At 35.1% G+C, this 72,089-nt stretch overlaps 1 protein-coding gene and 1 long non-coding RNA gene across 4 annotated transcripts; both read right to left on the reverse strand.

Annotated features, from left to right (window-relative positions):
• Nucleotides 1-13,094: 13,094 nt before the first annotated feature.
• Nucleotides 13,095-52,305, reverse strand: CAV1 (caveolin 1). 3 transcript variants are annotated; one of them, XM_074268220.1, is made up of 3 exons: nucleotides 52,040-52,305; nucleotides 50,145-50,309; nucleotides 13,095-15,073 (listed from the first exon to the last, which is right to left on the reverse strand). In XM_074268220.1, exons 1-3 carry the CDS (start codon nucleotides 52,067-52,069, stop codon nucleotides 14,732-14,734), a joined length of 537 nt encoding a protein of 178 aa, XP_074124321.1. In that variant the 5' UTR covers nucleotides 52,070-52,305; the 3' UTR covers nucleotides 13,095-14,731. The 3 variants fall into 3 exon arrangements, with proteins under 3 accessions (XP_074124321.1, XP_074124323.1, XP_074124322.1); XM_074268222.1 differs by lacking the exon at nucleotides 52,040-52,305 and adding an exon at nucleotides 51,774-51,831; XM_074268221.1 differs by lacking the exon at nucleotides 52,040-52,305 and adding an exon at nucleotides 51,080-51,149.
• Nucleotides 24,425-35,474, reverse strand: LOC141543268 (uncharacterized). The gene is made up of 2 exons (XR_012482397.1): nucleotides 28,208-35,474; nucleotides 24,425-27,344 (listed from the first exon to the last, which is right to left on the reverse strand). It is a non-coding gene; the product is annotated as an uncharacterized LOC141543268 (long non-coding RNA).
• Nucleotides 52,306-72,089: the final 19,784 nt, after the last annotated feature.

A 72,089-nucleotide genomic window follows, 5' to 3' on the forward strand; every position in this document is an offset into this window, starting at 1 on the left:
AGTCAGATGGCTTCCTATGATAAGGAAACTCCAGGAGCCATCCTGGAATGGCATCAAGTGATTAGGGGCACTTTAAGAGGTGCAAGCCGCAATCCATTAAAAGTAGATAATGAAGTGCAAAAGGAGAGTCATAAAACAAATGAGGGTCATAAACTGGCACTCACCTGGACCAGCCGTGCCCATAAAATGGAGGCGGCTGAAGTTAACTATGGGAAAGAATCAGGAAATAAACAGGAAGATGAAGGAGGTGGATGTGACGTGAAAGAAGGAAGAGGTAGTAAGGAAGAAGCAGGAAGTGGATATGATGGAACAGGAGGGGGCAGGGATGATGAGTAATGAGAAAATAAGCAGAGAGACATATGACCTTGAAGTAAAGGAGGGTGATAAGACAAGGGAGGAGAAAGCGAACAGAGGGAAGGTCGCCTCTGTCTCTCAGGCATGGCCTTCCCCCTCATATCCCACCTTCCCTGAGGAGATATGTCTCCTGTCTGCTCCCTCTGTGCCGGCTTGTGAAGGCTTTGCAGATTCCCAGACAAGTTCAGGACAGATAATACAGAAAGCTGGAAAATATAAAAGAAATGAGGATCAAATGCAATATGACACAGCAGTATATGCATATGCATATGCCCAAAGAGCATTTAGCAAAATTCAAGCTTCTGGAAGGCAGAAGCCCTCAATGACTAGGATTAAACAGATAGGGAAGCAGTGTGCTCAGTTTCTCCCTCCTTCACTTAGTAAAGGAGTTAATCCCAGGAGTTTATTCCCCAATGATTTGTGGCAAATGGATGTGAAATTGTGTGGCCATCCACATCTGTATTGACAATTATTCTAGATTCCTTTGGGCCACAGAGGCCTCCCATGAGAACACTCCTTCAGTCATTAAACATTTGTATAGTTGTTTCTCCTCTCACAGAGTTCCTAATACCATAAAGACCAACAATGGGCCAGCTTATACCTCTAAGCAGATGGTCATCTTCTTTGCCACAGTCGCCATTAAGCATTTTACAGGGATTTCCTATAATCCACAGGGTCAGGCCCTGGTGGAATAGGCCCATCATACTCTGAAGGCCACCCTTGTTAAACAGAAAGGGGGAGTAAGTAGACAGAACCCACGATGGCCCACACAGGTGGATGTAAATAAGACCTTATATACTTACAATTTTTTGTGCCTGGATAGGGATACCCGCCTCTCTCCAGGAATGATACATTTGGCACAATCTTATAGACAGGACAGAAAACTAAGCGCATGAAAACTGCACTTCAAGTGCTAGAGAATATTCAAAATGTCCTTTGGAAGGATGAGGAAAGACATTGGCAAGGTCCATCCTTAGTACTTTAGAGAGGGCCAGGATATTTATGTCTTGCAGATTCTGATGGGGAAGGCCGCTGGATTCCAGAAAGAAGGACAAGGAGAGTTGCCCCTATTGTAACAGGGGCTGAAGAAGAGAAGGAGAATTTTATTCTTAGCACATATTTATACCCCCCCCATGATATGGGAGAAGGGGGAGGTCCTCTAGGAATTTGGCATAATGGGATTGGTCCAAGAAGAAGGAGGGAGGCGTGCTAGGCTTTGAGAGCACTAAGGAGGGAGGCATGGTACCTGGAATCAGACACCGCCTCATGGGGCTGTGCCCCACCTCCACATAGGACTGGCCTGAGCCTCTGAACCTCTCATCCCTCAGGTCCTCCCACATGCCTTGAGCTGCATTCCTTGCTTCTAGAGGCTTTTTAACCCTTACAGTAGACATCACATCACTCTGGATTCCTGCACTGCCCCTATACTTGGCCATCTGCCCCTGTGCCTGATTGACCTTTTCAACAGTTTTCCCAAAATATCTTCTGCTGGAAATTTATTACATTCTGAATATTTATGAATTCTGTCACTCAAAATCAGTTCAGAGGCTTGATCTGGTGTTGATCTGATGGAAGTCAGGGAAAGCTCAGAGAAAGACCTCTCAACTCTCCATCATTTGGCTTTGCCTCCCAGAAAATGTTCTTAACCTCTGAGCTTTTAAAATTTATATTTTGATAACTCTATTTCAATATAACTGACTTAATTTGTAATCCTATATATTTTATTTTATACATTTAAAAACATTATTGTGAGAAGCATCCATAAGGCTTTATCAGACTGCCAGAAGGGCCCATGACCTAGAAAAAAATTTAAGAGAAAAGTTGCCAAGATAACAAAGAGATTCAAAATGCTGTTCTATGAAGAAGTATTTAAGGAATTAGAGGATTTGAAGGGAATATGACAAAGTTTTCCAAATACCTGAAGGGTTTTCATTTGAAAGAAGCATTAACCTTTAATCATTGAAAACTGAAGGGATGCCTATCAATTGGGGAGTGGTTAAATAAGCTATGGTATATGGTTGTGATGGAATATTCTTGTGCTCTAAGAAATGATATGCAGAATCTGGCAAGATCTACATGAACTAATCCAAAGTGAAGTGAACAGAACCAGAAGAACATTGTACACAATAGCAGTGATATTGTATAATAAAAAAATTGTTAATATCTTAGATATTCTCAGCAATTGCAAAGGATGAATCATGAAGCATTCTATCTGCTTCCAAGAAAAAAACTGAGATAGTCTGAATATAGACTGAAACATACTATTTTCACTTTCTTTCTTTTATTCTTTTTTGTTTTATAATTTGAGTCCTCAAAATTGACAAAATGATTAATATTAAAATGTTTCACATGATTGCATATGTGTAACATGTATCTCATTGTTATAATTTTAGGGAAGGGAGAGGGGAGAGAGGAAATAAGGATAGAATTTGGATCTCAGGAACTTCAAAAAAAAATTGAAAATTTGTTTTTACCATATAATTGGGAACATAAAATTATGTGTGTGTATATGTGTGTGTGTATGTGAGATAAAGAGAGAGAGAGAGAGAGAGAGAGAGAGAGAGAGAGAGAGAGAGAGAGAGAGAGAGAGAGAGAAGAGAGAGAGAAAGCCTTACAGATTCTAAGAGAAAAGCTAGGATCAAAAGATTTAAATTATAGAAAGATTCTGTGTCACGATAAATAAAATCTTTCTAGCCATTAGAATTATCTAATAATAAAATAAGTTGTCCCAAGAGTATAAAGTTCCCTATCACAAAAAATATTCAAACAGTGAAGATTATTTGTCAGGGTGATTCATGCATTGGTCAGGGGATCAGACAATGACCTCTAAGGTCGTTTATAAAGCCAAGATTCTTTCCTCCTATGTTAATAAAACTTCTGCCTAGCATTCCAGTTATTTTATTTGTAATTTGGAATGTTGAGTGAACTGAGCGAACAGTTAAGTGAACTGTCAAAAAAAGAGTTCTGGGGTGGGAGCTTAAATCAAGAGAAGTATGATAACCCTAAAATATGTTTGTTCTTTTGTGACCCAGAAAGCTTTGGCACAAAACTCACATATATAGCTACTGGCTATCAATGAAGCCCAAGGTCTCCCATTGCTCAGGGCCATCTCCATCCATTCTATCTTGCCATTGGACCCAGATAGCTCTAGAGGGGAAAGTGAGGCAGATGAGTTTGTATAGCCCTCCTTCACTTAAATCCAGTTCACTAGTATGTTATGATATCCCTTCCCTGAAATCATGGTTCTCTTCAGTAAATAAGGACAAACAAGAAGAACCCTAGCAAGGAGTAGAGATCTTTAAGAAATCAACTCTCAGAATAGGAGGGGAAAGGATGATCTTGGTTAGGGTGACATTGGGTTCATAGTGTATTTCCAAAAAAAATTATTTGAAATGTGAAATCACAGAATATAAACAACTTTTAATTTCAAATATATTTCAATCTCTTCTTGCCTTTGAGTCTTTGTCCATCAAGCCTAGAATGTTTCCTCTCCTCACCTCAATCTCTTGAAATCATTTGCTTCCTTCAATAGTCAGTTCAGTGACTATTTCTTAGAGGAAGACTTTCTTGACCATCTAATTTTTAAACATTTCTGCTCACATATTTTTTGGTATTTATTTAATATATATTTTATATTTACTTATTTGTCTAAATGTTGTATCCTGCAGGATGCCAACTTCTTGAGTGAAAGAACTATTTAGTTAATAACAATAGCTAGAATTTAAAGGTGCATTAAGCTTTAGAGAATACTTTACATGTGTTATATAGTTTGATACTCACAATAATATTGTGATGTAGGTACTATTATTATCCATATTTTACAGATGAGATTTAAGTGACTTGTGCAGAATAGAGCAGCTAGTGTTCAAGGCAAGATGTGAACTCAGATCTTCCTGTTTCTAAGTTTTGTACTTTATGTTTTTCCCATTCAATCTGAAAAACATTTATGAAGTGCTTATTTATGTATCTTTCTTATTCTGGGTTTTGATTATGCAAAGGCAAAATTGAAACTGTCTTTGTCCTCAAGGTGTACATATTATTCCCATATAAAAATAGAAATTATTTTGAGACAAAGAGATCACTGTCAACTATGAGGATCAAGGAAGTTTTCCTGTAGGCAATGACATTTGAATTGTGCTTTGAAGGAAACTAGTGATTTTTGGAGCTGAAAGAAGTAAAGAAAGAATGTTTTAGAAACTTGTTTATGGAGATGAAATGGTCATGTATGGAGAATAACTAACAAGTCACTTTGAATGGTACAGAGAATGCATGAAATGGAGTGATAAAAAATGTGGAAATGTGTGTCCTTTCTGGACAGTTTTACATGCTCAGTCAAGGATTATTCTCTATTTTGTCACAAAAATAAAATGAAGATGTTTTAGTAGGAAAGTGCTATGACACAAGATCTGTGTTTTAGAAGTTTCAACTTGACCACTTTTTGGAAGATAGATTGGAAAGGGAGTAGAATTTAGAAGGGATCTATAATTCAAATGAGAGGCTCAGATTTCTTTAATGAGAGTAGAGATGATACAATTCAGTGAATAGAAATAATGGGACAAAAGTGAGAGGCAGAATGAGACAAACAATGGGTTAAAGTTGTGGAAGTAGAATTGAACCAACTAACTATTTGAATATAGGGATGAGGGACAGAGAAGAATTGGAGTTGACCCTGAGGTTCTGAAGATCACAGACTGGATAAATTATGGTACTCGTTTTATAAAGATTCTTTTAATAGTATTCGATTTTCCAAATACACACAAAGATAGTTTTCAACGTTCAGTTTTGCAAAACGTTGAGAAAGAAAAGAAAACGAGCAAGCAAACAACAATAAAGGTGAAAACACTATGTTATGCTTTGATCCAATTCAGTCTCCATAGTTCTCTCTCTGGATGGAGATGGCATTTTTCTTCACAAGTCTATTGGATTACCACATTGTTGAAAAGAGCTAAGTCCTTTACAATTGATCTCCAACAGCAGGAAGTGGAAGGATGAGGTTTTAGGGAGGAGGAATAGAAAGTGTTTTGTTTTGGGCATGTTGAATTTGAGATACCTGAGGGATATTTAGTTGGGAATAGACAGCAAGTAATTGGTAGGAGAAATATAAGAACCAAACATATAGATTTGTGAGACCTACACTGATGATATTATCAAGGAGAATGTAGAAAGAGAAAGAAACCCAGGTTGGAATCTTAGAGGACACTCACTATTAGCTTGATTTGCAAAGATGAAAATCAAGTAAAAGAGGCTGAAAAGGAGCAGTGAGAGAGGTAGGAAGAGACTTAGAAGAAAATTATTGTTATGAAAACCTAAAGAAGATCAATAATCAATAGTGTCAAATGCTTTGGAGATATCAAAAAGGATGCATATTGATAAAAAAAAGTCATTGAATTTATTAGGTAAAATGATAAACACTAGAGAAATTTATTTGAAAACTGTCCTCCTTTTATCTCATCACAATGTGAAGATACATTTTCACATAGAAATAAAGAATTATAGAGGTAAGGGAGATATAGTGAGTACAAATGCTATAATCATTGAATATGGTACTGCAGAGTGTGTTGATTTTATGATTTTTTAGTAATTAAAAGAATATAGTGCAAGCAGACAGAAACAATTAAAATATCAAGGAATCATAATCAGTCTTAACCAAGCACCTCACAGCTTTCACCTTAAAGGATCAAAGGGCCTGGAAAATGACATTCCAGAAAGCAAAAGAGCATAAAGTGCAGCCAAAAATCAACTACCCATCAAAACTAAGCATTATTTTTCAGGGGAAAAGATGGACATTCAATCACATAGAGGATTTTCAATTATTTTTGATGAAAAGATCAGACCTGAACAGAAAATTTGGCCTTCAAATACAATATTCAATAGAAGCTTAAAACAGTAAAAAGGGAAGAAAAAATTATTTTAAAGGTTAAAATGTATATATTCCTACATAGGAAGATGACATATGCAACTCTTGAGAAGTGTATCTTTGTTAGGGGTATACTTAGAGAGTGTAGGTAATATATGACTTTATTATGATAATATAAAAAAGAAACTAGGGTTGGAAAAGAAATTGTACTGGAAGAAGAGGAGAGGATAGGTAAAATGGAGTAAGTTATATCACATAAAGAGGCAGAAAAGACATATTGTAGTTGAGGGAAAGAAAGGAGGGTATGAGCATTGTTTGAACCTTAATATCATCAGATTTGGCTCAAAGAGAGAATATATTGCATATTTAGTTTGATACAGAAACTTGTCTCATCCTACAGGGAAGTAAGAGGGGAAAGGGGAAAGGAAAGTGTGAGGCTAATAGAAGGGAGAACAGAAGTAGAAGGGGAAAAGGATAAAAAAAGGGAAGGGGATGAAAATAAAGGGCAGATGAGGGAAATGGTGGTCAGAAACTAAACATTGGTGAGAAGGGAAAGGGTAAATTAGAGACATAAGTATAACTTGGGAAAAATAGGTTGGTGGGAAATAGTAATTTTAACTGTGAATGTAAGATGAATTATCCCATAAAACAGAAGCCATAGAAGACTGGATAAAAAGCCAGAATCCTACAATATATTGTTTACAAGAAACACATTTGAGGCAGAGAGATACATACACACTAAAGGTAAAAAGCTGGAGCAGAATCTGTTATACTTCAACTGAAGATTTAAAACATATACATATATATATATGTGTGTGTGTGTGTGTGTGTGTGTGTGTGTGTGTGTGTGTGTGTATAATTAAAAGAGATAAGGAAAGAAATTAAAAGATACTATAGATAGTGAAGTTATATCAATACTAACCATATATGCACCAAATGGTATAGCATCAAATTCCTAGAGAAGTTAAGAGAACGGCAAGAAGAAATAAACAGCAAAACTATACTAGGGGGATTTTAACCTTGCTCTATCAGAACTAGATAAATCAAACCACAAAATAAACAAGAATGAAGTTAAAAAGGTAAATAGAATTTTAGATAAGTTATGTATGATAGAGATAATTGAATGGGGATAGAAAGGAATATACTTTTTTCTCAGTGGTTCATGGAATCTACGCAAAAATTGACTATAAAAGCCTCAAAAGAAAACTGTAACCATAATTAAATTTGTAATAGTAACTATATGGAAGCAGCTATGATCTTGTATTTCTACTGTCACTTCCTTACTTGGAAACAAATTGCTCTTTCAAGAAACAAAATTCCTTTTATACTTTATTGGAATAGAGAAATAAGTACAATTTTCAAGCCTTATGTAAGGGAAAACAAAGACATGGCTTGAATCTCAGTTTAGTGCATCTCTTCCCATTCTAGCCATTTTTCTATATCTCCCTTTCTTATTCTGTTCTAATCGTTTTCTTCTTTCCTGGATTAATGGGGACCATACATTCAGCTGATGCAATATTCAGATGGACTTTGGAGCAAGTGCAAGACATTCTGTAACTGATTCTGGTGGCCTATTCACATGGCAAAGAGGGGACTGAGAGATACAGAAATGTTTAAGTGAGAGGCATAATAATGTAAAGAGGTAAAGGACAAGTGAATATGAGCCTCTGGATTTTTTTTTTTTTTTTTGCTTTTTTGTATTTTTTTTTTAGTTTTAGGTAAAGGAGTTTTGGAGACAGTTAATATCTTATGTACTGAAATAGGCCAGAATGATGAACCACCAGAAGTTCAGGAGCTGTGTGTGATTCATGTTGGGTTTTGTGGCCAACCAACCTTAATTCTGTAGGAATGACCTTCAGGACTTTTGTCAAAAATCAAATCCCTGAAGAATGGCTTCAAGATCTAGATCAAAGATAGTTGAGAAGAAAATTCATTTAGTGACTATGCTACAGTTAGATTAAACTTTGTGGGAGCAATATTTACAATTACTTTAAGTTTGAACCCATTTTCCTCAGAGACTGAAGTACCATAGAGGAGATTGTGCTCCCCAAGAGTTGGCGAAAATGTTCATAATTATGTGCTTCTTATATCTATGAAATAAATGGTTCTTCATAAAAGTTCACTGATGTTAATTGGTTAAATGGAACTGCAGAGCTAACCACTAGTAGCTAACAATGGAAAAAGCACATTACAATGGAGGTTACAGTTCATGGAATTAGAAAAAAGATACATAAGCCTTGGAGGTGGTCTCTAGATCTCTAATTGGAAGATTCAGCTAACCCAGCTTCAGGAAACTGACATGTTAAATGTTCATATAGGTTAGAAAAGCAAGTCCAGAGTTTGGACATTTTGAAGGTATGGGAAGGGATAAAGGATCTTAGACTAGTTGAATCCTGTGATTTCTCCTAACTTTAAACGTCTATAGTCCTATGTAGGTTGTGTTTTTTTTTTAACATTAACAAGTTATGCATATCTAAATGGTCATTTTACTGCAACTTTCACAAATCTTTTCAAATTAGAATATCTTATAATTAGGTTTAATGATAATAAAATAGCAGTATTAACATCTTTTCCATGGAGATTTATGAAATTGTTCATGAATCTAGTATTTTCATTTAGACAACTTTCATGACATTTTATTTTAGGACACTTTAAAAAATCTGATTACAATTCCATGTCTAACATTGGAATGCAAACTATGGAAGATAATATTCTTTTCTGAGATCCCAGATTCAGAATTTTTTTAAAACGTCTGTATAATAGATTTGTGAATAGAAAAGTCACAACCTTATTCATATTTATCATGGAATCTGGACCAGAGTTCAAATAATAAACCCCAAGGAGAAAACATCATTGTTTAAGAACATTTTATTTCTTCTAACAAAGTATGTCATGTCACTTCTATAAGATTCTCTCACACTCTGCACTGTTCTTAGTTCTATCCTAATGAGATATGGAAGTAATGACTTAAAAAATAACCTAAGCATAACACATAGACCTATCTGCTGCCCAAGCACCCTCATGAATTTTTATAGGGGTTATACTGGTGAGAAATCCTCAGAGTGAACAATAAAAATGTTTCTAGGAGAGATAGGAAGGAATAAAATAATATAAAGGAATAAAAAGGGAATAAAATAAAGGAAAAAAGGAATTAAAAAATAAAATAAAATAGCACAAAGACCAAACTTTCAAATATAAGTCACAATGGGAGAAAATGCTCTAGATTAAAAGCATATGGGTTCAAATTCTACCTCTCACTATTATTATCTTCATGTTTTGGGCGAGTCAGTCTTAGTGAACCTCAAGTTCCTAGATTCTTTCTAAGGTTCCTACCCACTCTAACCACCTGATCTTATCAATGTGAAAAGTTTCTTCATTGAATTCCTATTTCAACAGATGCCCTGGATCTTTGAGAATAAAGTCAGAAGTGAGATTCAACCAAGTTGTAAAGATTTGAGTATGGGTCAAGAATTGGACTCAGAGCTATAGTCGTCTTCAGACCTCTGGCAAATATCACAGACTGTGACTGAAGCAAGCAATTCAAAAGGAACCCTCATTTCATATATGCAAGGACAGGTAGAGACCCCAGAACACCAAGAAGAAACCTATGGGGAAAACTCTCTATCCCCAACCCCAGTGGGCCATGTGATAGCTTCTTATTTTATTCAGTCATGTCGGAGAACTAGGTGTTAAAGACTAATGAGAAGAAACTGCTATCAAACCCTTATTGAAGGTGGGATAGGGTAGGGATAAGAGCTTTGTCCTCACTGTGCCTTTCATTCCTTCTACCTTTTGGGGTGTTTTTCCCCAGTCCATCACTTTTGAAGTGCCTACAATGTCTTCCTTACTTATCTTGAGTTCTTGGTGAGTCAAATCAATTTTACACTTTGTTACTGTCAAGTTTTTTGTTGCTTTGCTTTTCACTGATCACACTTTGCCAAATTCTTGACCCTAAAGTATGACTACTCATCTAGAGTTTATTCTTATTCATATGCTGCTGAACGGAACTAGAGAAAATCATGAAAATAAAGTTCTAGAGTTCATTAGGAATTTATTTTTATCTAGTCTGAATTGGGCCTCTCTCTATAACAAGGCAATCATTCTATTCTTGCCTGATCAATTCACAGCCAAACCCTATAGTGGAAGTTTTAAGTTACCTCATTGCTCTTCAAAACCCACATAGTACTCTCTTCTAAATTTTTCTGCTAAAGGCCACACACTTCATAATTTTCTGAAAAAAACTGAGACTATTCCCTGAGGCCATTTTTCCTCTTTCTTCATTTCATATTACTCAGAAATTTTTCCCCATTATCTCTGTCTTTATTCTGACCTTCATGAAGAAATGATGCTTTTTTTTGTCAAGGTAAGGGCAGATAGGTGTTGTAGTGGTGTGAGGATTAAGTCTAGATTCAAGAAAAACTGTACAATAGCAAATATAAGGCATTTGATCATGACCAAAATAATTTAAAGGAATTAATATTAATAATATTAATATTAATTATATTTCTACTGTCCTGAGTCAAAATTTTTTTCAAAAATTTTGACACATAATTGATACATATGTACATATATATATGTGTGTATGTGTGTTTATAAATACCTATTGATTACACTAGTGAGTATACTCTTCTCCAGGCTGCTCCACTACTGTCTTTTCTACTCAGACTACCACTTCCCCACAAGTAATCTGGACTCTTTCTCCTGGGCATTTTGGCTCTGATATAAGAGCTTTAGTTTAATCTTGCCAAAACCAGGTTGCCATGACCAGTTCCACGTGATGGCAACCAGTGAATATCTTTACCCCTTCTCCCCACCCACTTCTAGCTCTCTTTTATATGTCTTCTTTGCCTATTAGAAGGCAAGGTCCTTAAGGGCAAGCCAGGGACAGTCTTATTTGCTTATATTTCTATTCCTAGAATAGAGCACAGTACCTGTCTAAAAGTAAACACTTTACTAATACTCTTCTCTCTCATGAATTACTTTTGGCATACAGTAAATTAATAAACTGTCATAATACAATCAAAAATTTACAGCTAAGAGATTTAAGAAATAACTAAAGAATATGACTTTTTCCTTAAAGAAATGGGAAAATTTTGGGAGGAAGGAGAAAATAATGTAGAGTATTGTCCTGGAATCACTGTTAAACATTTTTTATTGTGCAGAATTGTAGCCTTTTACAGTACATGCAGGATAAAAAAGTGTAAAATATATCAGTAAGCATCTAGTATTGTAAATGTCTTGGATCAGCAGTCCATTTTTATTAGGTACTACAGATCTATGTGAAACAGACATCTCTTAGGATAAACAGTTTATACATAAAATCAACAAAGCTAATTCCAAAGTGATTTCCATCATATGAAGATAAAATATTTTATGTTTACATTCTTGACATGTGTTCTTATACTGCAAAATATCTAAAATAGTACACTTTCAATTATGTACATAATAAAAAAGTAAAACTCTATCCATGCCAGTGTCTGTTTTTATTTTTTTTTTTTTTTTTTTTTTTTTTTTTTTTTTTTTTTTTATTTTTATTTTTTTTTTTTAATTTTTTATTTTATTTTATAATTATAACATTTCTTGACAGTACATATGCATGGGTAATTTTTTACAACATTATCCCTTGCACTTACTTCTATTCAGATTTTTTCCCTTCCTCCCCCAACCCCCTCCCCCTGATGGCAAGCAGTCTTATATATGTTAAATATATTACAGTATAATTTAGATACAATATATGTGTGTAGAACCGAATTTTTTGTTGCACAGGAAGAATTGGATTCAGAAGGTAAAAATAACAGTTTACATTCATTTCCCAGTCCTTTTCTGGATGTAGCTGGTTCTGTCCATCATTAATCAATTGGAATTGGATTAGCTCTTCTCTATGTTGAAGAAATCCACTTCCATCAGCATACATCCTCGTACAGTATCATTGTTGAAGTGTATAATGATCTTCTGGTTCTGCTCGTTTCACTCAGCATCAGTTGATGTAAGTCTCTCCAAGCCTCTCTGTATTTCTCTTGTTGGTCATTTCTTATAGAACAGTAATATTCCATAACATTCATATACCATAGTTTACCCAACCATTCTCCAATTGATGGACATCCATTCATCTTCCAGCTTCTAGCCACTATGAAAAGGGCTGCCACAAACATTTTGGCACATACAGGACCCTTTCCCTTCTCTAGTATTTCCTTGGGGTATAAGCCCAGTAGTAGTATGGCTGGGTCAAAGGGTATGCACATTTTGATAACTTTTTGGGCATAATTCCAGATTGCTCTCCAGAATGGTTGGATTCTTTCACAACTCCACCAACAATGCATCAGTGTCCCAGTTTTCCCACAGCCCCTCCAACATTCATCGTTATTTGTTCCTGTCATTTTAGCCAATCTGACAGGTGTGTAATGATACCTCAGAGTTGTCTTAATTTGCATTTCTCTGATCAATAGTGATTTGGAACACTCTTTCATATGAGTGGAAATAGTTTTAATTTCATCATCTGAAAATTGTCTGTTCATATCCTTTGACCATTTATCAATTGGAGAATGGCTTGATTTCTTATAAATTAAAGTCAATTCTCTGTATATTTTGGAGATGAGGCCTTTATCAGAACCTTTAACTGTAAAAATTTTTTCCCAATTTGTTACTTCCCTTCTAATCTTGTTTGCATTAGTTTTGTTTGTGCAGAAACTTTTTAATTTGGTGTAATCAAAATGTTCTATTTTGTGATCAATAATGGTCTCTAGTTCTCCCTTGGACACAAACTCCTTCCTCCTCCACAAGTCTGAGAGGTAAACCATCCCATGTTCCTCCAATTTATTTATGATTTCGTTCTTTATGCCTAAATCTTGGACCCATTTTGAATCTTAGTATGTGGTGTTAAATGTAAAATTTAAAAAATAAAATAAAAAGTTAATAGGTTTGTAATTTATGTGCCAGGGGAAAAATGGAAGCTGCAATTAGTCAAGCAGTTTTCCAAAGTATATATGGGGTGTGGAGAGAAGAAAAAAACATCCTATAAGCACAAATAACTCAAAAGGCAAAAGCATGCTATCAGCACTAGGAACAAAGCTTTCTACGGTACCAGGCAGCTTTCCGTACAATTCAGGTTAATGGTGAGATTCCTCAGTTTGGGTTCAGAAGGAGCTGAACTTATTCCAGCAAAATTACCTTGATACCTTTTTCCCCCCCTTTTCCTCCTCCCCACTCTCTGCCAAAGCTTTTTGTCAGCCTTTAAGAGGCTTGTCTCTAAACACAGTAATGTTTGGATATGGGCAAAAGCTCCTGGGGCAGGGGTGAGTTGGGGTATCACAGCATAACAACATGTTGCACATGCTTTATTTTGAAGGGGTCACATTTTGCAACACTTGACAGTCTCACATAATAGATTCCATTAAGACATCACTTCCTGATGCCTATGGATCAGCTAAAAGAGCAGGACAATGTCGACCTGCTAAATCACCCTTGTGATGAATTAGTTTGGACTCAGCAAAGCGTGAATATTCCTGAAAATAAACTGTGAGCTAAACAGCATGCTGACCTTGCTTAGCTGGTAAAAGACTCTGAAAGCTGGCTTCAGCCACTGACAGCTCAGAGTGGACCTGGTCCCAGTTATCCACCTTGATTCTCTTCCTAGGACTGACCCTGACTTAACTTGATAGGAACAACTGGAGAGAAACTGCAGGATAACAGCACAGACGTTCCCTTAGGTAGGCACTGTAGCTCAGACTCAGAAACAGGCTAGGAGAACAAGGTAATGTGATTTTCTCACTTTGATCTTCACTAAAGCTGCTGACCTTCTAATAAAAGCTGACAAATAGGCAGCATTCAAGAGGGAGATTATGAAGGGGAAAAAACAGGAAGGCACTTCATATGTCTCTTTCATGAGGATAATAAACATTAAGGTACAGAAAATACATAGGTCAAAATTTCAAAATCAGTATGGCATTAGTTGGGTAGCATGAACGTAGGAGATTAGTTAATTCTTGTCAACTCCATCTCTTGTCTGTTGGTAGACAAAATCAGACCATTTAAGTGAACAGCTGCAGTCCACTGACAGACAGTGGACAATGGAAAAAAAGAACATTTATTAAAGACCTGCCAACATACCCTGTATATTCTGCAGTAGTAGCTTAAAACTCTGCCCACAATACAATGATCAACATTCTAGTGTGGGAAAGCACTTTATTTTTTATTTTGTAGTTCTTCTTATATTAACGTCAATTTCTCTTACAAGAATGAACACTCCTATCTGTTTGTCTCTTAGTGGAATGATATAATACATGCATATGGAATGGGAAATTAGGAGTTAGGGGTGATTTTAAAAAATTCAGATTGCCAAGAAGTACAGAAGACTTTCCAAGATGGATAAATGGTAAGAATGAAAATCAAACAAGTGATTTTCTTTGTTCTGGGTCAAGATACTAAGAGCTTGCTGTTGTACAAGCAACTGGAAACTTGAAATTGGCACCAAGAAAATAAAACAAAAAAGAATCAGGTGGATTTTTCTCCTTGGAATGTCATTTAAATTTCCTTTTGTACGCTGATCCGGATCTTGCTGAATATTTTGCCCACAGCCTCAAAGAGTGGGTCACAGAAGGTGTGGATGCAGATTGAATAGATCCGGCCGATACACTGGATCTCAATCAGGTAGCTCTTGATACATGGCACAACTGCCCAGATGTGCAAGAAGGAAAGAATGGCAAAGTAAATGCCCCAGATGAGTGCCATTGGTATGCCGAAGAGTGTAGTGAGCAAGCGGTAAAACCAGTATTTTGTCACAGTGAAGGTGGTAAAGCTCGCCTTCCAGATCCCATCAAAGCTGTGTGTTCCTTCTGGTTCTGCTATTACATCTTCGAAATCAATCTAGAATGAAGGAAGAAAACAGTAACTTAATTAAAAAGCCAAAAGGTAAAGACCTATAGCACTTATAATGTGTTCTTCCATCATCTTTGCCCTTAAGGACTTTTCAATCCTACTTCCCACATGTTAAATAGCAGCTAATAATGCAAAACATGGTTTAAAGCAGTCCTTTGTTAATTGATAAATAAATAGGTGATCTTTCAATCTGGGCCATAAGTACAAAAGATGGAGAGATCATGGAAAATGGGAATGTCTGGGACAATTTTTTGGGGTGGTGAAACTCAAGTCAGACCTTGATGGTTAAGAATTTGTATAAGCAGAGATGAAAGGAAAGGTCACTTCTAGAATAATAGGAACAGAAACAGAGGCAGGACCAGGACACTTGGGTTTGGAGGAAGGCTGAGGAATGGTAACAAATAGTAATATGGCTAGAGAATAAAGAGAGTAATAGGAATGTAGGCTAGAATGGCAAATTGAAGACAGGCTATAGATAGCTTTGAATGACATAGAAGTCAATGACAATGATACACACAAGTTAAGCAGTTTGAAGCAGGAGGAAATGTAAGTATGTAAGTATGATGACCATGAGAATAGTTAAAAGAGATTGAGATTACAAAGGAAGACATGACAAAAAAAGAGAAAAAAAAGAGAGTGAAAAGTCATAAATGATGCAAATTTCAAGCCAAGGTGATGGAAAAGCATGAAGAAGAATCCATGTTAAAATTTTCTATTGGTAAGGTTAAAACATGAATTTATTTGTTAAACAAATATTTATTAAATTCTTATTATATGAAGAGCATATATCACTGGAGAGAGATATTATTTATAGGATATTTAATAAAAACTTACTATATGACAGAAAATGATAAATTAGAGTTTCCTCTCTGTAGAATCTTACAAATAATCTGAGACTCATAAGAAGGTCTACAAATTTATACAGAATAAGCCAATAATTCCATCTGAGGAATCTTCTTGAAAGACAGACTAGACCATCAGTAGTCTCACATATAAGGCTTAACACTTAATAAATATTATTCATTTGTCATCTAGATGCTTAAAGTTTTAACATTTTTTTTAAATCACACACTTTGACATTATAATCCCCGAGAAAAAGTTAAGCCATTGGAAGCCTAAGTAGCTGGCAATGAAATTATATTCAGACCTTCAAACATTCTGCCAGGACATTCAAGGATGCTTCTATATCTCATTATAGGAGTTCTTAACTTCAAGTCTGGAGACAGATTTCAAGGAGTACATGGTCTTGAATTAGAAAAAGTGCATCTTTATTTCAACACTCCTGGCTTCCTTTATATTATGATGCATATTTCATTCATTTAAAAGCATTTAAGATCAGATAAAAGGATCTCTTTTAACTTGATTCTTCTATACTTCAAATATTCTTTATAGCTTTAACTCTTTTCCATTCTTTAATGTATCAGAGGAAAATATGGATTTCTTTCTTGCTAAGGCTAATTCCATCACATCTTTCTTTGATTCCATTTCCCCCAATAATCATCCCTCCTTTCTACTAAATTTCCATCTCTCTGTCTCCTTAGAAGTGGTCTCCACTACACTGCCAAAGTGGTCCATGACACAAAAATGTTTAAAAATGTTTGGTCTCATAAGTTGCTGTCTCTTCAGTCTCTAATTCATCTCAGTCCCAGAATGGAGAGGCTGGAGGCCTACAATGATCTTCCCCCTCCTTTTTTTTTTTAATGAAAACAGGTTTATTTGTCAGTGAAAAACTAGACATGGAGACCTCAGAGAGGATAATGAATTTGGAGAAAAAACCAAGCAGTCATTATAAAACCATCTTTAAAAGAAGTATTATTTAAATTTGAAAAAGATATGTCACTTCTCACATTTCTATGTTTCCATGACATGTTGTTCTCTTTTCTAGATATTGAAAATCCAATATATAGAAGTGTTTATTACATAAATGGAACTGAAACATATTAATTGGATTAATATGGATTTGGCAACAAATCCATAACAACTTACTACTTTTATTCTTTTCCATAATGGATAACTAACTTAATCTTTCTGGTTTTAGTTTCCTTACCTGTGATTGTATGACTTCTAAGCCTATTTTTAGATCCAAATTCCCATGGACCTATGAATAGGCTAAATTAAATTTAATAAACATTTGTTAAGCACTTTTTATTGGTAAGGTACTAAGTAACCCTTCAAAGAGCTTATAATCTAATGCATTGAGAAAAATGTGGGCAGGAAAAGATAGTGGTGAGGAAGTGGGGTTCTTGGGAGGGGCGGGGTAGGATGTAAACCAGGGACTGATTTAGTTTGCAGTGTAAAGTATGTGAAAAGTAAATCTGGAGCTAGAATAAGAAAGTATAGATAGTAGAGGGCATTGAATGCCAGAATATGAAATTTATACTTTATTTGGTAAGTAGTAGAGAGCCACCAAGATTTTTTTAAAACAGAAAAATAATATGGTAAAGGCAATGGATTAGGACATTTGTGCAGTGGAAGAAGTCTTTAAGCAAAGTCTCTAAGGAGAAATTATGCTTCAGGCAAGGGTTAGAGTAGATGACTTCTCACCCCAACTCAAAGATGTTACTATTTTAGACACTGGGAAAGATGAATAAAGCATGGTCCCCACACTCAGAGAAAAATGAATTAACCTATTTTAAGAAGTTTTTTTTCTTTTTTTAGAATAATGGAAAGAATGCTGAATTTTTGTTCAGAAAATAAGGGGATCTTAGCCCTGCCACTTATTAGATCAGACTTTCATGAATCCCTGTCACCTTACTTCACATTTTGGGAGTGAGTTTTCTCCTCTGTAAAGTTGATCTGTGAAGTCCCTTTCAGTTCTACTATCTCATGAACTATATTGTGAGTTCCAATAGCCAAATAATTTATCACCTTGTAGGCAAGCTTTAAATGATATGTCTCTTTGTACTTAAAGAGATTGATTCTTGGGTGGGAGACATTAGAACTATATTCAAAATCTTCCAAGTTTAAGCTAACCTGTTAGAGCTTTCATGACCTTAGGGTAGGGTTTTTTTAGAACAGTCACAATTTCATTAAGTCACTTAAGGTCTTCTTATATTTCAGGTATTCAGAAAGAAAACCTAAATATTGTCATAATCAATCAACAAGCATTTACTAAGATCTTACTAAGTATCAGGTATACAGAAAAAGACAAAAATACTATTCCTGATCTGAAAGTACTAAAATGCTAATGAAGAAGACAGTATGTTAATAACTATGCATGGAATGTCATGGGTCAAGTCTCTGGAGCAGTAAATGTCAATAGGGATAGAGAAGTGAAAATAAAGCAATGTAATTGGTCTCTTTAAATACACACGCGCACACACACACACACACACACACACACACACAGAGAACTTATTCAACCAAAATAGTGCTATCCTTCTATTATAAAAGACTATATACTTTCCCCAACAATAGTTCTACTAGTTTAAGGACTTGCTGACTTCCCTTTTTGAAAATGTCCAACACATCAATAAAAAAAAAAAAAAAATCAATTTGACTTCTTTTCCAGAGCTCACATTTGTTCAAAAAGAGTACCATCTAGTTTGGATCTAAATAACGACTGAATTTTACATAAAAACCTACTTCATCCACCAAAGATGAATATTTGTCACCCTTGAGAATATTGCTAATAATATACTTTAGTCTTTGAAAGAAACAGATCCCTGCTCCCCCCCCCAAAAAAAAAAAAAAAAAAAGATCAAACAGTATCTTGACTGATGGCAACATCTTTGGGAATAAATGTTTAGTTTCCTAAGGGGATTATGAAGTATAACATTCATGTAGATGTTTAAATTTTTCTTTAAGGTCAACTAAAAAGATCTCTGTCTCAAATCTATTCCGCTGAATTTCAAATTTCTTTTTCTTTGTTCTTCCATCTTTTTTCCTTTTCCTTATGTCTCAGAGGAAATTATATCTTTCCTTCTTGTTGAGACTAATTGGAAATTATATCTTTCCTCCTTGTTGAGACTAATTCTATCACTTCTGTTTTTGATTTTATGGGACTCTTCCCCCCTTAACAGTCATCCCCTCTGTCATGAATGTCAATTTCTCCCTCTTACTAAACATATGTTCAGAAATCTCATCCTATGGGGAAAAATAAGTCTACAAAATTTCCCAAGCCTTGCCTTCCATAACATATTTTTCTTCATGTAGATCTCCTACATACTACAGGGGTGGTTCGGCATGAGGCTGTTAAAAAATGATCTTTCCATTTTATGAACATGTTACCTATGTACAGCTAGAATTATGAAAACCTAAAAAAGTTTTAAAAACCATTTGTACAAGGTGCATTCTGAAAGATATTCAGGAAACCTGTGCCTTATCTTTTATACTTCCATTAGCAGCAATTCTCATGAGCATACTGTCTAATTTAGCATCAATCTAGGTAAAGGATTCATACTTCAGCACTATGATAAAAGACACACTGCAGCCAATCTTGAATCTCTGTAAATTGTTTACACACCTGGATTTGGGGTTAACTTTAAGCAAAATTGTGAAGGTTTTGTTTCCCTTCATGCAACCCAATATTCCATCAATTTTTTTTAATATTATCCCTTGATCTCTGAGCTCCCATCTCCAATGGTGTCTTATTCAGATTTGTTCTTGTTAGCTAACACCACCTCAACTTATTTTATTTCCTTTACTTTCATACAATTTGCCCTCTGTCCCTTGGAATTCCCATTCCTTATTATATGGAATATGGTTAGTTAATTTAATTAACTGAATTCTGGTGTTGTACTGGATATGGGAAAATTACAAACACAACCAAGGACATGCTTATGAATATAGCTAAAGGCCAGTTGGGCCCTAGGATTTCCTAAGTATAGGAAACTCCTAGTGTGGAAACTCATCCATTTATGCAAATGGGCAAACTATTTGTATCTTATTCTCAGAGACTTGCCTGTAGCACTCAGTAATCATATGTTTTACTCAGGGCTCCATAATTAGCATGTGTTAGAAATGAGAGTTGAATCCAAGTGATTTTTCTCAAAACCTTCCCTCTACCATCCTAAAAAAGTCCTCTAATTAAGATATTATACTTATTTAACAGAGAACTTTCTAATATCTCAACTCAAAGGAGTTACCAAAATGGCAGTAATTTCAAAGTTTCTTGGGGCAGGCAGGGAGGATTTTAGCACCCCCTTTTGAGTATAGACAGCTTTGCTAGAAACAGTTTCTCTGCTCATCTGTATCAAAAATAGGGCATCTCTTTATCGTTTGCTAAGAGACTGACCATTACACATACCACTTGGTAACTTGGCTTAGGAACAGCTATGTAGGAGGTTACAATGCCCTTTAGTGGAATGCCTTCATTTTCAGTACTATAATTTATAGAACACAGTGCCCCACTGGCAAGAATCAGTCTACAATTCTATGAGATTAAAAGAATGAATGTGTTCTTATGGCATTTCTTTGTTTTTAGAGATGATTAAAAAGAAATTAACAATTTATACTTCTGGTCTTTATAAATGCCATCAAATACCTTTGTGCAACATACTGGCTCATGATAGTATAATTCAGACGCACATGTTACCAAAATCTAGCAGTGGACGTCAAGGAAAATAATCTATCTTGGTATGTTTTGATAATATTTGGCCAATGTGGTAAATCTTAGAAGATTGCATCCTGTTAAATCCATTTGAAGGCAATATTTCTTTAAAATGGTTTATATGTGAAGAAGAATGAAAAAAAAACAGAATCAGCCCATTTTTCATTGTCTTAGAATCTGGATATTCATTTCTGAATAAGGAATGTTCAGGAAGGAAACAAAGTACAGTTGGGATTTTCACTGATGACTTAGACCTGCACAATCCATCTCTATGGGAAAAGATTTTTTTTCCAAATGATGGTAAATTGCAACTGTAGGAGAGTTATAGATCATATACCAAAACCCTTTAATTTTATTTAGGTAGACAGAATATTACTGCCAGCTGCTACAGTAGGTGTGCCTCTTGCTATCTGAAAATTTCAAGTGGATTATCTCTGTTAAATATTTAATTTCATGCGCTTTCTCCCTCCATGTAGAATGCTTTTGGGTTACTTCCTGCCATCCCCACACCAACTGTTGTTTGGTAAATATATTCAGGAAATATAAATTAAAATGAGTATTCTATTCAACATATCTTATTAGGATGCTAAACCTGCTACAAAATAAATATTTTACTGTGTTGATATGTGTTACTCTCCTAAATAAATGAAAACAATTATTATTATTGCTATCAATATGCTGCTGTTCTGTAGAAATGAGGACAATTATTATTGGTATTTACGTGTTACTTTCCTAAATAAGCGAGAATGACTATTGTTATTATTGCTATGAATGTATTAGTCTCCTATATAAATGAGAACTATTATTATTATTATTATTATTATTATTATTATTATTGCTATTTATGTGCTGTGGGCCTATGTAAATGATTATTGTTATTTCTGCTACCAATGTGCTGCTTTCCTATGTAAATGAGAATTGTATTATTATTATTGCTATCAATGTATTGCTCTCCTAAACTATTTCTCCTTATAAATTTACACATAGATATGTATGTGTCTTTATACACACATAAATAAGGATTTATGTACATATACATGTGTACTTACATGCATAATATGTGTAGATATACGTATCCTTCCATTTAAAAAAGTTTTCTGCACCTATGTTTTAACTCATAGGAATGGGCAATAGGAATTTCTGGCCCTTTGACAAGAAGACTTTTTGGTACCCTTCAAACTACACTAATGTGTATGACTGCCTACTCTGTTTACTAATAAGTCTGAGTGTGGATTCTGACAAGTATAATTAGTTCATTGTTGGCAAGTAGAACAGCATTAGATCTCATCACCATTGTACACACAATGGTCAAATACACAAAAACTACTGAAGCCCCAATGGCTATATGTCATTATTGAATGTTGCATTATAATAGTGACTCCCAATTATAACTCTTGCTGATTGTATTCTAGGTTTTAAAGATAATTACCAGTTCTCCTTGATACAAAATGAGTGAAAAAATAAATTATTACAGGATACTAATACTTTTAAGATTTAAATCATATTTATCTTATAATAACCATGAGCATCATTCTCAGGTTTCAGGCCTTTTTCAAATTTTTAAAAACTATTCTCAGTGAAACGGTTATTCTGGCTTCCTGACTATTTTTATTTATCATGATTTAAGGCAAGTAATACTTTTTGCTTTTCTTTTTTTAAAGGTTTTCAAGGACCATAAAACCCAGGCTTGGTTAGTTCTAGGCCACAAGATAGCAAGCTTCTTTATAAACTTAAAGAAAGGAGTTTAGCCATTGTAATTATCATAAAAAGCATTTATGGGGTAATTCTTTGGATTTGGTTCTGTACAAAGTCTGCTACTTATCTTTTGTCACTGCCCTCGCTCCCTTTTCCTAGGCATCTGGTATCAATATGGTGACACTTTCTGTTGGTGAGTGTCATCAAATTGATAAAAAGAAACAAAGAGTGACCAATGGTATAAAAATAGGATAGGTGGGGGTCAGATTTTCTATAATGGGCCAGTGGAGAAAAAAAAAATAATAGCAGGATTGAGAGTGGAAAAAGTCAGCGTGGAAGTTGAGTTGGGTAGGCAAGGGTACAAATTAGTCCAATTATCCAGATCCACAAATGTATGTATGTATGTGTGTGTATGTATGTACTTAGGTGAATGCACTTGTGCTCATGAACATATGTAATAATTATCTTATGCATATGTATAGAATGACTCTAGACCTTCAAAAACTAAAAACTACTCAGGGATGAATTTCATTTACATCACTAGTCTAAACCTTGTTTTCTCCAAAGCATCAGCAATCAAGTAAGGTCTGGCTGAAGCCAGAGACCTCTTTAGCTATAGTCTGTGTTTACACTAAGGAATTTGTTATTCCACAACCTGCTGGGTGTGTCATGAAACAGATATGAACGATTATAACGCTAATGCAAATAAAAGCTCTTTCATTTCTAACAAGGACACAAGAAAAGGAAATGTCTTCACTGTTTCAGGGCAGCCCTTGGTCAGGATGCTCATTTGTTTGGCCCAAAGCTTTTAAACACTCTCGACTTCTGTTTGCTCTCTACAATGTACTTCCTGACTGCAAAAGGTCTTTTGTTTCCTACCATTCAGTTCAGTAAAGACAGAGTTACTAAGAGTTTTCATCTTACTTCATTGCATGAATATGTTCCCCTCCTTTGCTTTAGGTCTGTTTATTAAACAAATATTAAATGAATGAAATGAATCTTTGCAGGTTTGAACATAGTTTGGCATGTGGGGGAAATGATACTTAGCATTTACATTCTTGTGAGGTCTGTAGAAAGATAATTGCAGCTTCTAAAACATAACTAAAGCAGAAAGAGTAGGACACTGTTTGATACTTTAAAAAATTACCAGAGCCTTAAATAGGATTTTTTTAAATTGTAGAAAGCACTACAATGTGTGTCCTGCACAAAAAAAAAAAAAAAAAAAAGTCTGTTGGGACATGAGTGTGTATATGAGACCTTGTCAGGTACACGTAGACTAGAGGATATGGTTTCAAGACCACTGTAGAAGAAGAGCAGAGATTATACAGGGAAAGAGATAACCCCAGTAAATTGAAAAATTTGTAAGTACTTCTAGCATCCTCTATATTCAATGTCCTAGGGGTAAGCCTCAGTCAACCAACCCCACTTGCAACGGTGATAATTATTTAAAAGACATGATTTATCATAGATTATGGTAAGAATGGCATATCCAACTCAAATGCAACAAACATAGATTTTCAAATTATAAAATTACAAATTTTGTATTTATTAAAATATATATTATAAAGCTAGATTATAAAACTAGAGGTTTAATCACATTTGCAAGTTGGAATAAAATTTACTAATTATACTATCTGGGTAGTAAGTTTCTTTTGCATTCAGATAGTAATAAAGTCAGGGTAAAGGTAAAGTCAGGGATTTGATAGAGGGTTAGTGAAGGGAGGGTTGTTGCTAAGATATGGGAGGATTATTTCTGAGAGTGGGCAAGGGATACACTGAAAGAGAAGAAGCAAATCAACAATTGAACTTTAGAATCATTATTAGAAAAGGATAAATACTTCTTTAGACTTCTTTGCTTAAGTGAGAAAAGGAGGAAATAATTTGAATGATTTATTGCAGCTGTTAGAATTTGTATCATCTAATTGCTTACTTAATCCTATTATCTTAAACAACTTCTTACCTGGGAATACCCATTTTGGTATTAGTTGAATTATGTTTTTCCACATCCTCTTGTTTTGAATCCAGGGAATATATATATGTGTGTGTGTGTGTGTGTGTGTGTGTGTGTGTGTGTGTGTGTATGTATGTATGTATATATATATATATATATATATATATATATATATATATGATTATTTTTTTACTAAAATTCAACTTTTGGTCCTTGTACTAGTTGGGGGATATTTGACTATCATGACACTTCTCAAAGACAGGTTCAAAACTTGTCAATAGCATATTTCTATGTTTCTAATTTATACCACCTTAACACAATAATATCTACTTTGGAGTAGAGATAGTTGGGGCAACTCTGGAATCACAGTAATTCATAGGATCACAGATATAATATTTCATAGAATTCATTTCATGAATTTCATATTCAGTTCTTTTAATGTACTTGATTAATCAAGGGAAGTGATCAATTTGTTGTTTTTTACTTTATTTCAAAAACATAGGCAATATCTTCAAAATGATGATATTCCTGAGAACAGTGACATGGAAGGGGAAACGAAATGCTATTTCATTTACTTCCACAATTTTGTATAGGAATTTACTGGTAAGATATAAAAAACATAAGAGCCATCAATGCCAGATTTTATAAAGACCAGAAAGAAACAGACTCTTGAGGAGAGAAAAAAAGGAAACTCTGACTCAAAGTAACCCTGATGAAAAAGTAGGGGATGCATCAGCACTGCTTACTGCCTGTAACTCTGAGTCATCTGATCCTATTGCTTACAGATGGGCTGTAAAATGAAGAAAGGCCACACTGGTTGGTTTGTCTTTGACAACTGTCAGTTTTCAGAAGATTCTGAGCATTTAATCTTTAGCTATATATTTAAAGAAGATCCTTGCTTTAAGTGAAGCCCTAAGAGAATGGCCACTTCATCTTTGAAGGAACAAAGTTTTTTTTTTTTTTTTTTTTTTTTACTTTGCTTATAAAGAAATGGAAGAGAAATGTTGGGACCAAATTTGGAACAGAAACTCTTGCTCCATCTTTAAGAGCAAACAGCCCATTTGGAGGCAAGAGCAATAAAAAGGAAAACCACATAACTTTGAACTCAGATTTGGGCAAAAGATCAAGAGGGGAAATGAACTTCAATTATTTACTGTTGTGCAGTACCAAGTGTTTATTCACAGTATATTTGCAGTTTTAAAGCAGCATATGATTTACTAATGACTAGATGTCTTGACTGATAATTTCACAAAATCTTATAATTTTAACATGAAAAGTCTGTCTCTATAGGCATTGTCATTTATTGAAAGGATTCTAAGTCTGCATAATGATTGTGATAATATCAACAACAATAATAATGTTAAAGGCAATTCTCTATGCCCCTTTCCCTGATGATTTCATAACTTTGAATATTTTCTAGAATCCAATGTAAATAGAATAATGCAATCTTAAAACTTAAAGGAACTATAGTGATAACCTATTCTAAGCTCCTGATTTTACAGATAAAGAAATTGAAGCCCAAATAAGTTAAATGCTTTGCCCAAAGCCGCAAAGCTATTAAGTGCCAGATCCAGAGCTAAAACCCAAGAGACCTCCCAGCCCAATAATCTTTGCACTGTCATATATTACTCCTTGGTACATGATTTGCATTACTGCCAACTTAAATTAAGTGTGACTAAAGCAAACCAGCTCATCCTCCCCTTTGATTCCTTCCCTACATCCAATTGTAATGAAGAGAGGGAAACAAAATCATATCACAGACCTCCCAAGCAAGAAATCTTGAAATCATTGTCAATTTTCCTCAGTCTTTTACTCCAAAAAGACAATGTTTCCAAAATCAATTTAATTCATCAAATAATCAACAAGCACTTGAGAGCCTCCTATGTGCCAAGTTTGTTTCTGCCATTTTCCAAGTGTTCCTCTGTGCTCTTCATTAGCACAACAATGTTGTTACCTAGATCACTGCAGCATTTAATAGTTCTCCATTTATAGTATTTACTTGTGCTACTCTGAAGTTACCAAAAACAAGCTTTGTAAAGCATCTCTTTTATTTTTCCTTTTAAGTCTTCTCCATTTCTTTTAAGCAAACTTATTTCGACCACATTTTTATCCAATCATCACTTTTCTTACTTCTGACTTCATTGTTTGAAGTTGTACCTTAAAACTGGAATACTATCCTGGAATTGAAGGCTTTTATAACTCATGTTAATTCAGGAAATTTGCTCTAAAGGGGCTGCTGCACAAAGAAAAGACAACCCAGTTATGTATATTGCTCATTCCCTCCAGGCCAAGCTCCTTATCAAGGGCTTTAATTTCAGGCCCAGTGGGTAAGAAAAGTGATTCTAAACAACAACAGACAACAACAAAAAACAAACAAACAAACAAATAAACAAACAAAAAAACCCTAATTCAAAACAAAACTTTGCAGAGGAATTTTTTCTTGGGCTTCTAACAGCTTATTCATTTCCTTATTAGGGAACAGGGGAGAAAAGATGCACAAAAAGGGCAGAATCAGGTTGAATGGATATTATAGGATATTTGAGGACATTATTTTTAAAAGCCCTGGCCTCATAACTAAGACTTTTATTGTTATCACAGCAAAATTCCTAGGAACATTTTTGAACATATTTAGAATACAAATAACAAATGTCATTCTCCAGTGAATGGTCTTCCCCATACTCTTGGCAAATGAAAGAAATTTTGAATCAGATCATACCCCTCTCCCCAACCAAATCAAAGTTATGTAGTTTAAATCTTATTTGGGGGGGGTGTCTAAAGAATCACAAAACAAACACTATTTTTAGGCCTTGTGTGATATTACAATGGGGGTTTATGAAAGCTGCAACGCTGAGTGAATTTGCAATGTGTAGGAGGAAGTAGATGGTAAGAGTTGCCATAAAAACATTTCATGCTGACCTTTTGGGTACTTACAATGTGTGCATTTTGCACAGAATTCAACTTCTCCATGTTACACTCTCAACCCCTGTTCAGTAGAAACTTTTTTCCATCAAAGTCTTCTCTCAAGAAAGAGCCAATCCAAAGAATGGATGTGACCAGCTATTCTACAACAAAGACAAGTACCATTTTGCTTTATAAGGATGTTTGTTAAAATAGAATTCAATCAATGTTTTGTTGTGAGGTGCTGAAGTTGTATAGAGATAGAAGCTTACCTATAGAGATTTCAACTGACATTCCCATGGTAAATTGTAGATGACTTTAATCATACCTAATTCTAATTCATACCTAATCCTTACAACTAAGGCACAAGCTCTGCAGTGCAAAAGACACTTAATTGCTATGTAACTCTGAGCAAATCACTTAACAAATATGTCTCTCATTTTCTTCATCAATAAGAATGTTAGATTAGAAGGTCTCTAATGTCCAATCCAATTTTAAGTTTACAATATGATTATCCTTTATCTTTTTCATGGAGATGGGTTACTCTTGGGCAGTTCCACATTCCTAATTCTTATAATAACCCTTTAGTAATAATAGAAATTATAGAATCATAGGATTATAATTTTGGAGCTGGGTGGGACCTTAAAAGTCATCCAGACTGTTTGCTTTATAAATGAGGACATTGAGAGCCCAAGGGTCAAATGGCTCCATTTGGGAGTCAGAGGGTTCCAAAGTCATGCAAGTAAAAGTAGCAGTTTAGCATCAACAAAGTGCTTCCATGGCTGCAATCTTTATTGTAAATCCCTTGGTATTTCCACATTCTTGTCATGTGAACTATCAAGCATAACCAGTGCACATTTTTAAAATGAGTATCAGCTTATAAATATAATCATTGACAAGTGCAACATGAGTATAAATAAGATCTTCATATATCTCTATATAGACACATATATGTATATATACACATTTATTATTTAAAAATCTAAAACCAAATCAATTTTTATCTAAATATTCTCTTTTCACTTACCATTATCTTTCTGTCTTTGGAGAGGCAGCTTAACAGTGGATAGATAATTGCTCTGGGAAGCAGAAAGTGGCTTAGGTTCAAATGACACATACTGTCTGTGTACCCTTTGTCACTTGAGTTTTCAGAGTTCTTAGTTCTTAGTTCAGAGTTCAGAGTTCTTAGAAACGTTCCGTGATTGTTACAGTGAAGGTGAAGATCAACACTGATGGGGGAAATTCCTCCCCTTAAGTGTTTTTGGTTTCTCTTACTTGGAATTTTCGTAATATATTTACATTTATCATAAAATGCAGAAAGCCAGAATAATAAATAGTGATCCAATGGGACTTGATCAATATTAAGTAAAGCAAATCTTGAACAAACCTCCTTTAAAGCATTTGAGATACTTTGACTTTAAATGCAGCAGCTTTCGTTTCTGAAGGAATAATTCTTAAGCTACTCTTAGTGATATCTGAAAGATGATAGAAAATATCAAAGGAAATGTAGGACTAGAGAAGAAAAAAGTGATCCTAAAGAGAATAGAGTATATAAATGATAGGTCAGTGACTTTTACTTCAATTCTTGGGGGAAAAACCATCATTAATACTGGCTAATTTTTATATACCACTTTCTATATATCAGCAACTATGCTAAACATTTTACAATTATTTCATTTGATCCTCACAACTCTGGGAGAGAAATGCTAATATTATCGACTCCATTTTACAGATGAGGAAACTGAGGCAAATATAAGTTAAATTACTTGCCCATAGTCACATAACTAGTGTCAGAAGTTGGATTAGAATTCAGGTCTTACTGGCTAGAGGCCAAACTATCTATACATTGTATCCCCATCTACTCCATCAAAGAAATTGTCACTGAGTAACTAGAAAAGGAAATAGAAATTACAGCATGACAACATTCAGAATAGGTAATGTCAGACAAGTTAACTTTGTTTCATTTTTTGATAGAGTTAATGAACTGATAAGGAAATATTAGGTATTAGTAAATGATAAATTGTACAAAATTATTCTTGTGGAAAAGATTGTTGTTGCTCAGTCATTCAGTCACGTCTGACTCTTCGTGATCCCAGAGACTTTCTATCCTCCACTCTCTCTTTAAGTCTGTCCAAGTTCATATTTATTGTTTTCATGACACTATCCATGTCATTCTCTATCATCTCCTTTTCCTTTTGCTTTTGGACTTTCCCATCATCAAATATTTTCCATTGAGTTCCATTTTCTCATAATATTGCTAAAGCACTTAAGCTTCAATTTCAGTATTTGACTTTCCTTTAAATAGTCTGAGTTAATTTAAGTATTAACTATTTGATCTCTGTTGGACAAGGTGCTCTCCAAAGTTCTCTCCAGGATCACAATTCAAACACATTGATTCTGTGATACTCAGCTTTTCTTATAGTCAGTATGCTGCTACTAGAAAAAAACTGTGGGAGAAACTAACAACATAGTTATATAAATCTCCACTTGATTGAATGACTGACTAGACTTAGAGTACTTGTTAATGTTTTAATGTCAACTTGGCTTTATTCACTATATAGTGATCAAATTTCCAAATGGAAATTTCTAAACAACCAAGTAGGCTAAATCTCATGAATTGAGTGAAAACTCCATGAGACCAAAGTGAGTGTGGAGGGTCCTGAGAAGACCTATCATTCAAGGTAAGTGAAACCAGGGACATATCTTATTGATCTACTCTTTGTTGAGTGTCTTTCATCTTTTTAATTAGTAACTTGGATAAAGACACAGATTTCATGCTCATCATCATACTTCATGCAGAAGACACAAAGCTGAAATGAGATTCTTAATACATTATAGTGGGGTCAGGATCTAAAAAGATCTTCATGGGCTTAAAAATTGGACTGAATCTGATAAATGAAATCTAGCAAGAATTTAAAGTCTCAAATCTGGGCTCAAGAAATCAACTTCACACATAGAGGATTTGGAGGTGGTGGTGGTAGAAAATAGACAGAAGTTAGTCCAAAGAGGATTTAGGAATTTTAAGAAGTTATAAACTCGGTATGAACCAGCTGGGTGATATAGCAGCCAAAAAAAGCTAATGTAATCTTGCATTAAGAGGCATCATTCCCAGTAATAAGGATAATCCTTCTGTATTCTGCCCTGGTCAGACCTTCTCTAAATATACTGAAGTTGAGAGATGATATTGATAAACAAGAACATCAAAGGTACCAGGCACAGTAAACAGGCCTCCATCCACATTATTATATAAAGATCAGCTGTTAGGATTAAGAATGCTTAGACTAGAGAAGAAAAAGAGAACATGATTACTATCTTCAAGTTTGAAGGGTTATAGTGTAAAAGATAACTGAAGCATAAATTTACAAGTGAAAATGACAGGGGTAATATTGAATCCAACCTCATCATTTTGTGATTGAGGGAAACCAAGGCACACAGATTTAAAGCGTTTGAGGTAAGAATATAAATTTAGATCTTTCTGACTCCAAGGGCAATGCTCTTTCCTTACTGTGTTCAATCAAGAACAATTAGTATAAGTTATAAAGAAGTAAATTTTGACTTGAATTCTGGGAAAGGACTTAATAATTAGAGCTGTTTAAAAGTAGAATGGGTGCCTCAACAGCTGGTGAGTTTCCCTGAAGACATGGGGTGGATCAAATTGATGCTGAGCTCCTATGTAATTTTCAGTTCTCTAAAATGTGCATTACTTATTATCAGCCACTAACAAATAAAATATTAGCTTTATTTTCCATACTTAGAGGTGGTAAAATTGATGAAGGGAAGAGAAACATATTGTAACAAAATGTTCTTATGAACTTTCAGGGGGAAACTATATGTCTCATTATAATCCGTGGAGATCACAGATTTTAGTAGCAATATACTGATCACATTTCCAAATGAAAAGAGTACAGATGATTCTAAATTACCCAATAGACTAAATTTAGTGAACTGAAACCTGGATAAAGCCAAAGTGAGAATGAAGCCTCTGAAGTAACCTATCATTCAGGATTTGTGGATTAGGATCTTTGGGTCTGTAATCCAAACCTCTTTTACTCCAAATATGTATAAATTAGCTTTTCTTTATTTTAAACAAATAATTCCCACATACAGCTAGGAAAAATAAAAGAAGGGTGAATGTGAGAACAGACATATCTTGAATAATGGTAACAGAGTTTGAGGATAAAGAATTAAGGAATGGAATACAGTGCAGGATACTGAAATACTACTAGTACTACTACTAGTAGTAGTACTACTATATTGCTAATTAAAAATAATGAACACCCATTCAGGCCAGTTACATGCTCTTGTGATGAAGAAAGCCATCTGCACCTAGAGAGAGGACTATGGATCCATACTATGTGGCTCACAACATCATATTTTCATTTTTTTATTGTTGTCTGCTTACACTTTGTTTTTCTCATTTTTTTTCTTTTTGATCTGATTTTTCTTGTGCCACATAATAATTGTGGAAATATGTTTAAAAGGATTGCACATATTTAATGTATATTGGATTACCTGCCTTCTAGGGGAGGGGATGGAGGGAAGAGAGGGAAAATTTGAAACACAAGGTTTTGCAAGAGTGAATGTTGAAAATTATCTATGCATATGTTTTGAAAATAAAAAACTTTAATAACAAAAAAATGAACATCCCAGAGAATTCAAACTGTATTGAAACTAGACCATTAGCTGAATTGTTGAACACAATCACCATAGATAACACTGACCCAGAAAAATTTAACAGCAACATTTAGATACATGTTCTAAGACCCAAGTGTTCACAGTCTCCAAAGTACAAATAACGAAAGGCTTTGAATATATAGAGCTCTAGCAGAGGACATTAAAATCATGTGAGAACAGGAGTAGAGCATAAAATCCTTGTTGTCCTATTTGCCATTGATGTTGTGGTATCACTGAGCCTAGAAAAAAAATGAACTTCTATCCAAATACTTTTATTCGACCACCAAAAATAATTTTGTAATTTGTCTCTAGGAACATTAAGTATAAAGAAGACTCATTTTAGGATTATTTTGGTCTGAATCCAATTGAAAAAGTAATAATTGACGTTTATATAATGATTTAGAGTTTTCAAAATTCTGTCTATACAGTTTCACAATCCTAACACATATATGATTGGTGCTATTGTTAACTTCATTTTCTAGATAAGGATAAGAGACTCAGAGATTTAAGGGATTTGCAAAGAGTCACATCTCCACTACATCATGTTCTGAGGACATAATAATGTCCTCTTTTCAGATTAGATCTAGGAATAATTTGTGTCAAATAAAGAAGCAGCATCCTTAAGAAGTCAGAGATTAGGGACAGCTAGGTGGTGCAGTGGATAGAGCACTAGCCCTGAAGTCAGGAGGACCTGAGTTCAAATCTGGTCTCAGACACTTAACACTTCCTAGCTGTGTGACCCTGGGCAAGTTACTTAACCCCAGGCTCCAAAAAAAAAAAAAAAAAAAAAAAAAAGAGACTGCACAACCAGAATAAGACCATGTTTTAATGTCATTCCAAAAATGATCTTTGTTATAATTCTCATAAAAAACTCCAAAAAAACGAATACTTTTACTAACATAAAGGAGAGGGGATGAGAGGTTTTGTCCATTCTATTATTCTCGGATATTCATTTGCCTCTTCTTCCATGTTTATTAGTTTTTTCAGTCATGTCTCACTCTTTTTCCAAAGATTTGAGATTTTTTTGGCAAAAGACTTAGAGGGTCTTAAGATTTCCTTCTCCGTCTTACAGATGAAGAACTGAGACAAGCAGGGTTAAGTGACTTGCCCTGAGTCACACAACCAGTAAGTGTCTGAGGCCAGATTTGAACTTAGAAAGATGAGTTTTTCTGACTTCAAGTTGGGCACTCTATTCACTGTACTACGTTGTTGCCCTCTGCTTGTTCACCCATACAATAATTACTATAACTTCTATACATTTAAAGCAATAAGCAGAGAGCAGCCTGCTTGTGACAATAATGGCACCATCAGATTTTCCCCTGCTTGGTAGTCAAACTTTGCCATTTTATACCACCATATTCTAAGTCACTTAGACTGGGCTTTAAGGAGTCTCCCTGTACTATCTTGAACCTGAAAAAATGGATTTATTAGGAATAAAATTTTTTCTGTAAATAAGTATGAAAGTATGTTTTATTTTTATTTTGTTTAGAAGGCTGGATTTGTTTTTTCCCTTCTCTCTTGTATTACTTAGAATTTAAAAAAAAGTTGCCATCAAGAAACAACCCGATAATACCACCTTAGTTAGACCATTAAAAAGTAAACCCCTCCTCACAAAAAAAATCTTCAATTATTGAAAAATTATTTCTTTGTCAGGTTTCTCATTATATTATCTGAGAAACAAAGTCTAGTACAATTAGTCATCAGATGTCCTCGCTTTTTTAGCTAAATAAATGTGTTCCTTATTTATAAGCTGCTTTTTCATACACAACAATGAAGGAGAGATCTGATATCCCAAAACATGAGTGAAATTCACCAAAAGTAATTCATTTCCATGACATTTTGGTATGTACACTTCCTGTTGCAAACTCTTACTAGTCATGTGGAAAAAGAAAACAATGATCTATGATTTATAGAACACTGTAGTTGTTCTTTTGAAAGATTAATGATGGTTTTTAAATTGTGCTGTTGGATTTATTCGTTACTTCTGGCATTTGTGCTTGAGAAGATGCACAATCAATTATGGGACATTAAGCGCCAGAGAAATGACTATTAGAATTAACATGGAATTTTCCCCCTATTATTAAAACAAGGTTTTCTTTGGTCAATGCCCTGTGTAGGGGAAAAAATTGGAAAGATTATAGTGAGTACAACTGGCCAGTTGTCTCTAGATAGGAAATGTGTATAGAATCAGGACCTCAAGAGGTTAATGATTCACAATGCATAGTAAATATGGTAGGTTGGCAAAGTATGGCTGTAGAGAGACCAGGAACTCTCCCTCAGAAAGAGAACTGGATGAGTAGTGTTGATAGAATGAGGGGGCCTTGGGATCTAAGCCCTGTGATCCCTGTATATGGCAAAAATAGCAGATATTTGCTAGCTTAAAAGAGGAAGAAGAAAGGCAATATGCAGATTTAAATGACACCGATTTTTTCCACTTCAAGTAAGATTTTAATCAGGATATGAAACAACATTTTTGCCAGTATTTATCTTCCATGAGAAAATTGGCTCATTGCTCTTTTTCCAATTAGGTCAAACACTATGAATACTCAGTTTTTCATATTTAATGGTATATGGTTTGCAACTGTCTTGTGAAATATCTAAAGGTTTCTTGATCTTTTGTATGTGGACTTTCACTGAGATAGTTTAGATTTCATCATTTTTACTCAGTTTGTTTTTAAAAAAAAAAAAAAGTTGTTTGATGAGCACCAACACATTTTCACCTTCAATTTCTAATTTGATATATATTATCAATAGAGGACATTTTAGTTACTCTCAATAAAAATAATGTCCTTCTTTTAGGTAATATACAGCTAGAGTGATAAGAGGGAAGCTGAGACTGCCCCTTTAGGGACATATATTTCCTTTCTTGTTAAATAATTAGCAATGGGGGACAATTTTTTCTGGGTACAAAGAGGCATGTCACGTCCTAAACATTCATATAGTTCCTGTGGGAGACAGGAAATGTTCTATGCAGGTGCAAATTTGTTCTACCAGCTAATTCCCTAGGTATTTTCATAGAACACGAATCATGCAGATTTCCTTTAAGACAAAATTAAAAACATTTCCCTCACCCTAAACAATGGTTTGTGTAAAACCAAGCCATTTTATGTTTCCTGCACTAGCTGAATAATAGTTAAAATTGTTTTCATACCTTTAAATCTTTTACCATTTGAAAGGCAAAATATCTTAAAGAAATGCCATGTTAATTTGAATATGGACTGCACATTGGAATTATATCTTTTGAGAAGAAAAAATTATATTGAAAAATAAAAATATTTAAAAAATTATCATGTAAACAAATTTGCTGAGAATTTTTGGACATTTATTTCAAATGCAAAATTTTATTCTTTGTTTTAAAATTACTACTGCTTTCTTCCTCTTTATTACTTTTTTTGTTTCCCTATAAAAATTGTAATGAAAAGCCACACTCCTGGTTCAGGTTTTATGAAAAGTAAGGCCTATATTCCAAACAGTATGGTAAACATCTGTACATCTTATCAAAAAAATAGGAATTGAAAAACCACAAAAGGTGAAAGTTAAAAGATAATCATTCCCACATTGAGTTCTATGGGTTTTCATAACTCCTAAGAGAGAAGAGAAAAGAATGAGAGATAATATGAGGAATGATGAAAATGGAGATAAGCAATTAATCTATCCTGAACAGAACCAATCAGAAGAGATTTGATTATTGGTAGATCTTCAAGCTTAGATCAAAGTAGATTTTGGGGTATATATCTTATCTTAGTGAAAACCCTCCCATTTGTAATCTGTTTATGGAATATTCCTGCTACTTGGTTCTGAACAAATTAAAAAGATAACCATTTTACTAAATTTCTAAATTAGTTTCCATGACCAATAAGAAGTAATAACATGATAAATGGTATTAGGTTTCATCTTTTTTTTCTGTATTAGAGGTATCCATTTAGCAACGTGGCTAGTAGATCAAGAGCTGACCTTGGAAAGCCACAGCCGTTTATCAGTCATCTTGATTTTTTTTTTTTTTTTTTTTTTTTTTTGCCATTGGACTTTGATGATTCTGGAAGAAAGAGTAAAGCTGACAATTGTGGGCAACTCTGCCTCACTTAAATCCAATATACATATAGGTCAAGATGAAATCTTCAAAAACAAAGACAGATCAATAACTTCTTTTAAGACTCATCTCAAGCCCTAATTCTTACATCAGATCTGTTTCCTAGTATCTTCCTTTCCCACTCAAATTACTTTGTGCTAACTCTAAGTACATTTTATATTCCTATTCATTCATAGTATCATAGATTTAGAGTTGAAAGGGACTGAGGCCCAAAGTCAAGGCAACAAATTACAAGGTTTGCCTTGAACCATGGTCATCCAATTCCATATCTAGCTCTCATTCTACTGTACCACACTTTTCTCTATATATATATGTTATTTCCCTCACATAGAATCTAACTCATGGTAAGTACTTTAATATTATTGAATGAATTAAAGATTTGCATTAGGGAAAAATCTATAAAATGGGAACATAGGAAGTTTATTACTTTGTAATTAATCAACAAGCATTTATTCAGCACTTACTTGCCAGATACTATGGAACTGTCTGTTGGATAAGTGAAATTGTTTGAAAGTGATATCTTAAATTTATTATGTGAAATATTCTCAAAACTGAATATAAGGAAGTCTGTATAAAAGAAAATGAAGTTATCAATTTTTAGACCAGTTGGGAACAGAGTATAGAGTTCTGCCTCCCTAATATGCTAATCACCAAAGAACATTTTCTTATCTTTCAAATGTCATGCTGCAAAAGAAAATAATTAATAACAATGCATTAGTAGCAAAGTTAGATTACCCAGAAAGACTTGATAGATCACCAGTATAATAAAAACAGCATGGGTTAAATTATAGCAACTACAAGTCAACACATACTTTGAAAAATATTTTTAGCATTTCTGATAAGTTTGTTTAGGGTTAAAAGCCATCTGTATTCTTTATAATAATAATCATAATTAGCATTTATATAGTGCTATAAGTTTCTTAAAATACTTTGCAAGTATCATTTCATTTTATCCTCACAACCACCCTGGGAGATGTGTATTAGTATTTTCTTGAATTTTACAGATGAACAAACTGAGGCAGAGATTAAATGGCTTGACCAGGATCACCTAGCTACCAAATTCTGAGGCTGATACAGGAACTCAATTCTTCGTGAATCCAGGGTCATCATTTTACACTGTCAGAAAGAACACTAATATTCTGATGTTAATACTCTTATAGTAAACACGCAAGAGCCCCTGTGAGAAGGGCTTAGGAGTCAGAAAGACTAGTTTTTTTATCTCACCTGTGATCTTTCCTGACTCAGGGATGCTAAGCAAGTTCTCTAAGTCTATAACTAGATAACTGATCTATAAATGATCACAGGGAGTTTTCTTACCAGGAATTCTCTATAGGAGGAGGAGGACGAATGCATTTATAATAGGGCCTACTATGTGCTCAGTGTTTTTAAAAATATGAACTCATTTGACCTCCCCCCTTCCAAATAACCTTTTGAAGTAGAAGAAACTGACTTGTAAGGTAGGTACTCAGGGTCACACAGCTAATAAGAGTATGAGGTTGGATTTGAACTACAGGCTCAGAAATCTACTCACTGAACCATCTAGCCACCTATAGCAAAGAAATTGAAAGTCTGAACAAAGATAGAAAACATCCAGAATTGCTGAAATTAAATTAGATGGTAAGTGCTTAAATATTTCTTTCCTTTAACAATTTTTACATAATTTATAGAAACATATAGAATATAGAATTGATAGAAACATCAAAAACTTTAATAAAAAAGGTATTTTTCACATACATCTCCATGGTCCACTTAAGAAGGTTTTTTTTTGGTTGATTTTCAGTCATGTCCAAATCTTTTAGATCTCATGTGGGATTTTCTTGGCAGAAATACTATAATAGTTTACAATCTGCTTCTCTAGCTCATTTTATAGACGAAGAAACTGAAGCAAAAGTGAGTAATGATTTGCCAGGATCATACAGCTAGGAATTATCTGAAGCCAGATTGGTACTCAGAAGGATGAATCTTCCTGACTTTAAGATGGGCATTCTATCCACTGCACCACTTAGCTGCCTCCTAGTTACTATAGGTATGTGTGTGTGTATAAATAAATATGTTGTAGATACAGATATGTGTATGTATATATATATATATAATATATATGTATACATGTATATGTGTATATATAGTACTAGGTACTATAAAATAAAACTAATATTGTAGATAGTCTTATGAATAGAGCATTTTTCATATCTAACCCAACTCCCATTGTTCTCCTCTCACAGTCTTCTTAATTTAGGAGCAACAGAATGTGCTGGTTCTATGTACCATCCCTTCAGGAAAGCTTCACACAATGAAGTGATAAGTCACCATGGGATCATATCCAAATATGTAAAAAACTTAGATAAAGTCTCTGCAAGTAAAAAGCTACAGAGGAGGTCTGTGCAGGGTCAGTTTAAAAAAAAAAAACTAATCTCTGATAATGAATAATGTCTATCAACCAGGCAGAACCAGGACTAGACATTTCAGGCAAGATTTGGAGTTTACCCCCACATTTTCACCTCTCCCTGATGTTCTCCTTTAGCTCCCCCACTTTTTCTGCTCTTGCCTCTCCCTATCCTCCCCAGTGTAGAAAGCTTTGAATCTTTGCTATAACATTTATAATTTAACATGTCACAAAAGAAATGGCTATGTATCATGGAGAATGGATTTTTTGATATTAAAGATGTTTTATTTATAAAATATAATATGAAAATGGCCTCTTTTAACCTACTTTGTAAAGTAGCACCCTAAATGACAGCCCACCATGCTGACACCTAGTTATCACCCTCAAAGCCAAGGAGGACCATAGACAATTCAAGTATTTTGCAGCCTCTAACGTTGAAAGAAGTTAACAAAAAGAGGTTTATATATACGTGTGTGTGTGTGTGTGTGTGTGTGTGTGTGTGTGTGTGTGTGTGTGTGTGTGTGTGTGTGTACCTCTTAAATGTCATGTTTAGGATGAGGAACTTGACAGAACATTAAAAAAATCACCATCATTCATTCATTTTATATGTAAAGAAACTCAGAGAAACTAACTTATCTAAGCTCATGAAAGTAAGAAACAAAAGAATAGGATTCAAGCTTATTCTCTTATTCTAAATCCAAGCTTTTTCTACCACCTAATACACTTATATGGCTTTGAAAAAGATAATATTTTACCTCATTCTTTGCTTAGAAAATTGTCTTGAAAAGAGAAGCTAATCTAGTGAAAACTTAGACGCTAATGAATAAGAAATATAAGAGATTCTTTCTATTTTGTGTGGCACTAAAAGTGGCTAATAAAAATTGATGGATCTTGTGCATATTTCTTTATAAAAATCTAACATTCCATCATTGAGTACTGTTGATTCCTTTTGTATGGTAATGTTTTCCCCTTCCAATTCTTCCTTTTAAAAATGAATGTGTATGTTATATCCCTTTATCAATTAGTCGACAAATATTTATTGTATTTTAGAGTTGGAAAAGACTTAAGGAAAGCAGCTGGTCCAGTTCCCAGCCTTCAGGTAGGTAAGGTGATTATCTGCTCTCATTTTTTTGGCCACAAGATTTTTCTGGAAGCCACATCATAAAGTGGATGATGAAGTAGACTATTTTTTCTTGTAGGACTGATATTGTAATTGGGAGTATTTCCTGACCAAGAACTTTGAATCAAATAAATGTTAGATATAACCAAAGATAGATAATAGCTAGAAGTTTATATTCATACATATTATACACACACACACATATATATATATATATATATATATATATATATATATATTAAGATTTGGAAACCTTTTTACAGATATTATTTCATGTTATCTTCACAACAATCATTGAAAGCAGATGCTATAATTATCCCTATTTTACAGATGGAGAAACTGAGGCAGACAGATATTAAATGACTCACATATAGCCAATAAACTTCTGAGACTATTTTAACTTTATTTCCCTGACACCAGGTCTAGTGCTCTATTCATAGTGCCATTAACTAATTACACCAAAGTTACATGTATGCACACATACATATAACATACATAAACATATATGTATATACATACATAAATATGTATAAGTTCATATGAACAGCTATCATCAACTATAATCATTTTAAATAGTAAATTTGTATCCCAAGTTCTATTAAACCAGGGACAAATATACTAGATACATGGAATTATAATATAGTATCATGTAAATTTTTATTTTTTGCTTGAACTTGTGAATTTTTGGACTAGACCTGATCCTTGTGGGATGGTCCCCATGAGGACCTTCTTCTACCAATGCAGACAAGTACCTTATTTTCAATTTATAGTATTAGAGAGTTGTCTATGTATTTCGAGCTCCATTTCATTGATAAGGTCCAGAATTAACCAATATGTGGCCATATGTCCTGGAGATATGATCAAAGTTACAGAGCCAATATAGTGCCAAGGGAGAATGTGAACTCAAGGCTGACTCCAAAGCCAGTGGTCTATATCCATTAATCCAGTTTACATATAACCAAGATATATATCAAAATTTATAAAGATTTTATAAAAGGAAGAGCCTATTTCTAAGGATCCTTTGAACCCTACAGTCTATAATCTATTACATCTATTATATCACTTAAAATTTTAGGTAAATAATTAATACAACAAATGACTCATCAAAAAACAAGTAAGTGAATAAAACAAATGACTCACCCAAACATCTCCCTGATAATATTTCATTTACTTTCTTATAGTGTGGACCTTGAATTTCCTCTTGAGGAAGTTTACTCTTTCTACTAAATCAGAGGTCTTTATCCTCAGGTCTGTGAATTTTTAATATGTACACATATATGTAGTTTATATGTGTGTTTATATATAAATATATATATATATATATATATGGAAAGAGAGTTCATATGGAATTTTCAAGTATATATTATCCAAATATATATAGATAATCTGTATATTTCTAGATAGCTATATATTTATTTCTAGTTATATAGAATCTATATATACTTTTTTTTTTTGCCAAGGCAATTGGGGTTAAGTGACTTGCCCAGGGTCACACAGCTAGGAAGTATTAAGTGTCTGAAATCAGATTTGAACTCAGGTCCTCCTGACTTCAGGGCTGGTGCTCTATCTACTGCATCACCTAGCAGCCCCAATCTATATGTACTTGAAAATTATATGAACAAGAAATAATCTATAGAACTATATATAATCCATGTACAGGTATACATAAATAAATCATATATACTTGAGAACTCTACATACTATTTGAGGACTATAAATATATAGGTTATATATAATTGAGAACTATATTCCAATACAATTGGTTTGCTTTGTGATCCTATATAGTTTATTTTATGAATTTAAAAACATTATTCTGAGAGAATAAAAAAGGCTTTAATAGTCAAAAAAGTATCACAACACAAAAATGATTAAGAATCCTTGGAGTGGGGCTATACTGTTTCTGAGCAAGCACCTACTATAAGCAAAACACTATATTAGGTATTGTGGAAGATAGAACATTATCTCTCCTTAAGAAGATTACTTTTTATTTGTTTAGTCAAGGACAATGTTTAAAAGATTTTCATGTGTTAATTGTGGAACAAAATTTTCTAATCCTAGCTACAAATAAAAAGATAACCAATAACAAAAAGCAGGATATGTTAAGTCTTCTTGCTATTTCAAATCTCTACTCAAATAAAATTCCCCCCCCAAATTGTGCAAGGCTTGCATTCCTATTTTGACAGCAACAAAATCCAACATAATATCTCAAATCAACAACCAATTTCCCTTTTTTTTTTTTTTTTTTTGGATAGGAATAGCATCCTTAAAAATAATACCTTGAAATTCAGACCAAACAACCTGATTCTGAGAAGTGATATATTAGCCTAATAAGCTTAATAATTAATGTAGTAACTTAATAAGTTTTAGGGTATTCTTATCCCACACTTTTGGGGAACATCCCTCCTTTGGCATTTTCTCACAAAAGTCATGTACAAAAAAAGTTGGACTAAACTGAAAAAGAACACTTCTCACCAGAATACATTTTTTATTGAATGAGTTTGAGTGGGAGTATAAAAGCAGGTAGTTTGTGATTCAACAGCTTGGATTTCTGTTGCTGCTGAGAAACATTGCAGCTGTTCATACTCCAGATTTCTTTTTTCAGAATATTAACTTTTCCCCCTTGTCTTTCTAGGACTATGTGTTTAAAAGAACAAACGTCTAACCTTAGAATGACACTAGCGATAGCATGTAAAATAATATCATTCTTTAGCAAAGGACCCACTACCATGAAACTGGAAGCCAGGCTAGGCTACTAAATTTTTTTAAAGCACCTATTATGGAATGCTTAATAAAAATAATTTCTATATTCCAGGAATTTACCTTTACTTTTGCAAACAGTTGCTAGTACTGACAAACCTTGCTGAAAATCCATAGAATCCAGGAAAAATGGGGAAAATAGGTCTATGTGATGCAAAAAGATATAGGGAATATGGCTGGCTAAACGAGTAAGATGGTCAAGAAATAGATGATAAAAATACAAAAACAGATATTTTCATGAAAGAATAACCACTTTAAAAGTAAGAAAAGACTACTGCCCAAAGCTAAAATGGGAGGATTATAATTAAGATTAAGAGTAGAAATTTTCAAAATTCAAAAAGATTATTTTGGAATGAGTGGTTTTAAATTTTAATGAAGAATAAAAGATCAAAATTTTGTTTGGCCAGAATGAGTTTGATCAGTCATGTTAATTCAGAACTAATTCCATATTAATTGTTCAATAATTTCAGACTTCATAATGAGTTGGAAGCAAAGCATGGCTTTGCTAGACTATATAGGGTCTTAAGGTAGGCAAAGTACTTTCCTACTATTACCACAATTTAATAATGAACCAAAAGCATTTCAAATGCTGTTTAAAAAGTGGTGAAGAATATATATTTCTATAGATACAGCCAGAAAAAAATCTAGTCCAACCTACTCTTTGCATAGATAAAAAGAATGAAACATGATAGATGAAGTGATTTGTCTAAGATCACAGAACTAAGATGGAGCTCAAATATAAGTCAGCAATCCATTAAATCCAGAGGTATTTTCATTATACTGTGACACCTCCACTAACTATCTTTGTATAAATTCTTGGTAATTTTATGCCACTGCCAAATAGTATTATTTTGACTGTTCTTTTTATGCACAGTATTATATTTGGCAATCAGTACCATCCCCAATCACTTAGAACTAGCCTTAAAAATCAAACTCAAGTCCAACCCAAGAACAAAAGAAAATCCAGACAAAATATGTGATGTTAATCCTTGATCCTGACTGCCTTCTGTTTCAACAAAGTCCACCTATACAAAATGGGCTTAATCTTTAAAAAAAAGAAAAAACATTGATTGTAGTTAATTAGCTGATACCATCAATGTATCTAAGATGAAAAAAGCTACAAATATATTACCCCATTAAGCTATAATCAAAACAATGAGGTTTTATCTCTATATTTATTTTTCCCTTGACCATTGAAACTAAATGTTTATATGCATTAAAGTAACCTTTCTATTACTGAAGAAAATTATAATCATTTTTAAAGGTATTTTACAGATAGGGAACCTCCAAATCTTTGATTTCTTTATTTCCCCACAGCAAATCCATCACTAAATCTTTTTACTTCTCACTTCCATACATATCTCAAATCTGTCCCGTTCTGCCATTCATTAGCTCCATGGCTGTAGGGAAGACAGGAAACCTCTCTGAGTCTCAAGTTTCATCACTTGCAAAAATGAGTGGTTTGGACCAGATCCCAAGTATACAACTTTAAACTCTTGAAACAAATGTCTGGGGATCCAGAATGGTTGAGATTGTTAGTGGAAAAAAAAAGTATTTTCTATTTTATTGACCACACAGTAAATAGTAGACCTAATCATTCTATTAGTAGGGTGATTAGTGGGGTCTAATCATCAACCTGCCATTATTATTATGTAATTGATTGCTAGCCAAAAGACCTGGATCAATGAATAAATGTTTATTCAAGCTATTATAATAAATCATATGATTAAATTTATCCCACCCACACAGTTCTGATCATATAGATTTCTCATCACATGGCCTGCTAATGAAAAAAGTTACATGCCTCTGTACTAGATGATTTTTAACCCTAATTTAAAATTCCATGATTCTCTGATTCCATTCCCATTGCAATTATTCTAATTCGCTGTCCCATCAGCTCATACCTCAATTATTCCTAGAGTCTTCTAACTCATGTATCTGATTTAGGCCTCATTACATCCAGTCCATTTTTGCAGTGTTAGCAAATTAATCTTCTGAAAACACCACTTTTGTTATGTCCCTTCTATACTAAAAAACCTTCAATAGCTAACTATTACCTATAAGGAAAAGTACAAACTTCTCAACTTAGCATTCAAAAGTCCCTGAAATATAGTTTTAACATGTAAGAAGACTAGGAACTATCCCATATATGGAACAGTTGAAGAAACTGCGGATGTTTAATCTGGAGAAAATCAGGCTCAGGGAGGATGTAATAATTCTCTTCCACTATACGAAGGGCTGTCATGTAAAAGGCTTAGCAGTGTATGGCTCAGGAATTCTAAGCTACCATGAGTTATGTGACAATCCATTGTTGTTACTAAGTTTGGCTTCAATATTAATGACTCAGGTACCATGTTACCTAAGGAGGGGGAAGATAGCTTGGGTCAGAAATATCGGGAAGTGGGACTGGGCCCTGAATAACCTCTGTACTAACCTGGCTAAAATTGGAGACAATCTTAAAGGAAAAAAAAAGAAAAAAAATCTCTAACATGTTTTTTCAAACCCAAATTCTGCGACACATTTACAAGTTTACCCTATATAAACCCACATTGGAATAGCAAGTAGCTGTGATATAAGGAAAAGAAAACTCAATATTACAAGAAGGCCTTCAAGGTCCCTTCCAATTATAACACTATGTGAAACAAGCTTGAATCCCTCCTCACCTGTGTCCAATATTGACAATACATTCACCTAGTGCGTTTTTTAAAAACCATTACTTGAATATATATAAAAGTATGTGCCTATTATATATAATCTATATAAAGCAAATCACAGAACTTAAAATGATGTATTAATTATCCTGCCTATTAAGTACATAAATATTGTCTGTCCAAGCTTTTTGCTGTCCCTTTATTAAGTTAAACAATGTAGATAATAAAAATATAATTGGTGACTTTTTTTTTTGGATACAAGCATGACGTGTCTTCTCATATGGTTAACTCATAACATATCTGAATAGGAAAAAAATAATAGAAGCAAAATTTGGAATAATTTTCCATACTTGGATGTGAATTATTATAAGAAGAGATAATGCAGGTTTTTCAAAGACTGAAATGAGTTTTGAGAAAAGCAGCAATTCCTGTTGCAGGGTAGCTTTAGGAAATTAACAAAATTCAGTTATTTTTGGACTACACAGCAAAGAAACATAAAAATTTATCTCAACCACATCATTGTAGTTCAACACATCACAAAATTTAAACTATTTAGGCACTGCCTTGGTTCATTTTATTTGCCAGTTCAGAATCACTACTAGCTGAGGAAGATCATGCATAAGATAAAAAGCTGAAGTGTGCTGATAAATATTTGACACCTGCCTGGGCTGGGGAGTAGTACGCGTGGCTCACTTTTATGCATCATCTGCATTATTAATATTTTCTCCTTCACTTTCAAGTCTACAAACCAATAAAACATTAAATCAATTCTTATTTAGTAGCATTTATATAGTTTCCAAGGTATAAATACACATACTGAAAATATAAGCATGAGTTCTTATGAATTGGTAAAAGCAGGCTCTAAAAAATTCCTGCTGAATTCAATAAGGGTCCAACTTTTCTAATAAGTTTAGCTTAAAGTTATTTAGTAGATTGGCTGCTGACATCTGAGATACAACTGTCCTGTGTGACTTAGCTCTGTTCATGGCAAAAGTAATTTTTTGTAGCCTAGACATAACAAATCACCTGCTAAGGGTAGCAAGCCATCCTCAATCAATATTGCATGTTTGACTATTAATTCTTTTGAACATTATATAGGTGGGTAAATTCGTCTTCTACCAAATTAATAGAAACCTGGAAGTAGACACATATTCAAATGAATACAGAGAAATAACAGTTAATTGATGAATAAATCCTGGCATATGCTTATCCATGTCTCAAGTTCAGAGATAAGTACTTCTACACACTCCACTGTTATTCCGGATAGCAAATTTGAAACATACTTTACCACATATGCGATTGACTCACAAGTCAAAAACTGTTTTTTTAAAAATCCATGGAAAAACCCACAGCCTAAAAGACCTCTCTGAATCTTGATCTTTAGTGATGGGTTGGACCTCTAACATCTCTGTGGTACAGCTGTGGAATGATCTCACTTTTCATTTATTGGCATGAGTTTGGGCTGCTTTTCTGCCTACTGAAGGATAAATGTATTACACAGAGCTACCATGAGCTATAGCAAGGGGGCCAGTTCACAAGCATTCCAGGATAGATATGCCATGGTCATTCCTTGTGCTAATTGGAGAGAGGGAAGATAAGTGGTTTCTTGATCATCAACTGCAGTTTTTATCTTTTAAAATCAATGAGCTTCTTGCATAGCTCTGTCATAACTGGCTCAGGTTTAATTTCATCAAAGAAAAACCATTATTGTTGATAAGACTTTTCTTTGGTTTACTATATTTGAATTCACAGAAAGCAACTATCTTAGTGATTACAAGCTTAACAATATTGGAAAACATGTTGCTGTTGAAATTCCTTACTTTTACTTAAATATTCCATATACTTCTAAAAAAGTTTATTATTCAAATTACAGTGAACATGTGTATTCTTCTTTCTTTTCAAGTTGGCTCCCACATTAGACAGTAAGCATCTTGGGATGACAGCTTTTGTTTGTTTCTTCAATGTTTGGGCCAATGCCTGGGACATAACAGGCACTTAATAAATGCTTTTTGACTGTCTCTGGAAACAGTCCATTCTATTTGATTATAAAGACAACTAGTTCGTAAATTCTAGGCAAACTTGTATAAATTGATGCCCTAAAAGAATATTCAAATGAGACTTTTTGGAACAGTGGATAGAATGCTGGAATTGAAGCAAGAAAACCGGGGTTCAAATCTTGTCTCTGGCACTTATTAGCTAGGACATATTGATTGAGTACTATATGCCGCCTCCAGACCTTACTTCAGAATTCCAGAAAAAGCACTGTTGCTAAAATAATTAAAAATAAGAAGTCTCTCCACCACTGGGAAATCACAGATCCATTCCATTTTCTAGCACATGTCAAAAATTTGGAGTCAATTTGGGTGATTTAATGGAAGAAGGTTCCAGGTACCCAGAATATCACGGATACTTTCCATATTTGAGTACATATAAAATATTTGAACCCAGTCATATGAAGACTAGAAAAGTATCACCTGCCAAAATTTCATATAGATTTACATCTCTTTAATTAGCAGAAATTTGACATAGCAGTTTGATTTTCCTTTTTTTGGATAACCCTGTCTGAAATTTCACAATTATCTGAGGAGCAAACATAGTTGCTCAATTATTGAAGGAAGCCAAGAATCCAGTTTCTATGATATTGAAGGTTTATGCTCATATATCCACATAACTGGCTCCTTGGACCCTGAACTTAGAAACAAATTAGAAAACTAATTAAAAAAAATGCAGGTGACATGCGGACTTCTGATTTTTCTTGTGCTTAGCTTTGACTCTGAAATAGTATTTGCTACATATTCTATAACTTTTCACATTTTATATCAGGACTGCTTCCTCTGTTTTTCATCAGTTATTTTTAAAATGTGATATGAGAATCTTGTGGATGTAGAGTTGCTTCCCTCTTCCCTGTTAAATCATTTACTTTTCACAATAGATTTATTCAACCTATGTCCATCTGTTTTTATTATTTGAATTTTCCATCCCACCTGTTTCCATTTTTAACATGAGATTTAATAGTGCAATGATAACATGAACTTCTCAGGTGTTCTAAGATTGGAAGATGGGATGCCTATTCTGAGGTTAAGATTCAAGTTCTAGTGTTAGTAAGAGCAAAGAGATTATTCCAGCCTTCATGATCAAGTTTAATTTCTTAACTCCCAAAATTCTTAAATGACCTACTCTTCCTTGATTCTAAGACTTTATAACTGAAGGCTTAACTACTTGTCAGAGGTACCAAAGAAGAAATTTGTGCTGCAGGCAATTAAGTGACCTTAAATCTCTTCTATAAACTCTGAAAAAAAAAGGACAGATCCTTGACCAACTGTGTCCAGGAGTTATTTGAGAAGTATTTAAATTTCTATATGCACACATTGAAGTTTCTATTTATCTCCCTGGAGTCGTGGTGACTTGACAAATGAATATCATAGTGGATTATTTGCTTACTCTGTTTTGCTCAGTTCTAGCAATAGATGGGTAGGACTTAGGTTCTTGACTGACAGGGCCATGCATAAACACTTGCTTTTAATTTATTTGGTCTGAAGATCCCTAATAATTGCTCTTTGGAGTTCTGTTTTGTAAATTTCAATTTCCTCTAAGACGGTTATGTTTTTTTTCCATCTATGTTAAGTCTCTTTTCCCAGTGGGATCTTTCTTTCTCTATTTAGTCATGCTGTGTGTGGAGACCCAAATTCCATACAGCCTGGGAGCTCTGACTCATCCTCAGAAAGTTTGGTTGCTCCAGGGACTTCTACTAACACTGAAAATGAGCAGAAAAAATAACCAATGAAGTACCTCCTTCCTGAATTCTACTGTGCTAGTGCTCTACCTAGCAACTAATCTTATCAAAAGCCAAATAAAGGAGGAAAGCATTTTATCCTCTTCTGCAAAATAAGTTGAGATAAATGGCTTTACCTTCTCTTTAATTTATGCAGAATTTAATAGTTTTAATTTTGATTACTGTGAATTGCTTTTAAAAAAAATATTCCATACTTTGCCCACCAGGAAAATCTTTAAAAGCTTCCAAACACTATTTCTCTTTTGCTTGCATGCCAAGGGAGTTAAGTCTAATATGCTCATTTTCTTCACATGTACAGAAGAAAATGTTCCTCTTTTAAAATATATTATTCATAAACATGAAGAGTTACTGAAATCTCACTCCTCCTACCTCATATTATGTGTAACAAATCCTGGATGACTTGAAATGGTTTTATTGTAATCAGGTTTGCAATCATAGGATTTTGTGGGGCAGTGTCTTTAGATTCTAATATCTTGAACCCAGAGGTCTTTTTGGTATTCCTAGATCCAGAAAAGTGAACTCTTTGGCAAAGATGAGTAATATCAATGATTTCTCAATCCAAAGGGTCCCCACAATACATTCCTCTTAAAATGATTAATGGTTGCAGTAATAGTCATTTTTAAATGTTGACCAGCAAGTTAGATAAAACTTTTGACAGCTCACACTAGTTTTAAACTAATATTCTACATGTATATGCAGAAGAATTTGTTTTGGTTCATGTGATCCTAGAGCAAATTGACCTAAGGAATCATAAATTAAAGTACTGATTGCAGCAAACTAGCTGGCTCCCCAACACAACCAAGACTCCAGGCTAATTAGAGTTTTGCACATTTAAGTTTTTTTATACATAGAAACCTCATTCTGCTTAATTAAAAACTCATTCAAAGTTTGGCATTCCGCTTGTATGCTAACTCCTCCTTCTTGGTCCAAAGCATTTTCACCCACTCTAATATTTTTAAGAGAAACATTTTAAGATATTATTTTAATTCATGGTGCTGTCAATTTTGTGCTTGTATTCCACAAACCTATAAGTTCTCCAAGCGTGTCTCATGGTTAGGTCAGTATCATTCAGCAGAGCTCGCCAAAGCATCAGAGTGAGTGCAGACAGCATTGCCTTAGCTAGAAGGAGGCTGCCTATCAGAATCTTGCTACTTGGGAAGACTGGGAAGAAGTAGACTTAAATGGAAGTCACAGGATTAGGGTTAGGCTGAAATCACCTGGCAAAGAAACTTTATTTCCCCACCGGAGAGAAAATTTCATCATTTTCCCTTTCCTTTGAGCTTTCAGCAGACTGTTCCTATAAGTCCCTAAACCGAGAGAGTAGGTGGGACTTGATACCTGGGCTAGTGCCCTCATCCGTCAGTTCGATGCTGAAGGAAGGTCCTGACAGCAACTCATACACAGAGGTCCTGGCCTCTTCAGGTTCCCTCCCCCCCTCCACTCTTTCCCCAAAGACTTTATTCTTGTCTACCCCTCTGGTCCAATCCAGCCCTTACCTTGACCACATCGTCATTGAGATGCTTGGGGTCTCGGTTGACCAGGTCGATCTCCTTGACGTGCGTATCGTACATTTGTTTCTCGTTCATTTCGTCGGCCATGGTCTTATTGTTGGGCTTGTAGATGTTTCCCTGTTCCCGGACTGGAGCCGAGTAGAGAAGCCCCTAGGGAAGGGTGATGGTAGGGACAGGGAGGGGGTGGGGTGGGAAGGAAATTAAAAAAAACAAAAAAACAAAAAACAAAAACAGAACAGAACAAGCCAAAAGTCAATTTGAGGTTGGGAAAGATCTCAAACTTAAGGAAGAGAGAATTATTCTTTATAAAGGCGGCAGCAGCACAGCTGCAGCAAGAGCTGCGACTTGCTCAGGGGAAAGTAAACTTCACAGGGAGCCTGGCTTTTTAAAAGGATAGAAAAGACTTCACCACACCCCTCGGTACCAGGCAGAGAAGTCAGACTCTCACTCCCGCCGCCAGGGGTCATCTGCAAACACGGGCCAGAAGTCCAGCTCCCTAATCTCTCCAACTGCCCCCCTCCCCCATTTTCCTCCCCCGCTTTCACTGAATTCAGCACTCTGGGTTCGGCTCCAAGGACTCCAGCAGCCTTGGGCTCAGCCCTCGCTCTCGGATTTGGTCCCAGCCCCACTTTAGGGTTCCTCACCTTATTTGAATTTCCTTACCTGCTTCTATCATCTCCCCCTCTTCCCCAGTCAATCACACCTGTAGCTTATTAGCCTAAAAGTTGGCTTTCTCGGAGAGAGTAGTATCTACCTGTTTCCCAACCCTAGATTCCCATCAGACAATATACCTGCGGCCTCTCTTCTTGGATCAAGGTGCTTCCTCTACTTCTCTCTGAAGTAGTTCTCAAGCTTAGCGTTATCTATCCTTGCCTCCCCCGCCCACCCTATAGACCCCTATGAGTTCCTCTCACCCTCACCTCAGAGAAATCGCTGAGTTTGTAGATAGAACCCCACCTCAGGCTCCTCCGCCCCACGTCTCACCTGTCTTGCCTAAATTCCAGTCGCTGTGCCCCCAGTTAACAACATTGTCCCCTCCCCGCCCCCTTCTGCTAGCTCTTGGAGGCGCTGCAGCCACAGCCTTTAGGGAAAACTTGTTCTGCATAAATACAAGTGGGTATTCTGGCGTGAGTGACTAGGGAGGGTGACCTGGGGGGAATCTCCGCTTTGGGAACTCCATTCTAAAGGAGTTTTAGAGAGGGATCAAGGATTTGGAGAAGAGCAAACATTGCGTGCGCCGACGCCCCAGTTAAGCTTTTCCAGACGCCCAGGCTTGGGTATGTGCTTGCCCAGGGCTGTGGGGTAAGGGAGTTACAGCCACCGCTACCCCTCCCTGCCCACCACGTTCTACCAACATCTCCAGCCTCTCAAGCCTCCCGCCCCAGAGCGATCAGCTGGGCAGCTGGTTCGTTGTTTGCCGAGTAAAGGGAGAGGGGCGTGAGAAGGAAAAAATCCTCCCAGGAGGTGGATCTCTGTTTCAGCAGACGCAAAGTCGGGGAACCCCCAAAGCTATCCCGTCCACGTCTCCCCCTCCCTATCCCTTCCAAACGCTCGGTGGCTCTACTGGTAATTTCCCTAAGAAAGCAACCCTCTCCCGGCAAACAACAAGCATACCAAACATCCAGTTTCCGTGCCACCGTCTCCCTGCCCCCGATTTCTCCCCAACGCTCCCCCGACGCCAGCTCCTTAGCTGGCTAAGTGAGAAGAGCAGTCAGAGGTCAAGGGGGAATTGGGTAAAAGAAAAGAGGTTGGAGTGCTCCCAGGAGCTAGAGGAGATTGCCGAAGCAGGCGCTGCGAGGGAGGGAGATAGGGCAGGAGAGCACCTCGTGCCCGGAGGGTGGGGGCTTTAAGAAACTGCCCGAAAGCGAAGCAAATCCTACCTCAGAGTCTATGTATTTGCCACTAGACATTCTGCCTTGGGTTTGTCGGAGGTTCTGGTGGAGGTTTCCCTGGGTTATAATTTAAGGGAGCTGAGGAAGGAAGATCCTGTATTGTGGGAAGGGAAAAAAAAAAAGGAAAGAAAAAAAAAATCCCGGTGGGGGTGGGGGGGGTGGGGTAGGGTAGGGTAGGATAGGGAGGGGAGGTAGCTGTGAGTGATCGAGCTGGCTGATGGCCAGAGGTTTGTTCTGCTTGCTTTTGGCCAGGATGACAGCAGCGCTGGGTCTAGGCACATCCCCAAAGACTGGGAGCAGCGGGGAGGGCCCGGAGAGGGCGGGGGGAGAAGGAGCGAGCGAGAGAGCTTTTTTACCCACGTTCTACTGAGGCAGATATTTTAAACCTGGGGCAACATTTTCCCAGCCGTGCAGCCGTCAGGGCAATCCAAGAGAGCCTGCTCAAAAAACAAGAATATTTTCCTGGTGCATCACACCAGCGGGAGGGTGTGAAGTGGAACAGTTTAGTGTAGGGATTCCCAAGCGTGAAGAGCACCTCCATCCAGTCAGAAGGCTTTAATGCGTCCTTGACCGTTTCTCAGGGTCAAGATGAGAATCCCCCCCTCCCCCCCTCGAGCCCCTCCTCCCCCAGGAAAAGGCGTTGTTCAACAGCTTCACAGGGGAAAGGTGGTGAAGAATGGGTGGAAATTTTTAGTTACATCTTTTTAAACTGAAGCAAAGGATCGGGGTGTTAGAGAGAGAGTGTGTGCTTTCGGTGACACTCGTTTACATCTATTTAGCCTAGTTTGGAAACTGGGATCGCTGGACTTCATAGAGTGAACTTATCCACACTGGCTCATTTCAAAGTAATGCAAATGTTTAGCTGTTCTTTGCTTTCATTGCCGATTTTCTCTAAAAGAAGCGAGAAATGTGCCATCAGGGCATGCTATGTTTGCACAATATATTACAGTATTAGTCATCACTAAAATAGTATTAAAATAAAATCTGTGATTTTATTGCTAGCTAGGATTTGGGAGGAGGAATGCTTACAATTTAGGATGGGGACTGGACATATGACTTTACTAGTTTATGGAATTTTCTTTTGAGAAAAAGCAGCTCCATACTTTTTCTACAGTTTATAATCCAAGACAGTGAGTGAAACACAGCACAGGGGGGATACGTGACTTGCCTAAGGTCAAGCAGCCAGGAAGTCAGTTGTTCTCTATCAAATAAAATATATTTCCTATCTATATTTCTCTTTCTCTTTTTTCCCTTCCTTCCTTTCTCCTCCTTCCCTCCCTTCTTTCTCCCTCCTTCTCCTCCTTCTCATTATTTTGTTGTTCTCCTTCCTTCCTTCCTTCTTTCTTTCTTTCCTCCCTCCCTCCTTCCCTTCCTCCCTCCCTCCCTCCCTCCCTCCCTTCCTCCCTCCCTCCCTCCCTCCCTTCCTTCCTTCCTTCCTTCCTTCCTTCCTTCCTTCCTTCCTTCCTTCCTTCCTTCCTTCCTTCCTTCCTTCCTTCCTTCCTTCCTTCCTTCCTTCCTTCCTTCCTTCCTTCCTTCCTTCCTTCCTTCCCCCTAATTTATTAAGAGAAAGAACATTATTTTGATATTTCATAAGAAATTAGATGGTATACCCCAAACTTGGGCTGCTTTTTTTTTTTTTTTACTTAAAACTTTTAAGCTGTGGAGAACCAAGCAACCAAATAAGCAGCTAAGAACTAAAATGAATAAATTAGAAATAAATGTATGTTAAACCATTTAAACTCACCTTAGGGAAAGTAAGAGTGATATATTTTAAGGAAAGAAAAAATTCCAGTGTATACTACCTAGAGAAAAGTATGTGCAATTCACTTCAGTTCAATATTATTAAATGATTAAAACTTGTCCAGAATGACTTTAAATACATAAAGATGGATTTGGATTCAAAAGACCTAAATTCATATTATGCTCAAGTTATTTAACCTTACATTGACCAGGACAATTGTTTTGGACTTTACTAAGTTTTAAATACATTGTCCCTGGGGATTGTGATTTTTGATAAAATAAAAATCATAGAGAATGTATGCTCAATACTCACAGTAAGTGCTATGGGAATTTAGAAGTACCACTTATACCATATATAATATATAGTATATATGTTACCCTTGGGTAGCTTACAATAGATTTGGAAAGATGAGAGTGCTACTATACATGAAATAATGAAGGATTACTATAAGATGATATGGAATGCAAATAGTAAATCCTATGATAAAGCAATGTAAGAGATAGGGGAAGTGACCAAAGAAAATCCCATCTATCACTAATCCCTTACTGGAGGAAAACAAGAAGTCATTTAGGTTTAGGATATTAGGAAAGGTTTCATGGAGAATGTTATTAGGAGGAGGTGTTATTTGAAGTAGACTGCATAATCTCTTATATGATTCTAACTTTTTAAAATTCTGAGCTTTATTGATTTCACCCTTGTACATTGTATCTTTTCCTGAATGGACAAATTGTGTGTTTCTCACAAGCATTATAAGTTGCTATAAAATAATCATATCTTGTTTCATATAACATTCAGCATAAACAACATACATGTGTAATGTTTCTATTATAGTATTTTCTAAATCATTATCAGTACTAATGGCACCATTCCCTCAAACACATTTTCTGTAAAATAGTGTTATAAGTTCAATGGAAAAATGTTGAAACCATTTTCCATCTATTGTTCCCCAAACTTCAGCTGTGATGAGTAATCTTGGTTATAAAAAGTCAACAGGAACATGAAATGAGCCTGTTCCTGCATTCCAACAAAGGAACTCAACTTTCTGGGAGGGCCCCTTAGTGAATGCTTAACTAGTACAAAATTGAAGAATAATAATCTGGCTGGGGAAGCCCATGCAAAACATTCATAAATAGCCAACTCATGAAATCATAATAATGATCAGTGAAACATTGCCAATGCTAAATGAATTAAAATGAGCAGGGGAAAAAATGAAGTCTGATTAACATGCCCCAACAAGAAGTTGAAGATGAGTATAAATTGTAGAAGACAAACCCAATTTTCCTTTTAATCAAAAAACTTTGCTAAATAATTCTGACCATTTAGGGGAAAAGAGACTGTGACAAAGAATGCTTATGACTCTAGAGCATGACCATGTTTGAAGAATTATTAAAGTTACAGAGTCAGAATAATCCTTCTTTCTTGAAAACCCACAAGGATAACTTTAGGCATCTTTTGATTACTGAATAATGAATTGATGGCAACTAATTTATAAAAGAGATCCAACTTTGTTTTTAAAAAGCACTAGTGATCTAGATCATGGATCATAGATCACAGGATTTTAGAATTGGAAGTACTTCACAAATCATCTAATCCTATCCTCTCTTTGTATAGTTGAGGAAATTGAAGACAATATTCTGTCTTCTATGACTGTAAATGGGCACTTCCTCAACAATTTATCATCTTGAGAGAATTGTCTAAGACTCCAGCATCTTTAAGAGTCACCAGATTATAACCAGTAAGAGAGATAGAATCTGACCTCAGATCTTTCTGTGTTCAAGGTCAACTCATTATTCATTATGCCATGCTACCTCTATTATATATTTTTTAAATTAACATCTATATATGACTATAAACAATTTTGAGTACATATGACAAATTTATTACGAAGATTATTTTTAAGTAAAGGACCCTATCTGATTTGGATAAAGTTGTTCTGTAGCTCTATTTCTGATACTCTCTCACTTCATCCAGCACATTTTTATCCCACTATCTTTCTTATCTCCCTCCAATCTTACCTTACATTGGTATTACTTTCTTGTCCTTAGTTGGGATGAATTAAAGCTTGCCAAATGAAAGCATTAGCTAAGAGCTTAAAACATGACTACTCCCAGAAATATTTGCATTTTAAAGGAGATAAAAAATTGGGGAAGGGTTGAATTCATTGCAATTTGGGTTTGCCACTTTACTAACCAAAATTCAGAGGCTCAGAAAATATTTCCTCTAGGAATCTCCTTCTGTGGTATTGACAGGGCTACTTAATACCATAGTAACTTCTTTGGGATGGGATTGGCTCCCACTGTTCATATTCTTGGTTCACAAAGGAGAAGTGCCAAACCTATCTTCCTCTCCCAATCTTGCTTCACACATTCTCAGCCAGCTCTCTAAGGGAGTTGTATACAAATTTGGAAATGAAAATCTTGGCACAAACCTCTGAAAATTTGTTTGATTAGAAAATAATAGCACATTTACATAATGATTTAAAGTCTTCACAACACTTTCTTCATAGCAGTAAGTATAAGAGTATCATTAACCTCATTTCATAGATGAAGAAACTGTGGTTCTGAAAAGTTAGATGATTTGAGAAAGGACATTGGTATAAGGAGAGAGTATTGATTTTGGAGTCAGACAGATGGGTTCAAATCTTGCCTTTTGTACAAGTTTTATCTGTATGTCCAAGTCATTTAAATTCTGTGAGCCTCACCAATAAAATAAGGGGGTGGAAATGATGGCCTTTTAAAGTTCTTCTGGACCTGATTCTATGATCTTGTCTATGATTTATCCTTAGTCCAACACCTAGAGAACGAACATCTGACATGGCATATAAAAATTGGCATAGACTCCAGTCTGTTGTGCTGTCTCTTTGAAGACAAGTAAATGAGTTAAACTCCAGTTCATCAGAATTAAAATTTCATCTGAACTTTTTTATGTGAAGACCATTCAAAATTTCAATATAAGCAAAGGAACAAATAGGCTTGATGAGGGTAAGTGCTCACAATAATCAAGATGCAAAATTCACAAAGTGAATAGACTAGTTCGAGCTGTCAGACTGGCTCTTCTGTCTCTTCTGTCTTCAATAAATCACCTTTAGGTAACATTCACATTGTTAAAATTCAGTTCTCTGAAGTTTCTTATCTATTTCTATGTTTGCAGTTTTCTTACCTAATTCCTGCTCTTTCCATTCTGGTTTCTATCCCCATCACTTCACTAAAACTCTTATTGATCTCTGCCTTTGAGCTTTTTCTTTAGAGTTTCTTTTGGCGTATTTCAGAATCCTGTTGAGCTGTTTGTCTTTTTCCAACAATTTGCTCTTTTCTCCTACTTTACCTGTCACATGTATAAGAATGAGTCATATCAACCATCTTCCACACATTCTTCTAAACTGTTCTACCAGAATATCTGCTTTACTATTTTACCTAGATCACAATCTCAGGGCAACAAAGACTAATTAATCCCTAGGAAGAGTAATCATAATCTATTCAACATGCAATTTCAGAACCATCTCTTACAATTCACTAAATTACCCTTCTCATTTTAAAACTGGAGTTAAATCCTTCCTAGTCTTCTCCCATAACATCATTAAAATCTTTCCCTTTCTCATATGTGACAACTAAATCCTATTTTTAAAATTCTGAACTTTGATCCACATTATCTCTTCAATGACTTTCTTTCCTTTAATCTTTTATTCTTTTAATTAGTTCAAAATGACATCAATGGAATGATCTTTCTGACTTATATATTGGTAAGTACTAGTTTCTTTAAAAATTTCTAGTAGTTTCTTACTTCTTAGTGATCAAAACAATGTTTGTTAGATAAGGAGAGGAGGAGAGAGGGAAAGTATTCCTTTTTCTGGTCCTCAGTTACCTTTTCTGTAATTTTTTTGGGGGAAATTGTCCACTTTTATAATCCTTTCTAGCTTTAAATCCTGTAATGTTATGAATCAATGGGTAATTCTATGACCAAGGTATGTATATCTAATTATTTTATTTTTATGTCAGTAAATGACATATCTTGATTATTAGGTCTCAGGAAAGATATGTTTTTGAAATAATATTTTAAACATGTCATAACAACTATTCAAAAAACTGAAAAATAATCAGTAAAACAATAGGCCATTTAAGTAACATATTCTAACAACATATTTGTCTGATTTTCCTTTCTTTACTGAATTTACATGATTTAAAAGAAAAAAAGAACTGATGGCTGGTATTAGTTGTACATAGGAAAAAAGCACAATCTGTATATACCAGCACAGCACACAGTGCATGGCATATAATAGACACTTAATAGACATGTCAATAGACATTTATTGATTGATCAGCTGATAAAACTGAAAGCATTATCGGATGTTAATGACTCTAGGATATCAGAACATTTCAATTTTCCAAATTTTAACCCAGTTTCTAATAAACTACAGTTTACTTTCATCTTTACTTCATTTATAGTAATTTACTCAGTGGGCTTTTTCTCAACTGATTTTAAAAAAATATATTTTGATAGGTGTGTTAGTACAAAAGCAAACCAAAATTTTAATTGTATTGAAAACCTCTATGTGAAAGACCATTATATAAATCTTTGAGACTACAGATCTTAGAATACAAAGATTCTTGAAAGGTTATTCCCTTTCCTTAATGCAAACTAAATTATTTAAGACAGATAATCACCTAATATGTTTCTAAAAGCCTCCAAAGAGAAGAGTTACCATCTTCTCTTGGCCATGCAGAACTCTCAATGTGTAAGTCAATTTACACAGACTAGTAAGGGTTAATCCTTTAAGTGTTATAATTTTAAATGGCTTCTGATAGAAATCTCTTTAAAAACTTCTTGAATGTATGTGGCACATTGCTGAATATGATATACACTTACTGCCTCAATTAGACTATATCAAACATAATTTAGCTTTCTCCTAATCCTCAGTCATCATTATATATAAATTATGATAATATCTATATAGCCCAGCTTCTTAAACTGGTTGCTGATGTGACCCATATGAGTCTCAAAATTGAATGAGAGGGTCATGAAATTATGATTTTTAAAAATCAGTAAATGTTTGATTTGTATATCTATTCTATATACTTAAATACCTGGGGTCATGCAAAATTTTCTCAGTGAAAAGAAGTTGCCAGTGGAAAAAGTTTAAGAGGTCCTACTATATAGTATATAGGCCAGCTAGGTGGCAGAATGGATAAAATGCTGGGGCTAAAGTTAGGAAACTCTTTTTTACTAAATTCAAATCTGGTCTCAGGCACTTAGTAACTGTATCTGCATTGAATCCTGTTTGTCTCAGTTTCCTTATATGTAAAATGAGCTGGAGAAGGAAATGGTAGACTATTCTAGTATGTTTGCCAAGAAAACTCCAAATGGAGTCACAAAGAGTGGGACATGATTGGACAATTGAACAACAACAAATACAGCTACAATGATGCTCTTAGTATTATGATATGCTTATATAGCATATATATATAATATATACATATATATATATATTACACACACACATATGTGTGTATATATATATATATATATATATATATATATATATATACAGAGAGAGAGAGAGAGAGAGAGAGAGAGAGAGAGAGAGAGCAGTCTTTGCAGATGTTAAGATGTTATTAGACATAGGGTTCAATGAGTAAGGACCTCAGTAATGACCCTGATACTGGGACCTTGCTTCTTTAAGAACTTCCAGATATCAGCTGACTTTTAAAATTATTTGCTGCCTTTCCACAAAGATGAAGTGGAACAATTGTAGGTATGAGACCTTCTGGACATTGGAACATAACTGCTTTTAGCAAAATTATTAGTTAATTAAGGGTGAAGGAGTCTTTTCCCAAGAAAATTTATCATTCTCCAAAAGCATCTTCAATTTTGCCAAATGTCACCATTTGAGAGTTCTGCCTCACCAACATAATAGGGTCCAGATTATCTCAGTTATCAGTGGACACCGTGACTCCTTGGCACTTCTTCTGGATCATTGGCACTAAATTTGTTGATAGGGTACAGAGTAGTATTCTTTACCTTTTCAATAATAATTTGAGCTAACGTTTTTTGGGCATGGCTTATTCAAAAGCTGGCCAATTCTACATCGTTAAGTAGAAGAAAAAGAGAATACTTCATAAAAGTAGGCTATACTTTTCTCACAGTTCTCTTTAGTATTTGGTTTTGAACATATAAAATGAAATTTTTATCACTGTAAGTTAAAAATCCTATGTAGCATCATCATTTCCAGCTTATCTTTCCTGTTTTCTAAATTTCAAACCAGTTTCAAATATATACTATAATTTACTTCCATCTCTATTCCACTAATAGTAATTTACTTTTAATGGGCTTTTAATCAACTCATTAAAAAAATCCTTCTAATGGGTAGGTTAACAAAACAGAACAAAATCCCAAACCTAGTAGCTTTAAATTTATTGAAAATTTTCTGTATGTGAAAGGTTCTTAATTAGATCTTGAGACCATAGATTTATAAAATGTCACATACTGAATAATAGGCTGTTTGTTAGACTGGATCAATGATATAACAGAAAGATGAGAAAAATTCTTCTAGCAATTATAGTAGAATGAGTACTAAATTTGGGGCAAAAGAATCTGGGTTCTACTCCTGAATATTGTGTTTACTAGCTATATGAACTTGGGCTAGCTACCCTTTGGAATCATAATTTCCTTGGGTTTGGAAGTGACAGTTTACCAAAGATATAAAAAGTTAACAATTAGTCCAATATATAGGTGTGGAAACCTTCATCTTATTTATACAAGATAAATTAGATTTTCCTCTGAAAGCTGTAAGTATGCATATGACAACTTTGAAAGTTATAGGACTATGAAATATTCCAACTATGAAATTTTATTTTTGTAAACCTTCAATGGAAGGTTTCAGTTAGCCACTCAGTCAGCATTCATGAAGTGCCAAATAGCAACCTAATCACTCTACTCAAAATTTGATTCACTCGTATCTGTAAATACAAAGGTGCTTGTATGTCACTAATTTCATCACTATTGTAAAACTCTTCACAGAATAGATGGTATCCAATCTGAAAAAGACAAAGGAATTATCTAACATCTTCAGCCATGGAATCTTTTCTTCCATTTATATCTAGTCTTCTAATTCTCTGGTTCTTGAAATTCTAAAGCTACTCTTCTGAAAATACATAATTCAGCCACCTGCATTGCTCATAAAAGCATTTAATTTTTGCATGAGCATAACCTAAGAGGAATAAGAGCACTTTCATATCTTGGGTCTGAGAACTACTCATATGGAACAGTCTAGCAGCTCTAATTTCCACAAGTGCTTTATATAGTAAAGCTTCATAGCTAGAGATGACAGATTCCCAGAAGATTCTGGCTAGCCTTTGCTGAATCTGCCACATATTGCCCAACTAGGAACTTCTAAAAGCATTTGAAGGTACCTCTGTGACTTCTACTAATACCTTTCCTCTGTTTCTCTGCACTCCTTGTCTTACTTATCTCCTCTCTATTTTTATATTTGTCTTTTGCTGCTATGTGGAAAGCCTAGTCCTTCATAGATAGCCTAGCCAATCCAACCCTTTCTTTCCTTTTACATGGTGAATCAACTTCTTATAGCATAATAGGGGTTTATCCTTTGCTTCCAAAAATATTTATTATTATCTTTAGCTATTTCCATATCTGGAGGCACTAACATCACATTCAAAGTTAAAGTATATAAACATGCTCAAATCAGAGTGCATTTGACATAACCTCACAGAATGATTTGGACAATAGCACAAACAGAAATTATGTTCTTCTTCAATCATTTCAAGGATGGAATTATATAAGATACATCTGAGGATGAAGAAAAATTTAGGTCAAGAAGTGAAGCAGGATATTACTTGGCTTCAAGCTACAAGAAGGAAAATGTTTTGGTAGGCTGGCAATAATTATATTTCCTGATTACACCAAATCAGAAGCATAGCACTTCTTTAAACATGTAACCTAGGCTTTTCACAACTTGGGTAAATCTTACTCAAATTAATCTTTTGGTGGGACATCAAAATGTAATGTCACATTCTTATCTGACATGCTTATTATATTGTATATATAATATAGACTCAACATGGCATACTGGGGCACACTGCTGGGCGTTGGGTAAAAAAAAAGATGAGTTCAAACCCTATCTCAAACTTAGAGGTTTGTGATACTAAGCATATTATTTAAACATGGTGGACCTCAGGAACCTTTTGAGACTCATTTGCTTAGATTTTAAACTAATTGCAACCTGCAACAATGGAAGAGAGTTACCATTCTAGAAGGCCCTCATAATGATAGTAATAATTTTATTATGTGTAATATACATTGTATGAGATTTTTAATATGTGCAATAGTATGTGCAAAGTGATATTAAAATATAATTTTATTTTGTTAAGAGACCTAATTTTACCTGCACTGCCTCAGATAATAGGAAAACAGAACCTTTTTATTCTTTCTCAAGCTATTCAATTTCTGTCCATGTCTTTCTAGAAATCTTTCCTATCTTGTTTGATCTTCTTAAAAACCCTGTGAGGTTGGTAGTGTAAGAATTGTTGTCCCTACATTACAAATGAGAAGACTAAGTCTGATAAATTGCCAAAAGTAACAGAAAATAAAGAGAAAAGCCTAGGGGATGAACTCTAAATATACTGCTATTTCCACTACAACATGGTTTAACAGTCAAATAAACTAGCCAAAAATGTTTTATTTTAAAGTTGTCTTTAAAAACTTAATAAAAAGTGATAGAGAATCAACATTTTACTTGCAGAGAAGAGCCAAAGTAAAATCGTTAAGTACATATTCAACTTCCAGATTTCCCTCATATTAATACAGATGTTTGGGAGGAGTACTCCAGGAAAGGTGACCTTGTATTATAAACAACCCATCTTCCTTTAAGTCAGAGCTCAAATATTTAACAAAGAGAACTCTCTTTCCTCTGGCTCTTCCCCCTAAATGATAAACTGATTACCAGCTGACTTTAGCTGAAGGGATTTCCACACAGTTCCTTAAGGCAATAAAACTCACCTATTTTACTAAGCCACAAAATACCTTGCTTTTTCTCAACTTACATATCAATTAAATTTTTTATTATATACTTTTTATAAAGCATGTTGGCTTTTTATTATCACCATTTTCTTTGCCAATCTTTTTCCTTTAAAGTTAGAGTCCGTTATTTTCTATAAAAAGTGATAACACACTTTTACCATCATCTAGAAGTTTTTATACATTGAACAGCACAAACTTTACTTGAGACACTGAATATATTTTGTTGCAATTATTATTTATTTTAACTTTTTTTTTCTTTTTAAATTTTGAGTTCCAGATTCTTTCCCTCTATTTTATCCCTCCTCACTGAGGGAGGCAAGTGATATTATATAAATTATATAGATAAAATCATGCGAAATGCATTTCTATATATATATATATGTGTGTATATATATATACACATATATATATGCAAAACAATGAAGAAAGCAAGCAAATTATACTTCAATTTGTATTTAAAGTTCATCAATTCTTTCTTTGGTGGTGGATGATGTTTTTTTTCATCATGAGTCCTCTGAAACTGTCTTGGATCATTGTATTGATCAGAATAGCCAAGTCTTTTATGGTTGATCACCATTGTAACATTGCTGTTACTTAAGTACAATAATCTCCTGGTTCTTCACTTCACGCTTTGTCAGTTCACATAGGTCTTGCCATGTTTCTCTGAAACAACCCTCTTGTCATTTCTTATTGTCACAGTCATATACCACAACTTTTTCAGCTATTCCCTGGTTGATAAATATCTTCCTTAGCTTGCAGTTCTTTGCCACCACAATAAGAGCTGTTACAGATATTTTTGTATTTACATGTCCTTTTTTCCTTTTATTAATAGCAGTATTACTGTATTAAATGATATTCATAGTTTTATAGCCATTTGGCCATAGTTCCAAATGGTTCTCCAGAATGGTTGTATCAGTTCAATACTACACCAATAATTCATTAAAGTACCTATTTTCCACCATCCCATCCACCATTTATCATTTTTGGTATGTATGAGATTATATCTCAGAATGATTTTAATAATTCTCTAATCATTAGTGATTTCAAGCATATTTTTTGTATGACTATAGACAGTCTAATTTCTCCTTGAAACTTTCGATTCATATCCTTTGACCATTTATTAATTGTGGAATGGCTCAAATTTTTATAAATTTGACTAATTTCCCCTTTATATTTAAGAAATGAGGCTTTTATCAGAGAAACTTCCAACATTTTTGGTATTGCTTCATTGTTTATAGTTCCTTTTTAGCAAAATGCAATTTTCCTTTTTCCTCTTTCTGTTAGTTCTGTTTTTGCTTTTACTTTGTCTGAGATCATGATTGCTACCCTTACCTTCTTTACTTCAGCTAAAGTATAATGGACTCTACTCTAGTCCCTTATTTTAATTTTTTTCCTAAAATTCTGTGTTTGTTTCCCTATTTCAGTAGTGTCTCTTGTATACAACATATTGTTGGATTCTGTTCTGTAATTCATTCTGCTATCTGCTTTCCTTTTTTGGTGGGCTTATGTAATTCAAATTCACAGGTATGATTATTAACTGTGTATTTCCTTCCACTCTATTGTGTTCTGTTTAATCTTTCTTTTTTTTTATCTTGTCCCTCCTCAAAAGTCTGTTTTTGCTTTTGATCAATGCCTTCTTTCATCTGCCTCCCTTTTATCATTCTCTTCTTTTATCCTGTCCCTTTGCCCTCCTATATCCCTATTTAATGAGATAGATTTCTATACCCAAATGAATGGGTATGAATATTCTTTCCTCTGAACCAATTCTGATGAGAGTTAGGGATCAAGTATTGCCCTCACTGCCATTGGTCCTTTTCACTATAAAAGTTCTTCCTTGTGCATCTCTTTTCTTGAGAAAAATTCCCCCACTGTATTTTCTCTTCCCCAGTTTTATTGTATATCCTTCATTCTTACTCTTTCACTTTTTTTTAGGGATTATCTCAATATAATAACTCACACCCATGCCATCTGTCTATGTAGACTCCATTTGACTGTTCTAATAATGATAAAGTTCTTAGAAGTTATAAGTATTATCTTCCCATAAAGAAATATGGCCTGTATTAATTCCTTTATAATTACTCTTTCATTTTTACTTCTTTATGCTTCTCTTGAGTCTTTTGTTTAATTGCCAAATTTTCTGTTCAATTCTGGTCTTTTCTTTTCTTGTACCCCATCTTCTGTTTGGGGTAATTTTATTTTTAAGAAATTCTTTAGTGAATTTTTGTGCTTCTTTTACCATTAGGAAAGTTTTTTTTTTTAAGTATTATTTTCTTCAGCATTTTTGTGCCTCTTTTACCAAGCTATTTGCACAATTATTTTTTGTAGCACTCTAATCTCTTTTCCCAATTTTTCCTCTACCACTCATCTCTTTTTAAAATTCTTTTGGGAGTTTTTACTTATCTTGGGTCTAATCAGTATTTTTATTTGAACTTTTAAGCTTATTTCTTCAGGCTGAACTTTATGTTAAATTTGGTTCATCTGGGAGTGGGGAGGTACTGTGGCAATGTTCAGGCTTTTTTATGCTGCTGTTTTCAGAATTAGTTCTGGGCTCCTATAAGTTTTTGGTGCTTTCAAGGTGGTATTATCCTGGAAGGAGTGTGGTCACTGTTTCCTGCTCTGGGCTCTGATCTTTATATAGGAAGGGACTTCTCTTCAAGTACTAGTTCTCCTCTGTTAATATCTTTCTGACCAATCATCTTATCCCCTTACTGTTTTGGGACTGAGGTCCTGAACCTGCTGCTGTTGCAGCCATCTCCAAGTCCCACCATTAATACTCCTACTAAACTCCAGACTTGGTATTAAAGACCTCTCTGTGGATCTCATAAGTTGCCTTAGATTTCAAAGTCTGATTCTTTTTGTACAGCAAAACAACTGCTTGGACATGTATACATATATTCTATTAAACATATACTTTAACATATTTAACATATATTGGTTAACCTGCCATCTGGGGGAAGGAGGGGAAAAGTTGGAACAAAAGGTTTTGCAATTGTCAATGATGGAAAATTACCCATGCATATATCTTGTAAATAAAAAGTTATAAAAATAATAATTAAAAAAAGTTGTCTTAGACTGAGAAAATGTCTCTCTCCAACCTTTGTCAAAATTTTATTTGAGGGGGCAGAGCCAAGATGATGAAGAGGACACACAAATCATTCTAAGCTCCCCTTCTACCCTCACTACTAATTATCAATTTCAGCCTCAGAAACAGTGCTTGATGGTATGTTAGGATTACTAAGTGAGAACTCAGGTTGTCTGGATGGTGACAAGGTGAGAATTCAGGTTTTCTGGACAATTACAAGGTGAGAACTCAGGTTGACTTGATAGAGGGGGCAAGCTCATTGGCTGGGGTGGTTCTTCCCAGAAGCCCTTGCATTATCCCACGCCCATTCTCTGGGAGGATAAAAAGAGACAGCACTGGGCGCAGAGAGCAGATCGGCCTGGAGAAGGATAAGAGCTGGAGGAGATTCAGAGCCAGGAACCAAGAAGAGAAGACTCTGAATTGCATCAGGCTTGACGGGGCTCTCTGCAGGAAGGGAAGTCACTTCTTTGGACAAGAGTTAACAGCAACTGCCTGGAGACAACGGTTCATTACAGGAAGAAGAATCAGTCGGAGAGATTTGAGTAGAAGACACAGCAGATCTCTTCCCAGAGAGCGATCCAGCAGCTTCTAGAGACGACAGCTCACTACAATTGGCGCCCAACGTGGGGCAAGGACTTTTGCTTATCCTGACAAGAGGAGCTAGACCAGACCTTTGCAATTTGGCGCCCGAACAGGGACAGACACAGTCCTGATTCCAGTGGAAAAGCTTCTGATCTAGATCTCAGTCTCTCTGACCCAGAACCGTGAGTAACGAGGAAACTTTGTTAAAGATTAAGTGAGCGTGCTAATAGATAAATAAGGAACTTAACTTGTTAAGGGCTAAACCAGGAATCTCTTATAGCTGAAATGGGGCAGATGTTAGCTATATTCAATCCCTGGACCTCAGCCGACTCATCCCCAGCCCCAGAAGCAACCTCAGCTCCTCCCCCATTCAGGAGTGGTACTATAGAGAGTATAATCAACATAATTGAGGAGCAGAGTTTACTTGTAACCTGGGTACAGATTGCTAAACTCTTGGCTGCATTAAGACGCACATCCCCTTGGTTCTTAGAGGAAGAAAAGATAGATGTAGATAAATGGAAGCTAGTGGGATATGAAATGCAAGAATTTCAAGCAAAAAATGGGCCTCGTTCAATTTCTGCAGAAGTATTTTATATCTACAACATAGTTCAATTAGCCTTAAACTATCAAGCAAGTTGTAGGAGAAGGAAAAGTTCTAAAAATGAACAGAGGAGGAAGTGTGAGGAAAAAAGGAAAGATCAAGATCTTTCCCTAGAGCAAGAGGATTTAAATGAGGAATTATGGTATGATTCTCTTGAAGAAGCTTCAACCCTGCCTAGAGAACAGATTATTGACAGGCCTACATCAACCCCACCTTCAGAGATGGAGGAAGAAAGAGGGGAAGAGGCAGAAACACAAACAGAATTGCCTGTGAAGAAGCCTAAGCCTATGACAAGATTAGAAAAAGCATTGGTTAAAGCTAAGAGAGAAGGACAGGATATAAGTGATTTTATACATGCATATCCTGTGATTGAAAATACTGACTCTGTAGGTAAAAAAAGGAGAAGATATGCACCTTTAGATTTGAATAAAATTAAGGATTTGAAAAAAGGTTGTACCCTTTATGGGGCTACATCAACTTATGTCAAAATGTTACTAGATGGTTTGTCTTATGAAGTCCTAACCCCGAATGATTGGAAATCCATAGCAAGGACATGTCTGGAACCTGGAGAAAATTTATTATGGCTTGCGGAATTTCATGAATTATGTAAAATTCAAGTCAGATGCAATTTGGAAATAGGAGTTAACACACAATTCACTTTTGAGCACTTAGCTGGTGAAGGTCAGTATGGAGAGAATTCGGAACAGATTAATTATACCATGACAATATATGAGCAAATTGCTAAGGCTGCAATAAAAGCTTGGGGTGTCCTTCCTGGACAGAAAGATCGTGGAGAGGCTTTCACTAAAATACAGCAAGGTCCCAATGAACCTTTTGCAGATTTTGTGGGACGTTTGCAAACTGCTGTCAAAAGAACTATTGGAGAAAATTCAGCTACAGAAATAATGACCAGACATCTGGCTAAGGAAAATGCCAACGAGATTTGCAAAAGAATTATATGGGGATTAGACAAAGATGCTCCTTTAGAGGAGATCATAAGACGCTGTGCTACAGTGGGAACAAATGCTTTTTACACCCGGACAATGATGAATGTGGAAAGACAGGGTCCCTCCTGGCAAGGGCCTTCTAGAGAAACTCGGCAATGTTTTCAATGTGGAAAAATTGGGCATCTAAGAGCTCAGTGTAGGTATGGAGATACAGTGAGAAGACAGGGTGAAAGAAGACCTAAAACCCCATGTCCAAAATGCAACAGAGGACTCCATTGGGCATCAGAGTGTAGAATAATTCAGGGAAATGGGATGAGGGGCCCAGATCCAGGGCCCCAGGCAAAAAAGACTTGGGGCATGATGGCAGCTGATGTTACATCCAAAGAACCTTTAGAAGGCCAGGACTCTGATTTAATCAACCAGCAGAAAAGCAATCACATGGCAGAAAGGGATTACCCAATCAGTCAACCAAAAGGCAATCAGATTGCAAAAATGGATTACACTTGGGGAGAATACAGGCCTTTTAAACCAACAGGGCTGTATCCAGTGCAAACAACTCCAATGTAATTGTCAGATGATGAGAAGAGATTTAGAAAGTGGTAAATAGAAGGAAATCAGATAGGTTAACTGCCTGGGGGAGAGGGTTTGCTTGTATTTCTTCAGCAGGAAAAGGAATCAGAGAAATGATGGAAGATTTGTATGAAGAGAAAAAACTTGTCCATCAGAGAAAGACAGAAAAAGAGAAAGGCCTCAAAATAAAGGAGAAGATCTAAGAAACATCTGACACTGAAAGAGCATGGATAATAAGAAGACTGTTAAAGAACTTTAAAAACCAGCAGGAATCATTGGACTTCCTCACACAAGATGAGACTAATGGACAATGGACTTATGGACATTTATAAATTTTCAATTTATGATTATGTTATATACTTCTAGCATGTGTTATGTTACTATGTTACTATGTGCTTATGTAATTCATGTAATTATCTGTAATACTTCCCATATTGATGGATTTATGTTTCAAGGTCATTTATGTAATTATCTGTAATACTTCCCATATTGATGGATTTATGTTTCAAGGTCATGACTGTCCTATGTTCTAAATCAAAAGAAAGGGGGAGATGTTAGGATTACTAAGTGAGAACTCAGGTTGTCTGGATGGTGACAAGGTGAGAATTCAGGTTTTCTGGACAATTACAAGGTGAGAACTCAGGTTGACTTGATAGAGGGGGCAAGCTCATTGGCTGGGGTGGTTCTTCCCAGAAGCCCTTGCATTATCCCACGCCCATTCTCTGGGAGGATAAAAAGAGACAGCACTGGGCGCAGAGAGCAGATCGGCCTGGAGAAGGATAAGAGCTGGAGGAGATTCAGAGCCAGGAACCAAGAAGAGAAGACTCTGAATTGCATCAGGCTTGACGGGGCTCTCTGCAGGAAGGGAAGTCACTTCTTTGGACAAGAGTTAACAGCAACTGCCTGGAGACAACGGTTCATTACAGGAAGAAGAATCAGTCGGAGAGATTTGAGTAGAAGACACAGCAGATCTCTTCCCAGAGAGCGATCCAGCAGCTTCTAGAGACGACAGCTCACTACAATGGTAAAATCCACAAATATCGGGAGTACAACAAATAACCAACTGAAGATAATCTGGAAGCTCTCCAGAAAAGGTTTGTCCTGCCTGGAGGAGGCCAGAGCAGGCAGGGAGGCAGAACACGGAGGCTAACACACTGAGTGGATTGGGGGACCCAGGCATCTCTTGGGGGTGGAGAATTTGCAGGGAGAATTCTACCACATGTTGGCTACTCTGCTTTGGTTGCAATGTAGTAGGTCAGCAGAAAAGTTACACAAACACCAAAGGTAGAGTGTATCCCAAAACCTTAGAGCTTAACAAGACCTAGCTACTAATTAGAAAAAATATTAAGTGATCTTGGATAGGTAGAGCAAATATAATAAAGATGACAATACTACCTAAACTAATCTATTTATTTAGTGCTATACCAATCAGACTCCCAAAAAACTATTTTAATGACCTAGAAAAAATAACAACAAAATTCATCTGGAAGAACAAAAGTTCAAGACTTTCAAGGGAACTAATGAAAAAAAAAATCAAATGAAGGTGGCCTCGCTGTGCCTGATCTAGAACTATATTATAAAGCATCAGTCACCAAAACCATTTGGTATTGGCTAAGAAATAGACTAGTTGATCAATGGAATAGGTTAGGTTTACAGGACAAAATATTCAATACCTTTAATAATCTAGTGTTTGACAAACCCAAAGACCCCAGCTTTTGGGATAAGAATTCACTGTTTGACAAAAACTGCTGGGAAAATTGGAAATTAGTATAGTAGAAACTAGGCATTGACCTACACTTAACACTGTACACCAAGATAAGGTCAAAGTAGGTTTATGATCTAGGCATAAAGAATAAGATTATAAATAAATTAGAAGAACATAGGATAGTTTACCTCTCAGAACTGTGGAGGAGAAAGGAATTTGTGATCAAAGAAGAACTAGAGATCATTATTGATCACAAAATTAAAAAAAATTTGATTATATCAAATTAAAAGACTTGTACAAACAAAATTAATGCAGGTAAGATTAGAAGGGAAATAATAAACTGGGAAAACATTTTTTTGGTTAAAGTTCTGATAAAGGCCTTATTTCCAAAATATATAGAGAATTGACTCTAATTTATAAGAAATCAAGCCATTCTCTAGTTGATAAATGGTCAAAGGATATGAACAGACAATTTTCAGATGAAGAAATTGAAACTATTTCTAGCCATATGAAAAGATTTTCCAAGTCATTAATAATCAGAGAAATGCAAATTTAGAAAACTCTGAGATACCAACTACACACCTCTCAGATTGGCTAAAATGACAGGAAAAGATAATGCTGGATGCTGGAGAGGATGTGGGAAAACTGGGACACTGATATATTATTGGTGGAATTGCAAATACATCCAGCCATTCTGCAGAGCAATTTGGAATTATGGTCAAAAAGTTATCAAGCTGTCCATACCCTTTGATCCAGCAATGTTACTACTGGGCTTATATCCCAAAGCCATCTTAAACAAGGGAAAGGCAATGTGCAAGAATGTTTGTGGTAGCCCTCTTTGTAGTGGTCAGAAACTAGAAATTGAATGCATGTTCATCAATTGGAGAATGGCTGAATAAATTGTGGTATATGAATGATATGGAATATAATTATTCTGTAAGAAATGACCAGTAGGAAGATTTCAGAAAGACCTGGGAAGACTTACATGAACTGATGCTGAGTGAAATGAACAGGACCAAGAGATCGTTGTATACTTCAACAACAATATTATATGATAATCAATTTTGATGAACATGGCTCTCTTCAACAATGAGATGAGATGTTCTCAACAATTTGAGAATGAATCAGTTCCATTTGTTCAATAATGAATAGAACCAGCTACACCCAATGAAAGAACTCTGGAAAATGAGTGTGAACCACTACATAGCATTTCCAATCCCTCTGTTTTTGTCCACTTGTGTTTTTTATTTCCTTCTCAGATTAATTTTACATTATTTCAAAGTCCGATTCTTCTTGTGCAGCAAAATAATTGTATGGATATGTATAAATATATTGTATTTAACTTATTTAACATGTATTAGTCTACCTGCCATCTGCGGGAAGGGATGGGGGGAAGGAGGGGAAAAGTTGGAACAGAGGATTTTGCAAGGGTCAATGCCAAAAAAATCACCCATACATATGTCTTGTAAATAAAAAGCTATAATAAAAAAAAACAAAAAAGGATAATTACTGATAACAAGATATTAAAAATTGATTTGAGACATTGTTTTAAAGGGATTTTTTTGAGGGAAAATTTGGGAGAATTCAGCTGGGTCCCATCTCCCTGAATGAATAATTTATGGTGGTATCAACCAATGATGAGCATATTTTCTTTTTTTATCATTCAGTTATGCCAAACCCCCTGTCAACACACAGTAAAGGTAAAATCATTCATGTGCAAAGTGATTCTTTCTAATTTCTGGAGGTGGGTAAGGAAGATGGGCATATTTCAGTTGCAGAA

The sequence above is a fragment of the Sminthopsis crassicaudata genome, chromosome 5 (assembly GCF_048593235.1).
Source record: "Sminthopsis crassicaudata isolate SCR6 chromosome 5, ASM4859323v1, whole genome shotgun sequence".
In the NCBI taxonomy this organism is placed as follows: Eukaryota; Metazoa; Chordata; class Mammalia; order Dasyuromorphia; family Dasyuridae; genus Sminthopsis; species Sminthopsis crassicaudata.

What these genes read in the sequence shown, in the direction of transcription:
- CAV1 (XM_074268220.1), bottom strand. Translation starts at nt 52,069, where the DNA reads ATGTCTAGTGGCAAATACATAGACTCTGAG. An exon ending in GCAAATACATAGACTCTGAG is followed by an intron (nt 50,310 to 52,039) that starts GTAGGATTTGCT and finishes ACCCTTCCCTAG; the next exon opens with GGGCTTCTCTACTCGGCTCC. An exon ending in TCAATGACGATGTGGTCAAG is followed by an intron (nt 15,074 to 50,144) that starts GTAAGGGCTGGA and finishes CCTTCATTCTAG; the next exon opens with ATTGATTTCGAAGATGTAAT.